The 72,089-nt window shown below is 34.9% G+C and overlaps 3 protein-coding genes, 1 long non-coding RNA gene and 2 pseudogenes across 6 annotated transcripts; all 6 read left to right on the plus strand.

Moving 5' to 3' along the window:
* Positions 1-7,470: 7,470 nt before the first annotated feature.
* On the plus strand, positions 7,471-12,942 carry LOC132641695 (LEAF RUST 10 DISEASE-RESISTANCE LOCUS RECEPTOR-LIKE PROTEIN KINASE-like 1.2). Its single transcript, XM_060358776.1, has 4 exons — positions 7,471-8,445; positions 10,882-10,914; positions 11,006-11,257; positions 11,898-12,942. The coding sequence occupies exons 1-4, from the start codon at positions 7,695-7,697 to the stop codon at positions 12,854-12,856; spliced, it is 1,995 nt and encodes a 664-aa protein (XP_060214759.1). The 5' UTR covers positions 7,471-7,694; the 3' UTR covers positions 12,857-12,942.
* A 1,759-nt stretch (positions 12,943-14,701) lies between these two features.
* Positions 14,702-17,971, plus strand: LOC132641696 (LEAF RUST 10 DISEASE-RESISTANCE LOCUS RECEPTOR-LIKE PROTEIN KINASE-like 1.1). The gene is made up of 4 exons (XM_060358777.1): positions 14,702-15,602; positions 15,696-15,740; positions 16,221-16,451; positions 16,731-17,971. The coding sequence occupies exons 1-4, from the start codon at positions 14,879-14,881 to the stop codon at positions 17,711-17,713; spliced, it is 1,983 nt and encodes a 660-aa protein (XP_060214760.1). The 5' UTR covers positions 14,702-14,878; the 3' UTR covers positions 17,714-17,971.
* A 4,682-nt stretch (positions 17,972-22,653) lies between these two features.
* Positions 22,654-34,116, plus strand: LOC132639859 (LEAF RUST 10 DISEASE-RESISTANCE LOCUS RECEPTOR-LIKE PROTEIN KINASE-like 1.1; annotated as a pseudogene).
* Positions 24,524-31,205, plus strand: LOC132641697 (uncharacterized). The gene is made up of 3 exons (XR_009582929.1): positions 24,524-27,591; positions 28,618-28,668; positions 29,745-31,205. It is a non-coding gene; the product is annotated as an uncharacterized LOC132641697 (long non-coding RNA).
* Positions 34,117-40,236: 6,120 nt separating the features above from the next.
* On the plus strand, positions 40,237-43,584 carry LOC132641698 (LEAF RUST 10 DISEASE-RESISTANCE LOCUS RECEPTOR-LIKE PROTEIN KINASE-like 1.1). 3 transcript variants are annotated; one of them, XM_060358778.1, is made up of 4 exons: positions 40,237-41,376; positions 41,464-41,508; positions 41,752-41,985; positions 42,064-43,584. In XM_060358778.1, exons 1-4 carry the CDS (start codon positions 40,629-40,631, stop codon positions 43,029-43,031), a joined length of 1,995 nt encoding a protein of 664 aa, XP_060214761.1. In that variant the 5' UTR covers positions 40,237-40,628; the 3' UTR covers positions 43,032-43,584. The 3 variants fall into 3 exon arrangements, with proteins under 3 accessions (XP_060214761.1, XP_060214762.1, XP_060214763.1); XM_060358779.1 differs by lacking the exon at positions 41,464-41,508; XM_060358780.1 differs by lacking the exon at positions 41,464-41,508 and having other exon boundaries at positions 41,767-41,985.
* Positions 43,585-49,967: 6,383 nt separating this feature from the next.
* Positions 49,968-53,174, plus strand: LOC132641699 (LEAF RUST 10 DISEASE-RESISTANCE LOCUS RECEPTOR-LIKE PROTEIN KINASE-like 1.1; annotated as a pseudogene).
* The last annotated feature ends 18,915 nt before the right edge of the window (positions 53,175-72,089 follow it).

The raw sequence follows: 72,089 nt of genomic DNA on the forward strand, positions 1-72,089 counted from the left end.
CATATAATTTTCTTTATCAAACCCATTTACTATTCTCCCAAGAACTTATCAACACTTTAATCATCAGGAAACATCATAAAACTTACCTTAGTTATTGTAGGAATAAGCCTTGAGTTGAAATACTTCACTTGAACAAAACCCTAGTTCCACCTTCCATGGAATTTCTTGACTGGAATGGATTTGATGGGTTTCTCACACTTAGTTTTGGTGTATTGATGAAGTGGATCTTTTGTTTCACTTGGATTCTTGCATATGAAGTGTTTGGATGGCTCTAGAGAACCCTTGAGTCGTGTAGGAGAAATGGGAATGAAAAAAAATGGGTTTGGGTCTCTTATTAACATCTTAAAATCTGACCCATCGGGCAATTCTACGCCCATTTTTACGTTCCGTATAATGGTTTTACGGACCGTATAACTCACCGTAAAACCATTCCAGTGATTTGGACATTCTGTGCTCATTTTACGGTGTGTTTTACGTCCCGTATAATGGTTTTACGGACCGTATAACTTACCGACCGTATAATAGTTTTACGGACCGTAAAATTGAACCGTAAAACTGACCAACGAAATATCATTCTCTGTGACCATTTGACGGACCGTATAAATATTTTACGGACCGTCAAAATGTTTTACGGACCGTCAAATGGTCCGTCAAAATTCTTCTGCTCGGACAGTCTGTCGTATAATGGGCATAACTCTTTGCACAGATGTCCGTTTGAGGCCCATAATATACCGTTGGAAATCTATTTCAAAGGGATACAACTTTCATCAAGAAAGTTTTCCCAAATTCCAAATTAATAATAGGGTTATGGTCGTTGGAAGTAAGGCCATCTATAAACTCACTTGCAAACATGCCCCGTAGAGTGGTTTTCAACTTTGTTTTGCCCAAAGACTCTTCTCAAGTCTTGATTGGGTTTCAAAAACCATTTATACACTACTAAAATTGGGTTCATTATACCCCCATCTTATAATACAAATCTTAACCCGAATGCACGAGGTGTTACATTGGGAGGTAAATGTTAGATTTCCTAACATTAGGGGGAGAGATGATAAGCGGCTGGAAAATAAGGTATATTTAATGAATTATCACTGGTATGATCCTCGTTGAAAGGATAATTCAAGTTAACTGCCAGACGCATTTACTGACCCAAAAAGTGTATATTATATTCCAGCTACAAAAGCTCCAACTTCAATTAGAATTAAAGTCCTTGAAGAACAGAGTCTATAGCGATAGACCGATCGGTTCCAAAGATAAAACTCCTTGAAGAAGGAGAGGAGTAAATGATCACACTAATGAGGCAAGTGCTTTAAAATAGCATCACGACATAATATTTCATACAACCTTTGGATAGGTTTAGTTACCTGAAAATGATGAAAAATAAAGAGATCTCGATAAGTTATGTCGTATTGGAACCAATATCAAATGCCGTCGATGGTATCTTTTGATATAATGTAACGCTCAATATTATAAATGGTGACGAGGATCTTGAATCTAACTCTGTCAAAGAGTGGATAGATAAATGATTGGCCAAATAAATACGCAATTCAGTTATATTTTTGTTTCACTTGGAAAAGTGATATTTTTTATCTATAGTCCAAGGACCTCAAGATATACTATTAGTGGGGTACAAATAAATTATTGTGCAAAAAGTAAAGTCGTAATATATAAAGTATGGCTTGTGCCTTGTGGCATAAAGGGTTTTCGCGAAAATCCTGACATTATTGCATGGAGATAAGTTCTCCCGTGGTGGATGCAATGAGGTTTCTTAGCAGTCTGGCAATACATGAAAAATTTGAATGCGTATAATGAATTGTTGTCATCTCTAGCTAGACAATGAAGTTTATATGAAACTGCTTGAAGGATTTAAAGCGATTCCATTGAGTACCCCAATGGCCATGACATCGCTTAACATTAAGAAAGATCAATTTCGATCTCATGAAAATGCTCAGAAAGTACCATGTATTTGTGTAATTGGCGCATTTATATTTCTTGCTCTTATAATTCATGAGATAGTATTTTATTAATGTGCTGGCAAGATATAATTTTACTTTTACGTGGAGATACTCGAGTAAAATCAAATATTGGTATAGATTTATTTTTTCTAACCATATTGTCAAGGATTTGTTGGTTATGCAAATGCAGGAAGATTATATGCTCTATGTAACATACGATGGCACGCAAGCTATTTATTTGCATATGGGTGCTGCCATATTTATATTGTTCTGCTAAAGTCCATTATTTGCTATTTACACAAATCATGCAAAGATGACAATGATCGTGAAGCAAGCAAATGACATATTGATATTGGGATGAGCTCAAGGATATAACATCTTTGTGGATGTAAGTTGGTCACAAAGACATGACCAATATCAACACTTCGAAAGCTGGTATATAAGATCATTGGAAGGCATCATCTACAAGAATTGATACGTTGAACGTGGAGTAAAATAAAACACGTCTCACTGAAAGTTATTTTCACACACAATAATGGTGAAAAGATATTCAAGAAATTCAAGTGACAATTTAGAAGATTTGTTAACAACAGCATGGTCAACCTCAACATTTGAGAAGCTAATATACAAGATTTGAATGTGTCATCTTCGAAATATCAAATGATGTTATTATCAGGGGGAGTCAAATGCGAGCTGCACTCTTTTTTCCTTAATCGAGGTTTTGTCCCACTGGGTTTTCTTGGCAAGGTTTTTCACGAGGCAGCAGATAATGCGTATTACAAGCTATGTGTACTCTTTTTCCTTCACTAGGATTTTTCCCAATGGGTTTTTTCTCGTAAGATTTTAACGAGGCATATTATCTAATAATAGACATCCAAGGGGAGTGTTATGAAAATATTAATGTGTGGATATCTATTACTCTTCTACATATAGCCCCACTACTTCATGTTCATAATTCTTATAGAAGTAAACCCCATTACTTTATGATCACTACTCCCACACTTTATTTCTATAACCCCAAATAGTTACTACCCATGTTTATGACACATCCTTTGTTGTTCTCGATGTATTCCTATATATAGTTGGGTTGTATGTAATAATTGGACATACTTGAACACATTTGGATGAATGAGAAATCTCTCCTCTCTTGTCTCTCTATATCTATTGTTTTCATCCTTTACTATTGCTACTCTTTTATCTTAATTTTACAACATTAAGTTATATATATTAAGTGAATTTTTTAACATAAATACAGGATTTGAGCTAAAGCTAGTTAAGTAATAATTGGACATACTTGAACACATTTGGATGAATGAGAAATCTCTCCTCTCTTGTCTCTCTATATCTATTGTTTTCATCCTTTACTATTGCTACTCTTTTATCTTAATTTTACAACATTAAGTTATATATATTAAGTGAATTTTTTAACATAAATACAAGATTTGAGCTAAAGCTAGTTGATTTTGCCGAATTCATAACTTCAATCATAGATCCGTACCTTGTGGCTGGTGAAGTGGGTGCATGCAAACTTTGGAGATCAGGGTTCAAATTTCAAAGGTAACAAAAGCTTTTTCCATCTGACTAAACCTTGGTGGGTCAGAATCATCCGGTACCTTTGAGTTCTTTCAGTACCAATGTTGTAATTCGATGTATGTGTTGTCTGAGTCTCGATGAACAAAGTCATTCGATACCTATGTTGTCTTTTGATACATGTGCCGTCATCCATACATTTCATGTTGTGTATAAGAAATATTGTGATCTTGGCATACATTTAGACCACTCATTCCTTGAAAATTCTTTAGGCATCATCCCGATGAATTTTGATCAATTCTTGTTGAATAAATTCACGAATAGAATAAAACACTCTTGATAAGAAATTTTATATTTTTGGGACTTGAAACTGTAATCTCTCGTTAAAGATTCAGAAGTCTCAACTATCTCATCTTCAACAATGACTGGTGCAATATTAGTTGAAATTTTGGCACTTATTCCTGTCTCAATCCTTTCTTATCACAATACCTTCCCTTTTATCCCAACAATGTCTCTTTTCTATTTTGCAGCACTTACTAATAGTGAAAGGGTCCATTATTTAGAAACAAAAGAATCTCGCGTGAAATCAATATTTTAAAAAGTTAACTTAGCACTTGTGAGTCTAAGGCTGGCAACCGGTTCCAACCGGAACCGGTTAAGGAACCGGCCGGTTCCGGTTAAAAAACCGGAACCGGTTAACCGGTTCCGGTTTAACCGGTTCCGGTTTACCGGTTTTCCACTCCAAATCGGAACCGGTCCGGTTTGGAGTGGTTAAAATCTATTTATTTTTTATTTTTTGTATTATATATATATATATTATAGTATTTATTAGTATATTGTAGCTATATTTACATATGTTAGACAAGTTTATAATTAAAGTTTAAATATTTACTGACTAACAGACTAACAGCAAGTCAGCAATACAGAATAGTGTTTTTCGTATACATATATATGTATAACTTATATATATAACTTATATATACTTATATATATATAACTTAATATAACTTATATATACTTACATATACTTATATATTTGTATAACTTAATATATATACTCATATATATGTACTATATACTCTATATACTTCTATATATGTATAACTTAATATATATACTCATATATATGTACTATATACTCTATATACTTCTATATATGTATAACTTAATATATATACTATATATATATGTACTATATACTATATATATATTTATATACTATATATACTTATATATATGCATAACTGTATATATAGTATATATATTAAGTATATATACTATATATATTTATATATAATATATACTATATAAGTATATATACTTAATATATATATGTTATATATAATATATATACCAACGTTTTTTTTTTTTTTTTTTTTTAATTTTTCACCGGTTTAACCGGTTCCGGTTTCCAAAATATTGGAACCGGACCGGTAAACCAATACACGGTTAACCGGAACCGGTTAACCGGTTATACCGATTCCGATTCCGGTTTAACCGGTTCGGTTACCGGTTAAAACCGGTTAAATGAAACCGGTTGCCAGGCGTACTTGTGACTTTCTTTCCTCTTCTTGGGGCTTGTATTTTTCGGTAATGATGATATCATTGGCTTAAGAAAATGACCTTTTAATTAAACTAACAATTACTTTAATTTCCTTTCTTTTTGTAATCTTAGGACTCACATAAAAGAAAAGGTACTAAATCAATTGAAATTCAGAAATGGAATGGTGACTCACCAAAAATAGAAAAGAAACAAAAAATTCCTTTCCTTCTGATGTGTACAAATTGGGCATCCCTAAAATCAAGTGCTATCCTTTCTATTGGAGGAAGACAATGCAAAAAAATTCATATATTGGTAAGGCAAGTTATTACAATGTAGAAGCGCGTCCTGACTGAAAATGAACACATGTTAGCTGTAGGGTATGATTTTAAAAGTGACTTCAATTTGGTCAATTCATCATTGGGCGGGTTGAGCTGAAATTGACCCAATTAAAATGTGCTGAGGGGATAAATGAGTTGGGCTAATATTGACACAAAGGTTACTTGAGCTGAAATGGGTTGGGTCACAACCCGCCCAACTTGACCTAATTTTTTTGAACGATTTATTTTCTAGAAAACATTTTTATGGAAAATATTTTCTAGAAATACATTTTTCGCGAAAAATATTTTTGAGGAAAACATTTTCCGTGGTAAATATTTTCGAGCAAAACTTTTTTCATGAAAAATATTTCCCTTCATATCAAGCACACTATAAACTTATAAGATACATGATACAAGAAAAATGTATACATAAAAAAAAATAGAGTAAACTCAAGCAATAAATCCAAATTTAAGTAAATCTTAAAAACGGGCTAGAATTGGTCTAGTATTGGGCTAAGTTGAAGATCACTTTAAAATGAGCTATGTTGAGTTGGACTAAAATCAGCCCAATGTGAAATTATCTTGAGCCCAACTCATAAAATTTTGGACGGATTGAGCGGACAATCACCTTTTGGGCCAAATTTGATACCCCTATTCATGAGTATAAAACTATTACCAGACTTGCATTTTGATTTTCTAAAGATAGATAAAGGAATATTTTCAAAAAAAAAAAAAAAAAGACTTCCATACATTCCGCAATTTCTTTAAATTTTAAAGTGGAAAAGAAAGCAAGACAGAATGATCCATCCCGTGCCAAGCACGTACCCATCACAAAAGAGACAAAAGATTAAAAAAAATAAGGGACATATCCGATCTAGTTTTATAAACTTAAAGGATGTAATAATATAATATGTTACATGAAATATTATAGGAATATTATTATATGTATTTGTTGAACAATCCAAGCTTAATTTCAATACTTTAGAAAAAGTTTGAAAGGTCAACAAAGAAGAAGAGAAAAGCCGACTCTGAATCTGACTAAATAAAAAATCAACTTAGTAAAATATAACTAAAACCTTAATCATTCCACGATTGCTTTAAGAGAATCTAATATGTTTAGGAGGTTAGTTTACACCCAAGAACTTAGTTGGATGAATGGATCTTTTCCATTCATTTTTTTTAATCAAAGATTTCGAACTTTGAGAATGAAGAAATTTCAAGTAGGTACTGTTTTCGCTTTTGATGAATTCATGCCTAAGCGAAGCAATTCTAGATAAGTCGCGTTGGTGAGTTTTCGATACCGAATGGATAAGAAGAGAGAAAAAACCAATTTTACCACGTTACTATTGAAATTGTTTAATTTTACTTTTCCCTTATATTTTTGGTCCATTCATACCCTTACAATTCACAAATCATCTCGTGCTTGCAGTTAACATATACTCCAGCATCAAATGGATGAGTTTCATTCTTTTATCATTCCCCTTTTGATTATGATTTAAAATTATCCTCGAGTTGGAACTTCTTAAGAAGTCAAAAGAAAAAACAATTTTTTTTTCTCTAATGACGTAAGTAATACTTAGATCAAAAGTACAAAAGTTTAATAGACGGCAAAGTCGTTCAATTTCGAATAATACAAGTGCAATTTTGATCCTTTTTCCTTTTAAAAACCTTAAAATATTCAATCCTCTCTTCATTCTACAGTAATAAAACAACAGATCTTGTTTTCCCAACCAAAAATGGAACACCTAGGGGTCGTTTGGTAGGAGGATAAGTTATCCCATGTACATGGAATAAGATGAGATTACTAATCCTACCCTTTATGTGGAATTACTAATCTCACCTTTTATCTCATCTACATGCGATTGGATGGGATATCAAAAAAGTTATCCACCAATCAAATATAGAATTAATTCCAATCCCATTAAATTAATAATCCAGCCGATCCTATCTCTCTTACCAAACTACCCCCTAATGGCCAAAATTACACTTCATAGACAAAAAATCCAATCTTTCTTCTATAGGATAGCTGCAGACATATGAATAGGAAACCCGCGTCCCACTTTTAAAGTTTCTTTATCCTAAGTCTCTATAGCAGACATTTGCGTTACTATTTCAAGCTAAATTAATCATTAGTCAACGCTTCTATTGGTCAATAAATGCAACTTTCTAAGATAAGAGGTAGATACATAGTCAACCTTTCTGTCATAGCTAGTTGCAGAGAATATGTATACCAAATAAAGCCAGCTATCTTTTTGCTAACAAAAAGGTAAAAAGGAAACAAATCCAAGAAACCCCTCTTCCCTCTTTAGTATATTTTTCATTATCTATATTTTCAGTTGTTCAAGATTACAGATGAACCAAGAAAAAAAGTATTTCTTGATAGCATCATTAAACCTTTGTGTTTTCTCATTCATCCTGCAAATAGATAAATGTTTTGCTGCTGATTCACAGTTTGTAGCATGTTATCCAAGAAATTGTACACATGGTCCAAAAATAAGTTTTCCATTTTATATTCAAGATAAGCAAGAAGCTTATTGTGGGTACCCTGGATTTGGGCTAAATTGTAGTGAACAAGGTTTTCCTGTTGTAAATATTGCTGGAAATGAGTATATAGTTGAAGATATTTCATATCAAGATCATATTTTTAAGCTGAAAAATTCAGTCTTTAACAGTACTATAAGCAATGGTTGTGTTTCTGAGATCAAGAATGTGTCACTCAATAATCTCCCTTTTAAGTTTGTTAATGAATCAAGAATTTACTTGTTGTCAAAGTGTAATGAATCTCTACTGGAGCCATTTTTGAAGTACAAGATTGGTTGTGGTGACGAACTTGCTATGTTTGCTAAGGATGAAAGCTTTGAGGTTGCATTACAAGTGTGTAAAAATCATGTAATGGTACCAGTAGAAATGCTTGGAAATGAGGGAAATAACCAAAATATTGACTATCAAGTGATACTGAGAAGGGGATTTAGATTGAGCTGGACAGCTAGTAATTGCAGTGAATGTGCAGAAAGCGGAGGACGTTGCGGATTTGATATACCAAATTTTCAATTCAAATGTTTCTGCCCTGACAGGCCTCATTCAGCTAGCTGCAAACCTACCAGTAAGTTATACATTTGGCCGCTCAGTCAAAATATTTACAGTTGTTAGCCAATTTACATATATTATACACTAATTATACATAGATTATACATTTGTCGGCTACTTTTTTGGGCATGAGGGCTATTTAAGTTAATCTCCCGTTATGCTGCACCCATAAGTGGAGCTAGGGGAGCGCAAGGGGGTTCATCTGAATCCCTTTTGCTTGAAAATTACACTGTATAGGCAAGGTTAAACTTTATTTATTTTGTATATATAGTAGATGTTGAATCTCTTTGGATTCTTCTTGTGTTTATTTCTTTATATTTTGAATCCCCTTTAGTGAAAATCCTGGCTCCGCTGCACCTTATGCTATGATTACGCACCGTGCTTTAAGGTTTTTCGTTCGATTTACCAAGCGCACAAAAAGTTTATCTTGTGATTTAGGCTTCAAGATACGGCTGAATTGATCATTTGGATTAGGCTGTGGATGATTAATAATGTGTTCACTACAAAGTTTGTGAAGCCAAGGAAATATCCTTATAGCTGCTAATAACTTCTCTCATGAATGGTGTCTAGTTTCTGATTAATCCATGTATTTTGGGGTTTGAAATTTTTTCGCTCTGTTAATTTTTTTGGTGACACCAGTAGTATTTTGCTAAGCATATGATGAGGATGCCAATTGAAGACTTCTTTGATTTTATTCTCAAATCTAATAGGCCACTGGCCAACCTAGTCTCCTTTTCCTTAACCAATTCAAGTTTACATTTTGAGAACAGAATTACAGACTCAAGGTCCGTTAAAGGAATACCGCTTGTGATCATATCTTAGTTGAGCTTTATCTGTGGTATTCATGTCCACGATTACAGACTCAAGGTCCGTTAAAGGAAATACTGCTTGTGATCATATCTTAGTTGAGCTTTATCTGTGGTATTCATGTCCACGATTGCATCTTTAATGATACTTATGAAGAACTAGGTTAATGGTTTGAGATGATTTATTGAGTTAGGTTAACATGGACACAGGATTTATAATACATGAAAATTCTTCAATATTTTAGTATCCTTATTTTTCAATGTGGCTTTATACTAAGAACTTGTAAGCCATTAAATTAGTTCTTTTTTTTTTCAAACATATGTTTGCATTCAAAGGAGAAGGTGCATATCGATTTGTGCTGAATTTCATTTGTACCATGATTAGGTATTTTTCTATCTATGTATAACAAAACGCAGTTGTAATTAATGTGTATAATTGGCTGCTCATGTATTGTGCAGCCCCTTTGCTGACAGAATCAGAGCTGACTTTATGAACTTTAATATAGGTAGGAAATTGCAACATGTAAATCCAAGTCAAACTTAAGTAAAAATAAGTAAAACATTTCAGAAGTATGTAATCAGGAGCTGACTTTTATCTCTTTATTAACTTTAGTATAGGTAGAAAATTGCAACAGCAATTATATTTAATACTTGGCATATGTTATATCATTCCTTCTTACTCATCAATCATGTCAAACCAAGTACAACTTAACAAGTACCCTTTTCGCATCTTACATAAACATCCATATTTATGTGGCTACCTGGTTTCGTAGTTATTTAAGCCATTTTACTAAACCTCCAGCAGTAACTACATTAACAAAAGTATCTCCTATGAAACCAATCATTTCATTAGTGAATGCTGAGATATTGAACTCTTCATGCACAGCCCTTGAAAGTTTTAGCTTTTGATTGATCTCCCTTCACATTTTGTTCAACTATAGTAAATCTGTACTTGTTTTATGGATGCAATAACTCCTTTCCAAAGAAGTATGCTGAAAACCCAATGACTTGTACTTCCAACGCTGTGAATCCTTCTTATGCTGTTTTAGAAAAGAGAAAGGCTAAGTCAGTTATAATGTAATTCTTTGTGAGCCATATGTTGCTGCACCAGTTGAAATAGGAAGGAAGAGAAATCAAAAAGGCCATCAAATAGACTATCTAAGGGTGGTTAGGTGATTGATTTATGTTGTGGTTGTGAAAGAAGTCACGGCCATTGTGGCTTTAAAAGTGGTTATTGTTGTAGAGAGGATTATGGCTATTTTTCTCTTCTTTTGTTGTTTGTTTTTGCTGAACTAAGTTCAGGTATCTTTGTCACAGCAAAGTGAGACTATAGGCAACTGTTCACTAATTCAATTGCCTTAAAATCCTGTCGAATTTGTCTAAGCATTTAACCTATGGATATGGGAATTTTCGGATGCTCGTTCATAATGCCGAATTAGAGGAGGCCAATGTCTTACTGACAATAATTGGACATCCATAAGCAATGATAGAAGCCTCTATTTTTATTCAAAATTTCATGTCTTTTTATGTCCATTTTCATCCGCTAAAACATTTTATAAGTTCTAGTTTTTTCCTTGTCAAATGCAGATCATTATTTTTCTATACTACCTCCTCCAACGATTTGTCTGACATTACCTCATTTTCAGGGAAAAATAAATTGCCATTGATTCTTGGCTCAGGTAAACTAAATCAGTACTATATTATTATCCCTGAATTTGACACCTCAGCATAGTTGCAAGATTGTGTTAACTTCATTCTTGTCTTTTTCAGTTTTAGGTGGAGCAGCGTTAATAATCCTCGTGGTCGCTTTGATTGTTTGTTGTTACAAGAAAGAACACAAAAGTTGTTTATACTTCACCTCGAAAAACAAATCTTCTGATCCTTCCTTAACACATGACTTCGATGGAGATAGTATTTACCACGGAGTCTCGGTCTTCTCCTATGCGGAACTTGAAGAAGCTACTAGTAACTTTGATTCGTCCAATGAACTAGGAGATGGAGGTTTTGGTGCTGTTTACTATGGTAAGAATCTTGAAAGCAAAATAGACTTTCGACGAGAAAATGACAAACATGGTCCCTTATGTTTGAGGATAGGTTCAAAATAGTCCCTTAAGTATATACTGAACATTTTTGGTCCTTTAAATTTGCCAAAAGTTAACACTTTTTAGTCTCTCCCAATATTTGCCGAACTTTGTCTGTTAGATTTGATGGGAACTATGAAGAAAAAAAAAAAACTAGAGGGAACTAACACTTAGCGGTAAATTTTTTGTGGTTTCTGCTATTTGTGATTTATGTTCTAAAGTTTGGTGCAGCTTTTTGAGGTGTAATTTCAGCTATTTTTTATATCTTTGTAGTGTCTAATGCAGTTTTTTCTCTGTTGCATAATTTATGATTTGAGGGGACTTTCTTGGTTTTATGATAAAATCTTTTTTCCCACTATTCCCGTCAAATCTAACAAACAAAATTCAATAAATATTTGACGGAGACTAAAAATGTTAAACTCTTAAAGGACCAAAACTGTTCAGTGCATAATTAAGGGACTATTTTGAACCTACCCTCAAACTTAAGGGACTATTTTTGTCATTTTCTCGATGTGCAAATGACATGACTAGATAAATAAATTTGTCTAGCTTGCTGAATTTGTACTGCATTCCTTACTTAGGTAAACTTAAGGACGGGAGAGAAGTTGCAGTGAAGCGACTTTACGAGCACAACTGCAAGAGAATGGAGCAGTTTAAAAACGAAATCGAAATTCTCACTCGGCTAAGGCACCGAAATCTTGTTACCCTTTATGGTTGCACGTCAAAGCACAGCCGTGAACTCCTCCTTGTTTATGAATACATTCCAAATGGAACAGTGGCAGATCACCTGAACGGGGATAGAGCCAAGGACGGATTCCTTGCTTGGCCCGTCCGCATGAATATTGCTATAGAAACCGCTAGTGCATTGGCTTATCTCCATGCTTCTGACATAATACATCGCGATGTAAAGACTAGCAACATACTCCTCGATGGAAATTGTTGTGTCAAAGTTGCGGATTTCGGGCTTTCAAGACTTTTTCCGAATGATGCTACTCACGTCTCGACTGCTCCTCAGGGGACAGCTGGATATGTTGATCCGGAATATCATGAATGTTACCAGCTCACTGATAAAAGTGATGTTTATAGTTTCGGTGTTGTCCTTGTAGAACTTATCTCATCAATGCCAGCTGTTGATATTACTAGGCGTCGATCGGAGATCAATTTGGCCAACTTGGCGATAAACAGGATTCAAAGATGCGCATTCAATGAGTTGATCGATCCGTGTTTGGGATTTAAATCGGATACACAAGTTATGAGAATGACTACTTCAGTAGCAGAGTTAGCATTTCGATGCTTGCAGCTTGAGACGGACTTGAGACCTACAATGGATGAAGTATTAGAGACACTAAAACATATTCAAGGTGACTATACAGATCACACCAAAGATGAGAAGACGAAGGACGAAATTGTCGAAAAGGCCCCTACTTCTCCTAAATCAGATAAAGTAGTTTTGTTAAACAAAATGCAATTGCCACCTTCACCTATTTCTGTAACTGAGAGGTGGGTTAGTAGCTGCGGCAGTAGTAATATTAGCGGGTGAAATTCTTACACGTTTTTTCTTTCCTTTCAACGTACATATTATTAATATGTATTCATTCATATATAAAGGAATAAGTTGCTGAGGCCTTTCTTGTTTATCTTTATTACTATAATTTTTACTTTTGTTCTTTGTTCACCGTTTTCTGAACACATTTTCTGATTTATAGTGTGTAATTATTGAATATGGACATGCTTTCAGCACTAAAAACCATCCATATTTTTCATGGTATCCTACATTTGAGGTTTACTTAAATGAATATCAGAGGACATTTTTCTTTCTTTTTATCAGAAAAGTCACTTATTTTTTGCAATTTCACTCAAAAATTCATTTTTCTTTCTTCTATACCAGAAAAGTCACTTATATTTGCTAGTTCACTCAAAAGGTCATTCAAGCCGGAAGGTGATATATCCTGCTACTTTTTAAGGTGAATTTGTTCACGTATTTCCAAAAGAAAATGACCCATAACCAAAGTACTTCTTGTTCTTACTAACTTCCCTTTCTCTCATGGAAATAAGATGTGAGCCAGAATACTTGCCTTTTGCTTAGGAAAGAAGGCAAAGGACCAAAATCATCCATAATGTTTGGGTTTGGATCAAAATCATACATATTCTTTCACATGGTGCACTAATAGTACATTATGTTTGCATAAGTGGTGCACTTTTAGTCACAATCCCAAATAAATTTAACGGAAAAGAACAAAAATGCCCCTGAACTTTTAGAAAAGGTATAAAAATACCCTTTATTCATCTATTTTGCTAAAACTACCCCTCAATTCAACTTTTTGAGAATTTATTCCCCTTGACTAACGGACAACACTAATTTTTTTTTTTTAAAAAAAAATTAAATTGCACATGACATTTTATTACTGAAAAATTAATTTATTCTTTTAAAAAGAAATCTGAAAAATCGTTATTTGTAGAATAAGGAAAAATAATTTTTCAACATCCATTTCTTTAAAAAAACAAATGTAGTAAGCCTTTTATATATATATATAAAAAAAAAACAGAATTGGATTTTCATTAAAACATGTGGAATTTTTTTAAGTTTGGAAAAAACAAATTAACGGGTGGAAACCCCATTTGTTTTTAGAAAATTCAATTTTTAAATCTGAAAAACTGATTGTTTTTTTAAGTAAAATGTGCAAAACTAATACTCCATAATTTTCTTCTAGATTTAAAAAAAGATAGTTTTCTGGTTTTTTTTTTTAAACACAGTTTTTCCATAAAAAAATTAATTTTTTCAGATTTTTATAAAAATCCAATTTTTCACATTTTGAAAAGAAAAAAAAATTAGTGTTGTCCGTTAGTCAAGGTTTTACTCGTTAAAGTTTTCCAAATTTAAAAAAATTCCAAGGTTTCAGATTTCTTTTTAAAAGAATAAATTAATTTTTCAGTAATAAAATGTCATGTGCAATTTATTTTTATTTTTTTTTTAAAAAAATTAGTGTTGTCCGTTAGTCAAGGGGAATAAATGAGCCAAAAAGTTGAATTGAGGGGTAGTTTTAGCAAAATAGATGAATAAAGGGTATTTTTATACCTTTTCTAAAAGTTCAAGGGCATTTTTGTTCTTTTTCGTTAAATTTATTTGGGATTGTGACTAAAAGTGCACCACTTATGCAAACATAATGTACTATTAGTGCACCATGTGAAAGAATATGTATGATTTTGATCCAAATCCAAACATTATGGATGATTTTGGTCCTTTTCTCAAAGAAGGCACATGCTTATTAAGAATATGCATGAGATTTTGCTTAAAACAGACAAAAAAGGATTAGAAATATCGTACCTTAAGAGGCAATAAGTCAAGTCTTTACATAGTACTTAGTCGGCAATAAGTCGAGTCTTTACATAGTACTTAGTCAATGAGGAAGGAGAGTGGAAAAGTCTTCCATCTTGGCCCTCTATTGAATCTTTTCCCTTTTCTTCAAGTCTTTGTAACAAAATTCCAAGTCCACAGGTAGAAAATTAAACCAGATAACAAGATTAATATTGCAGAAGAACTCACTTTTCCAATTTTCTTGATATGGCTTCTACTTCCTTGATTTTGTGTTGTTTAATGATCTTTAACCTACTTCAAGTACAAGGTAACTCCGAATCAAACTGCACTGAGGAATTCGAGTGTGGAAGCCTCGGAATTATGAAGTTTCCTTTCACAGATTCCAGCAACCCTGAGTGCGGATTGTGCAAGTTTGATTGTCAGGCTAAACCATATCCAAAGATTGAACTTGGTGGACACAAATATGATGCGTTAGTCAAGAAGGGTGATTTTTTCCTGATTTCAGATCCTAAGCTTCACAAGCAATTAGAAAACAAAAGTTGCAAGCCTTTTTATAAAAAAATCTCATTTCCAAACTCCCCTTTGATTTCTTTCCAAATTGTTCCTAACTTGACCTTGTACAGATGCAAACATAGTCATGACAACAATATCCAAAAGACAACTGATTCCTTTTTCCAAGATTTTGATAGATACAATAAGTGTAAAGATTTTAATGTTTACTATCACCATCCCAAAAAAGCATTGACAAATACTAGTGCTAAGATAAGTGGCAAACTTCCAAAGCTCTGTTCACTGGTACAATTGCCAATTCCATTGCCTACACCATCTAAATCATATTCCAGTGACTTGTTTGAACTGTTAACTTCTAGTATTCTTCTAAACTGGGAGTTGTCTAAAGATTGTCATGACTGTCTTGACAAAGGAGGGAAATGTCTGATCGGTGACGAACACAACTTTCACTGTTCCAAAGGTATAAGCAACTTAAATTTTGGTGAAAAAACAACCTTGCTCTGCTTGTTCTATTGAGGTCAATCTAAAAAGCTTTATTTTTCTTTTACCGCAGGACAAAAAGGACAAAGTAAGTTGAGAATGATTATTCTGGCCTCAGGTAATTCTGTTATTACCAATATTTGTTGCTAGTAGCAACATTTTTACTTTATAGTAATCAGTGGAGGAGTCACGATTTCAATAAGGATAATCTAAATATAAAAAAAATAAACACAAGAAGCCAAGGGAATTCAACATCTACTAAATATACATAAAAAATAATTTTGACCTTGTATATACAATGTATTGCTTAGCATACTGTTTTGTTGTGATTATTGTTCTGTTTTCCTATTTGACCTGCTTTTTTGTTATTGCTTTATTCTGAGCTGAGGATCTATTGAAAATAGTCTCTCTACCTACCTCCCAAGGTAGGGGTAAGGTCTGCATACACTCTACCCTTCCCAGATCTCACTTGGGGGATTACATTGAGTATGTTGTTGTATATACAATGTAATTTATTCGGTGAACCCCCTGGCTCCGCCCCTTAGTAGTACACTTTCAAAGATTCAAACTTTGATTAATGTATCTTGTGTTTTTCTAGTTTTAAGTGGAGTCAGTTTGATCGTAGTATCTTCCATTGTCATCTTTTCTGTCTGGCGTCGCAAGAGAGGGAAGAACGGTTCTACACAATTTCGTCGGCATCTTGAGGTAGAGAGCAGATATTTTGGTTTTCAGGTTCCCGTTTTCACCTATGCTGAACTTAAGGAAGCCACCAACAATTTTGATCCATCTAATGAACTTGGAGATGGAGGTTTTGGAACTGTATATTATGGTAAGTTTATCTTTTAACCTAAGAATTATGTTAAAAAGGCACCAATTTCCAAAAAGTAAAAGTAGCATGTGTCTATGCTGACCGTGGCGAAACCAAGAATTTCACTATGGGTGTTCAAGATTTAATATATATGTATAAAATGCAAATTTTAATCTTTATACTTAGTATAATTTTCTATATACACTGTATATTTTTTGACGAAGAGTGTTCAACTAATCACCTTTCACTATATATGTTGGAAAACTCAGTACCTCATTGTTCTTGCACATTGTGAATTAGGAAAACTATATGATGGAAGAGAAGTTGCAGTAAAATGCCTCTATGAGCACAACTGCAAGAGAATGCAACAGTTCATAAATGAAATAGAGATTCTTACTCGTTTGAGGCACCAAAATCTTGTGTCCCTTTATGGCTGCACATCGAGACGAAGCCGTGAACTTCTCCTTGTTTACGAATATATTCCTAATGCAACAGTTGCTGATCATCTCCATGGCGAAAGAGCGGCAGAGGGATTGCTCACGTGGCCCATCCGCATGAACATTGCAGTAGAAACAGCCAGTGCATTGGCTTATCTCCATGCTTCTGATGTAATTCATCGCGATGTCAAGACTAATAACATCCTTCTTGACAACAACTATCGTGTCAAAGTTGCAGATTTTGGGCTCTCAAGGCTTTTCCCTAACGACGTTTCTCACATATCAACCGCTCCTCAAGGGACGCCTGGATATGTTGATCCTGAGTATCACGAATGTTATCAGTTGACTGACAAAAGTGATGTTTATAGTTTTGGCGTTGTCCTGATCGAGCTCGTATCGTCAATGCAAGCAGTGGATATAAGTAGGCATAAGCAGGAGATCAATTTGGCTAACTTTGCTATAAACAGGATACAAAGATGTGCATTTGATGAACTGATCGATCCATCGCTCGGGTTTAAGTCAGATACGCTTGTTAAGAGAATGACTATCTCTGCCGCGAATCTAGCTTTTCGGTGCTTGCAAATCGAGCAGGATATTCGGCCAACAATGGATGAAGTATTGGATATTTTAAGAAAGATTCAAAGTGGAGAGTTTCATCAAATTGAGAAGACCTTATATGATACTTTCAGTTGTAACTTAGTCAAGTCTAAGAGTGTTAATATCCCTCCTTTTCCCCCTGAATCAGATGAAGTTGCATTGCTCAAGAAAGTTAAGTTCCTATGTTCTTCAGATACTAATAGTGAGATATGGATTAGTGGCTCTACCGCAACAAGCACTAGTGAGTGAATATCTATGTTGCTCGGACCCTGCACGGGTGTTAGATCCTTAAAAATGCATGGCTTTTGCAGGATCCGACGCACACCGTACGATGTTTTTGAAGTGTCCGAGCACCATCGGTGAATATCTTAGGAATGTATAGAATAATGTACTTTCAGACTTCAAAATCTACCAACTCTCGGCTAAAACATTGGATGAGCTCAAGATACAGGGAATGTACATATCATAAATTATGTTCTTGATGTATGCTTCTTTTTTGCTTTTCAACTGTCAATGTTCCTGCAATTAACTACTTTTCTGATTTTCTTTGTCCCAAGCTATGTTGCTTCGACCCTTAAAGAATGTTGTAGCAGATGTTGGATCCTTAAAAAATGCATAGCTTTTGAAGGATCCGACACACACCCGACGATATTTTACACCTCGGGTATGCTCAAGATTGAATATTTGGAGTGTGGAATATAATATAAGGCTCTAATATTGGATAAATCATAAGCAAAGAGGAGCCTCATTCTAATACCATGTTGAATAAAATGAATGTTCAAGCTAACTCAATCCCAAAACTAACTCACGAAACGGAAACTACCTAAAATCATATAAAAAGAAAATATTCCATTCCATCAATCAATATGGGACACATACCATAATTCATTTGTGTATTTACCAGTTCATTTTCATTCTCATTAAAGCATCATTAGTTTTATGGACAGAAGAACTGATGAGACAAGCTCGCATATAACATTCAAGTCACTAGGAACTTGAAAGTGATGGAATATTTTGATGTATATTATGCTTCTAGAAGAATCCATAGAAATATCTCCGTTTAAATTTATGTGACGTAGTTTGACTTGTCACGTAATACATAAGAAAAAAAGAATTGTTTTTAAAACTCATGATTTTAAATATGCCATAACATTTATCTGGACTCATGGCTATAGGGCTAGCATGAACCAAGTGGAAGCACAAGTGATTTTTTTTTTTTTTTTGGGTCACGAAAGATTACCATTCTATTACTTCAGAAGAAACGGTTAAAAGGAGCATTGGACATTCTGGCCCTACATCACGCTGCCTATTCATACGTAGTGGCAGTGAAGACCTATTCGGTGGGTCGGGAGGACAAAACCCGGCTACCATTAACAGGTGGTGCCATATTACAATAAATGGAAGTAGAAAGCACAAGTGAAAGATAAAACTAGACAGTCAGACAGGTTTTGTTCACATGAATAAAACAGTGAGAATTACTATATCCTGTCCTTTTCTAAGACCAAGTCAATTATAAGATGAGTGGCAAATTTGTCCAATATCTACTCTAGAAGGCCCCCTTTTTTATGTTTGTTTCTTCAAGACTTTTCTAATAAGTTCCAAGTCAAGATGAGAGTGTTGGAAAATTTTGGAAGATCAATCATTTTCTTTGAATACAAGTGGAGAAAAATACTTTTTTTTTTTTACTTATTTTAACTTGGCCTAAATAAAATAATTATTGTACCTAGTTAGTTATAGTTCTTTCTTACCTTCTCTAGTACTATATGTCTCATAATTTAAATCCAGACATTTTCCCTTCTGAAATGTTTGTACACTATCTTAATTTCGCACCGATCTTTTTGTTTTTAACCTTAATTAATCAAATCGTCGAGGTATTTATTTGATGAAATCGGAATTCACAAAACAAGCTTAGATTCTGAAATTAATTTGATACTCGCAATTCTTAACTTTACAAGCTTTTTAAATAAACACCTGAACTTACGTTTTAGCAATTCTGATCATTGACTAAACTTATGTGCCGCTAATGAATCATCATCATATATCATATATTATTATAAAAGTGGGAAACTTCTAAGTCCAAAGTTGAATTACCAAAATGTCCACAAAAAGTTAAACGACCTTTTACCCTTCAACCAAATGTAAATACATATTAAAATAATGGAAAAGGCTCAAATATGCCATCGAACTATCAGAAATGATTCATCTATGTCAGTCGTCAATAGTTTGGCTCATTTATACCATCGCCGTTACCAAAATGGCTCATTCATGCTCTTTGTCATCACTTTGGGTCGGATTTTTTTTATTAATTTGAGATTTAAAATTAGGCTGATTTAATTAAACACCGTGGACCTTTAATTGGAGGTCACGTGTCATATCTGGTATTGTAAAATTAGTTTTGATGAAAAATGGCATGAATGAGTCATTTTGGTCACAGCGTTGGCATAGATGAGCCATTTTGGTAACGTCGATGGTATAAATGAGCCAAACTATTGACAAGTGGCATAGATGAATCATTTCCAATAGTTCAATGACATATTTGAGCCTTTTCCGTCAAAATAAATACCTTTTCTGCCATATTATATTAATGAATCATTAATATGTAATTAAGTCTGTGTACTGTGCACTTTTCAAGAACTTGCATATTTTATCATGTCATATCTAAATTGTTTTCACCTTTTAAAGTTTAACTTTTTGTGCTTCCTACATGTATCAACGTAAGTAACACATATTAATGAATCATTAATTCATAAGTTGGTGCACTAAATAGAGTACTAAAGAGCAATGAAAATTTCTGGCAAATATTGCATCATTTGCACTCTCCCTTTAGCCGTCTAAATACATTTGTTTTGAATTCATAATGACTTAATATTTATCAAAAATAGTACTGTCTTTATAAAAAAAAAAAAATATGTGTGTGTTATTACTTTTATGTCTATTAATTATTATTGTACGTTTTGGATCAAAGTTATTTCTTTTTCATTACACACATTAAATTGTAATAAAGAAACTCAAAAGTCATTACTTTTAACTCTCTTAATTATGTATCTATCTATCTATATCCATCTTTTTCTCTCCCGTTCAATACTCCATGTTTCAAAAATCATTATACCACATCAGTTACAAAAAAACAACCTTTCACCTATTTGGCTTTCCCACAAATATATATATATATATATAGAAGGCTCCTCCCCTTTGCTTAAATCCCAATGGCTTCATATAACACTTTCACCTAAAAATGATTCTTCTTTATCCTCTTTTGACCTTAGCAATTAGCAAAGGTGGCTCTTCCCTTCTTCCTACCAACAATAGTAGCTGATGATAATTTCAAGTGTCAGCCAAAGTATTATCCAAATTAATATTTTCTTGGAGCTTTTTGATTTTACAGTAAAAAGTTTCATGAATTGAATAATTTTATTCATTTAGCTTATGCATGCTGATTGTTCCCATCAATTTGTTGTGGTTTCTACGCTTTGCTGTAAAAAAAAAAAAAAAAAGTTGTTTTAGTTAATTAGTTTTTTTATTTCAATGTTCTGAATATCTTTTGAAATGTATGAATTTTTGTATGTCTTAAGATAGTTGGACGTCTCAATTTCTCTATAGTTGTTTCTCAAGTTGAAAATGGTATTTGGAAATTGGAGTTGTGTTTGGACATGGATACAAATTGAAGTTGTTTTTGAATTTTTGTGAGTGATTTGGAGTGAAAATTGTAAAACAACTTTTTAGAGTTTTTTGAATTTCGATTTTTTTTTGGAATTTCCGGAAAATTGTAACTAACGGGCACTTAATTTTTACAAGTTGGGTCTTCAATCATAGTTATTTCAATCTTATAGCCTGTTTGGCCAAACTTATTTTTCTCCAAAAAATACTTATTTTTCTCAAAAAGTGCTTATTTTAAAAAAAGTGAGGTGTTTCGCTAAGCTTTTGGGAGAAAATAAGTGCTTTCGGAGAGTAGCAGAAGCAATTTTTCAAAAGCTAAAAAAATAGCTTTACCGTAGAGTATTTTTGGGAAAAATACACTTCGAAGCACTTTTTAAAAGCTTGGCCAAACACTAATTGCTGCATAAAATTGCTTTTAAAATTAATTGGCCAAACATAAACTGCTTCTCACAAAAAATACTTTTTTGAAAAGCTCTTTTGAGAAAAATACTTTTTAAAATAAGCTGATTTTAGAAGCTTGACTAAACATGCTATTAATCATAGACATAGTGTTCTATAAGCTAGGGATGACAGTGATTGATTCTTTTTCAAAATTTAGAAAATGATGGCTTTGGAACATGGAAAATATTTCTAGCTGATACCGTGTATATTCTGCCCACTTTTGAACACTTTCTTGGTAGTTTCTAGAGAGAAAAGGAGCAATTGGAAAGTTGGATCTTTTATGCAATGTTGTATTTACATTTTCATACTATCTTTACATGTCTTTTACACCTTGTTGGAACGTTGTTACCCATTGTATCGTATTGTATCGTTACCATAATTACAATGTTTGTTTTGATTGTTATTTAAAATTCATTGTATTGTATTGTTAATTTCCGTCGTTACGTAACAATAAAAAATCTCATTTTATATAATAACCGATTTGGTGTTATCCCATCGTTACCTAATTTCTCTTTCCAATTATGTCCTTAGATCATATTTCATAATTCTATTTTACCCTTTACCCTTATATTATTTAACACCACCCAAATATACTTACCTACATCTTCTTCGTTCTTCTGTCTCCTTCTAGGTTTAGATGTGTGGCTGCTCTCCTTTTCTTTCATCATCTCTCTCCTTCTGCATTTTGGTTAAAAAATCTTTACTGATTTCAATTAATTATTAATTGCAAATTTTGTTCGTATGCTACCAGAAAATGGAAAAATTCTTGAATTGCAATGTTTGATTGAAGTGCACTGTTGTTTCTACATTGGATATATAATAAGGAACTTATAATGAAAAAAAAGTGTACTTATTATTGTTTTTAATATTCATAACATGTTTGTCATTAATTTTGGTAGAATTTGCATGAATTTAACAGCTTATACGAGGCATAATTTGTGACAAATTAGCAGAAAGAAGTTGTCTTAAATTATTTTTATTAGTAATTGTTGATAGCTTTAATATTTACAATGTTTAGAACATTTTAGTAAATTTACCAATTACAGTACAGTATGATACAGTCAAACCAAACAATAATTTTTTTATTAAACATGATCCAAACAGAGTGTTAGTATGCAGAGTCAAGAAGTCAAGTCTTTGTACTTGTGTCAATGTGAAAACTTCATTTTTTTCTTCTTGGCCTTACCTTTCTTTTTCCCAATAATTCCGACCCCTCTTATACGTTTGGTTCCAGAGTCTTTCTTTTTGACAAATATGTCCAATAAATTTGGCTCCCTCTCTTATAATAGAAGTCATGGGACTTTGATCTTATAAGATAAGTCTTGTGAGCTAGCTACAGTTATAATTCACAAAGCTTCAGCAAGCTTTCCTCTTCTTGTAGTAGGATTCAAAGTATGGCTTTTGGCTTCTTCTTTTGTTTGGTTTCTTCTATCTCTTTTTCTGATCTTAGTTCAGACAAAGGGAAAAAATGATTTAACTTGTCCAAAGTCCTTTTCATGTGGGATTCTTAAAAACAAGAGCTTTCCTTTCTCTCTTTCCACACAATCTGAATGTGGAATAATGCCCATTTCTGATTGTGACGCAAAACCATTTCCAAGAATCCAACTGCTTCCTGGAGGAGATTCATACTATGCTTTAGGCAATCCGTATAATTATGTAGTTGTTCTAATTGACCCGAAGCTTCAAACAATATTGAAGGAAAACAACTGCCAGGCTTTTAACAAAAATTTCTCCCTTACTCTAAGCTCTCCTTCTGTTTCTTTCGAACTCATCACATTGAATATTGTCAACTTCTTCAAATGCAACAGTATCAGAAGTGTTGACACCCAATTTTGTCCCTCATAATTTTCAATTTATTTACTCGGGCTTCTAAATTTACTGACGAGCTAAATACTTTATTTTTCACAATATTTTATTGCTACTACTATTAATATTACTACTTTTATTTTCAACATTACGAGCATTACTTTATCACAAATTTTAAATGGTTCGTCATCGTTTCATTTTCGGGTGGACTCGTTAAATTAATTACCAGACAACACTTTGTTAAATTCTTATTTTTTCTACAAATTAATTATTAATTATCTTCACATAATATATATTGTACTAGTTATTAAATTAGAAGCCCAAAAAATAATTAAATAGAGGATCAACATTTTCAGCTAAATTATTAGCCCATATTCTAATTAATTCAACCAGTCCATTATCCACAATACTAGCCCAAGTAATCAGCCCACATTATTCCCCTACCCAAAAATAATTCAGCCCAATTCTAACATCAACTACCAGACCCGGTCCAGCCCAAACGAATTATCGACCCGGCCCAACTCCCCTTTTAACAAAAATGAAACCCTAGGGTTTCATTTTCTTCTTTCTCCGCCTCCTCGGTCCTCTCTCTCTTTTCCCTCTCCCTTTGCCCTAACTTCTCCTCCATCTCACCCGCCTCCCTTTCTCCTTCCTTCATCGTCATCTCCATTCTCCCACGCCCACGTTCTCCCTCTGCACTTCCACATCTCCTTGTCCCCCCACGCCTTCGTCTCTCTCCTCACGTTCTCCCCACACCCACGCCTCTGCCATCTTTCCCTGACACTTTCACCACGCCTGTTCCCCGCTTCCTCTCTTTCATACGCTCCTCTTCACTCTCAACTCTATAAATAATGAAGAATTACTCAATTGAAAGGGGGACTGGACATTGTTTAGAACAAAGAGGACTTGATTTAGCAAGAAACCGACAATAAAAAAGGAACAAAGATCTGGAACCAAAGATTCCCTACAAAACACAATTTTGAATCATCAAAGATAGCATTATTCGAAAAAAAGAACAGCCAATAATCACTTTTCTTGGTTGGAAACTTTTGTTACTTTAATCGGGTTCTTCGAGTTCGAGTTCGTCGCGTTCGAGTGTAGATTCGAAGCTTCGACGTTCCGTTCACTGCACACAAAAAAGGTAAACCTCGATACATTTATCGCTTGTAATCTTCAGTTTCTGCTTTGGTTAAAAATTTAACTTATTCTGCCATCTTTAGTGGTTATATATTTTCTTTGTTGTTGCATTGTTTGTTTGATGTTTGGGAGCTGTTAGGATAGGATATTAATCGTTAATTGAATTTGAAAGGTGTCTGTTGTAGTTCGAATGATTAAGACTGAATTTCCAGGACTTAGGACGTATGTAAAATCGAATATACATAGGATATACAGTGGGTTATCAATATAAGAAGAAGATATACATTCGATATACATCTAATATACACACCATGGTGTGTATATCTTAGGTATATTGTTTATATGATTAAAACAGACCAACACTGAATCATGTCTATAATTGTCCTTCATCTGTAGGTTTAAATTTTCTGTTTTGGTTAATGCTAACATAAAAACAGTAGCAGTGACATTATTACTGATTAGTGGAGTGCGTAATGTGACCAAATCCAGTTCTGGTTTAGTCGATTAGTTCGCTATTTGGATCTGACTATGTGTTTAGTTCATTAGGTGTGGGATTAGTATGTCCATTAGTTAATTTCCAGCCAATATATGTCTGTCTGTTGCTTGAATACTAGGCTTAGTATTTAAATACCTGTTACACGGTCTAAATAGGATTGAGATACAACCTATAATAAAACTTATGCAGGAGTTACAGCCTTGCTTTTTAAGTTATCTGGATTTATCCGCATGTTTGATTAATCTAGTAATGTTAATGAACTAAACACAACATACACAACTATTAAGTGTGGATTTGTATGTGTACAAGCTCAGAAATATGTGAAAAAGTATGTTGTATCTGTTTCTTCATAAGCACTGTCCATTTGGAGATGTCTAGTCTGAGTTGAGTAAATCTGATTTTGCTTCGTTCGTTTATACCCCCATGCCTACTGTTTTGCTGGTTTGGAAATGCCATGTCCATGATTTTATCTTCGTGTGTTCCTAATGCAAATGTTTAAAACATGAAGATGATTCTGTTGTACTTGTTTAACTATGACTGCTGCATACCCATGCTACTCTGTGCTATTGTTTCCTTCTGACTTTTGCATGACACTCCTGCTTCTTTTTGACTTCTTTTCTTGTGTGTTTTCTCCTCTCCTGCTTCTTATCCTAGTTAAAACACTCTGTATGCTTGTTCTGTGTAATCACATGGCCTCCAAGGCATTTCGTCTTGCTTAGTATTGTGACCTGCATTCGATCATGCATGCTATGACTAGAACTTAACCCCTGTATTGCCTGCATGAGTGTGCTGAGCTCCTAACCAAGCTGCAGTGCTACTGTCAACTTTAAATCCATGATAAGCCTGCTGCTGTGCCTCCTCATACTTGAGAGTATTCACCTTTGCATCCTTACTGTGTGAAGTCATATTCTACTTAGCTTGCATCATGTTTTGATCTGGTTGCCAATCTGATTTGCCTTTAGCCATCCCTGAGATGCCATACCATAAAATACTATCTTATTGTGCTCATCTACCTTGTCCAACTTGTTTGATTTTGTGATCATGATTGATATTTACACTCTTCTGAAATAAGTTTTTTTTTATGCCTTTTCTCATCTTAGTATGCACACTTGACATATCTACTTAAAGTTTAGTTATACTTAGCTTAACTGATTAGGATTGACCTACTATTTACTAGATATGGGATCTTATCTCCTTTTGAATGAACTTGTCATTGGGTCTCAAGGTGCATCCTTACCCCTCATGTTTATATTTTGACCACATGTATCTACTGCCTATATTTTCTTCTCACTGATTGCTGCTATTTGCTCCTACTGTAACTCTGACTCTACTTATGGGATGACTGTTGTTTTGGTTTGTTTCACTTATCCTTGGCAACTGCCTGTTTTCTTCCCTTTTACCTATATAAGATTTTTTTTTTTGGTTCAAAAGGTATAGTTTTCAAGTCTACTGGCTGGTTCAAAATACTCTATCCTTTCCCTTTATTTACTTTCCTTGCTTCAGCCTTCGTTTGATTCTGTGATTATATGTTAGTTTGAATAGAACAGTTCGGAATATATAGTTAAACATAATGGCTGCACGAATCCTTTCTTTCTCTTTCATAAATGATGAACCTGCCTGCATACTTTGTTCATAAAGGTCTTTTTTTTAAAAAACAGTTCTGCTGTGTTTATTTAAGGCTGTATACTATGTGTATTTGGGCCTGTTTCGTATATTACTCTCTTATCCTAAAAACTGTTTGGGCATTGTTCCTCTTTCTTGCATATGTCGCCGTCGTATTTCGGGAATTTGACTTAGAAAAAAAAAACATTGGGTTCAGCTGCTGTTTGACAGTAGCAGCCCTCTAGGTTGATCTGAATTGGTTTAAAATTAGAGCTTCAACCTGTGTATAAGCTGTTGTTTTCATAGTACCACTCTTGTTCGGGCTGTGTCGTTTTTAGCTATTTTCTGTTACATCCCGTATTTTTGAACGTCGGATTAATTGTAAGTTGAGGTGGGGCCCACACGTCAAGATTTTTTTGGGACATGTGACAAATTATACGAATCACATATGTGAAGTTAAACACAACTCAAGAAGGACCCTTGGGCCAAATCAAAGTGGAAGTCCTCCAAACGAATATTTTTAAGAAAACGTTTTCGGGTGACCTGACTTTGGGGGGCCAAAACGGTATTATATGTTTGGAATTTGGAAAAATACCAAGAAGTAAAAGTTGTAGATAATTGAATTATCTTTCCATCCATAGGTCGTGGGTTCCCAGGTGACGTCGGTACAAGGAGATATGAACGTTTTAAGGCAGAAAGGTCAGTGGGCTAGGCCCAATCCGAGCCCAACCGGGTTAGGCCCATTACCCATGTCCTTATAAGTGCCAATTTCGGCCTTCTTCATCATTTTAACACCAGGAACAACCAGAAAATTCTGGAAAAAGAGAGAGGAGCTTTGGAGAGAAAAAAAAAAAACAATTTTGACCAAAATCCGAGCCCCGAATCCCGAAGCCCATGAAGGGAAAAGTGTTGTACGCTACGTTGTCTTCAATTTGAGCTAAAAATCAACCAAAGAGGAGAGTGATGACGTGGTGGCTGCCTACTTAAGGTAATATGTAGGTTCTTTTTCATTGCTAACAAGTTTATTTAAAGTTTTAACGGATTAGAACGGGAAAAATAGCGATATAAATTCGTCAGTTGGTATTGTGAATTATGGAATGAGATTTGAAGAGAATTTTGGATGAAAATAAATGTAGTTAACTTGTAGAATGTGGAGGATGTTGCTATTGATGTTGTTAGTATTAATTTCGACTTCATTACGGAAATAAAAATTATGAAATAGCTATATGTGAATTGTTATGTTGGTTGGTGAATTTAGAAGGATGCTAGTCCATATTAGCATGGAAATTGGTTATAGGAAATTATGTGATTTTAATGTAGTTTTTATGAAATTATGGAAGTTGAATGAAAATTGGATGAAATTGGAAAGAAGCCATGTTGGCCGTGTGGTATATGTTGTTGAGATAATGTTGGATTTATTTTGTTTAACATGTTAGTTGTGTTATTGTGATCTTCACAATGCAAAGGAAGATTATATGAGTGAAGTTGACATGAAAATGGAATGTAGAGAATTATGACACATTAATGTGATTTTATGATATTAAAATAATGAAGTTGTTAAAGTGTAGATTGTTGTTGGAGATGAATTAGTAAGTAGAAAATGTGTTGGAATGGTTTTGTTGCATATATAAGAATTTTGGATTGAATATGGAAGTTGATGGAATTGTTGAATATTGAATATATAGCTTGGAATACTTTTGGTTTATGTTTGAATGGTCTTATATTAGTATGTGAATATGAAAATATTGATATCGGGTTGTAAGTGCAAAGTTGGATTTGGAATTGTCGCATTATTTGGAAAATAAGACTATTTACGCTAGAATGCGTTCCTAGTCGATTATTGATGTTGTATATATTGTTGTTGGTATGGTTGTTGTTGTTTTAGCCGAGTTTTAACCTCGGGGATGATATATATATAGGGGAGATGCTGCTCAAATTTTTATAGACAAGAATTGGTTAAGGTTGAAATTTTAAGTCTTATGAATAGTAAATTGGTAAATGTGACCATTTGTAGGTTTTGGACGAAACGGGATTTGAGTTTTGGCAAGCGTAAAGGGCAAGAAAGGTATGTAAAGCTATCCCGATTCTTCTCTTGGCATGTCCTAGATGTACTAGGCTTGGATTTACGCCTCGGGGAATATTCTGTCCATCGGAATCCACGTTTGAAATCGTCGCTTTTTCATTCAATAGAATTGAATTCCTTAAGTATGCTTTGATGAAAAATTATGAATTTTTTTTCCAAATTGCTTACGAAGTTATGGAATGTCCTAGAACCTTTGTAGGTGACCCCATAAGCTTAAAAATATGTAATTTGAGCCCACCGCTTCATTGGTTCCGAGGTGGGCCCACTATTTCCAATTTTACCCTTTATGTGTCTATGACTTGTCTTCGAGCGTTTTCGTTAGAGATACTCTAACTACTCCTTTATCTACTAAATAAAAATTATTTTAAATATTTCATTAAGTCTTATAAATTGTTTTGAATCTTGAAAACGATCTCGGATAGATTATGCCTCCGTAACCCGTTATGACATCTAAATTTACTTACTATGTTTCCGTCCGATTTCATTGATTTGATTTGACATTCGATATGCCTCATTGAGTCTCTGGAAATATATATATGGTATTTTTAGTGCATTTAGTTTCTCACTACTCCGTTCGTGGATGCCTCAATGTTTCCCCCACTGAGCCCGGGCCAGGATATGTTGTCAAGCGTGATCCTTTGCATTGTTCGCCGTGCCTCGATGTGAGGGGGCAGGTATATGCGTACATGGGTTTGTGGAGTATGCTGTGCCATGTACGCTTGTTCTGATATGATTTGCTATGGCCATCTGATATGACATATTATGTTACGGGGTTATGCCCCTGTTCTGATTCTTCTGTGTTGTGGCACCAGCGTCGGGAGGGTGGCCACGTTCTGTCTGCCGAGTCCCTTGGCAGGGGCCGGATTTGATGTGACGTATGTTTCTGTACACACTCTGCATGTTTTGAAAATATATATCTGATACTTTGGGTTTTCTATTTACTTTCTGTACGTTCTGTACCAGTTATGATTTTGTTTCTGTAATTCAGGCTTTGCATATTCAGTACATATTTCGTACTGACCCCCTTTCTTCGGGGGCTGCGTTTTCATGCCGCGCAGGTACCGACGACAGGTTTGCTGATCCGTCCGCTTAGGATCTTATTCTCCTATTTTGGAGCGCTCTCTTATCCAGAGCCCATCTTTTGGTATAGTCTGTCACTACTGTATATATATATTCTCGTTCATGGGTACAGCGGGGCCCTGTCCCGTCATATGATTATGTCGGTCTGTTTAGAGGTCTGTGGACATGTTTGTGGGTTAGGGTCTTTCTGTATGGATGTATGTACATGTCGTTTGGGCGATCCCATACGCCGAGGCGGCCGGTCCGCGTATGTTTATATATTGCTTGGTTAGCCCTGTGTGGCTTTTGTTGGTATTTTCTGCGTGCAGGGTATATTGGATAGTCCGTAAAACAAAGGAAACTCTGTCGAAATTTTTCTGGAAATTACCTAAATTTGAAATAAAGCCTTGTCGGCTTCCGCCATATACTAGAATGAGTTGATAGAATTTGAGATAATATTTGATAGATGGGTTCGGGTGCCCAGATCGGGCACTAGTCACGGCCGACGGGGTTGGGTCGTGACATTTTCCTAGTTAAGTTTTCTGCCTATTTAATTCTGTATGAGTATGAGTTAATGGGCTCGATTTCATATTTGTTAGTGTCGTTCTGATCTTTGTAGGAATTCAACATGATTAAGTTTACAGGTTTAGATGTCTAGCTTCACTTAAAATTTGAGTGAAAAGCATGAGTTTATTTTCCTTTGCTGTTTATTTTTTTCAGTATGCTCAACTCGGCAGAAAATGTTTGTTTGGTTAAATACCAGCTTTGTAATTGTTAATGAAATCTTCATGCATTCCTCGATAAGTTTATGTTATGAGATTGAGCTTATGTTTAAGTTTAGATTAGTATGAGATTGGGTATTGCCTAATGTTTCAGCCCGTTTTACTTCTTCCTTAGAGCATTTTAGTTCCAAAATATGAAATTATATATTACAATGAGTGACCTTCTTTGTTCTCCAAGCATGTTAGAGTTGTACAAATGTTAATTGCTATATAGATCTTGGGTTATATTTTATATGTTTTAACCTCACCCGTTGATTATATACTAATCCTTTTCTTTCGTTTTTATGCATGACTATCGCATGTGAGTCCGAGGGACTCATTTTTTCCACGTTTGGCGTTGGGCTAAAAGCCCAACGTGACCTCCTTCCTGTCCAGCCCCTGCCCGCAGCCGAAAAAAAAAATAGAAAACAAAATATCTGGGCCAAAGCCCAATAGACAGGAACAGTATTCAGCAACAACATATGAAAACGATTCTGGGCCGAAGCCCAATAGCAAACAGAGTGCAGCAGTTTCCAGAAAATGGGTTGAACCCATTTAATCATCTTTACTCCTTTATTTGCACCTTTGACTTGTATTATTTGACTAACATTTTTTTTCTTATTTTGTTTTTCCTTAGCTAGAATGAACCTTAGTGACATTAAGGGATTTAGTTTAGTAATGAGTAGTTAATTCCATAAATTACATTCTCTTCTATTTATGTTCTAAACTATTTATAGTATCAATAATATTTATTTATTAGAATAATTGATTTTAAAAAAAAAAAAAAGCATGACTACATATTTTGGCTAAAGGAATCATAATTCATGCTTACTATCTTACAAGTTTAAAACGTCACAAAGTTTACACTAACGTTAGCTTATTCTAAGAAGTGAAAGGCAAACAAGTTTCAATGGATAATTTTTCCATTTTAGTTCCTTTCCAACACTTGAAATACATGTTTGTCTAAAACAAACTTTAAAACTTTTATTAAATAACTCTTTTAAATTTTAGTCATTTTCTCCAAATACATATAAACATTACATGTCCCGCTTTTTTTTTAGTTTATTTTAACTAAACTCTTTTATGCAACTATTATTTTCCACAAGTTTTACTTTAAATAACTTTAGCAATACTTGCAAGATATTTTCTTATATTTAAATATTTACATCTACATTTTTAGCCTATTTAAATTTTAGTCCGGTCGGTTAACCATTATTAATGGAATTTAGAGGATGCCTAATACCTTCCCTCTAGATTAGTTGAACCCTTACTCAGATCCTTTCGGTTTCGTAGACTTTACAATAATATCAACTTTAGATGACTATTTTAATAAACTTTAGGTGTCCTAATTCACCGTAAATAATTAGGTGGCGACTCCTTAAAATAAAACAAAAAATAGGAATCACCAATATGTTGTACTCTACTTTAACCCGGTTAAAATGGGGTATAACAAGAAGTACCCAGAAGAAGATCAACCATTTTGCTGGTTATAAAATGTACAATGACTGTAAAGGCTTTAGCATATACTACAAGCTTTCCGGAGATAATGATAAAGACAATCGAGGAGGCACTCTTCCTGCCAACTGTTCACTTATCAGATTGCCAGTTAACTGGGCATCACATGATCGCGGTTTGTTCGACTTTTTAAGTCCCATTTTTGCCGTAGAATGGAAACTCTCTGATGGTTGTAACAAATGTCACTATGGCGGAGGTCAATGCTAGACTGATAAAACCAACAAATTTTACTGTCTCAAAGGTAGATATTTCCAAATAATCAACATGTATGTAGTCTAGTGCATATTTCTTAGGGTCCTTTCTTGTTTTCATATCACATATCAATAATATTTCTTAAGTAATATTTTTCCTCTTTCGTTCTTTCATATGCAAAAACGACTAGAAGAAAGTTCAGACTGACCCTGGGAGCAGGTAGTTAAATATCCATTGACTACAGTATTTTTTCCTATTACAGAATTTCCATGCATATCATCTGAATTTCTTATTCATTGTGGTAAAATCACAAAACATTTCCATAACGATAAAGGATGATACGTGTACTTTAGCTTACACAAATGTATAGATAGTGGAGTTGAGCGGACACTTTCTTTCTCCTTGCAATGTTTGTCATTTGTCTGAAAACCTCTGATTACAGATTTCTTTTCCAGTTTTTGGTGGATCAGGATTGGCGATGATTTGTTTAGTTGTTTACTTTATCTGGTGTTACAAGAAGAGTAAATTTAGTCCATCCCGCTTCCTCTCAACAAAGAAACTCTCGGATATTTTTAAAAATTATGTTGAGGGAGGCAGTATATACTTCGGTGTCCCAGTCTTCTCTTATTCAGAACTTGAAGAAGCCACAAATGATTTCAATTCCTCTAGAGTCCTTGGAAATGGAGGTTTCGGAACTGTTTACTATGGTGAGCGACTTCCTGATCCAACTGAGCTATGCTTCAACTATTTCTTCATGTGCCTTATTCTTGTTCATGAATGACTAGGGAAACTTAAGGATGGACGAGAGGTTGTTGTAAAGCATCTCTACGAGCACAACTGCAAACGAATGCAGCAGTTTGTTAATGAAATTGAGATCCTTACAAGGCTAAGGCACATCAATCTTGTCACCCTCTATGGCTGCACTTCACGGAGAAGCCGTGAACTACTCCTTGTCTATGAATACGTTCCTAATGGAACTCTTGCTGATCACCTCCATGGTGACGAAGCGAAGGACAGATCACTCGCATGGCCAATCCGCATGAACATTGCCATAGAAACTGCTGGTGCATTGGCTTACCTGCATGCTTCTGACGTAATACACTGCGATGTCAAGACAAATAACATACTCCTTGATCACAACTTTAGTGTCAAAGTTGCAGATTTTGGGATTTCAAGGCTCTTCCCAAATGATGTCTCTCATATTTCAACTGCACCCCGCGGGACCCCTGGCTATATCGATCCAAAGTATCACGAATGTTACCAACTGACTAGTAAAAGTGATGTATATAGCTTCGGGGTGGTCCTTGTTGAACTCATTTCATCAATGCCAGCTGTGGATATGAATAGGCATAGCCAAGAGATCAATTTGGCTAACTTTGCGATAAACAAGATCGTAAAATGTGCATTTCATGAGTTGATCGATCCATCTTTGGGGTTCGATTCAGATACCAAGATTTGGGAAATGAATACTTCAGCGGCAGAGCTGGCTTTTCTGTGCTTGCAGACAGATAGGGACACGAGGCCTACTATGGTTGAAGTTGTGGATACTCTAAAGGAGATTCAGACTAGTGAATTTGACAATGAGAAGAGAGCTGAGTCTAATCTCAATGGCAATGAAGCTAAAATAGTAGAAGCTCCTCCTTTCCCTGAATCAGAAGATATTTTATTGTTGAAGCAAGTTAAATCACTACCTTCTCCAAATTCTGTGACTGATAAATGGATTACTTGCTCTGATATAACTAGTACAAAGTAGTTAAAAGTATACACCCTTTCTTTGTTAATTTTATGTAAATTTTGAGAGACTGCAAATTTACAACTGTGAGAAGTTTCCTTGAGCTATGTATCTATGACTGGAAGTGATTCAATTTGATATCCATTTCAGCACCAATAAGAAAACAATGGTTTAGAAATGTCTAAATTTCTTACTTTTTACAGGTATCTAATCCCTTCGGTCCACTTTACTTGTCGTCTTTATTAAAAATAGATGGTCTGGTTGTCATTTTAGAAAATTAAGATATAATTAAATTAAGATTAAGGATAATTTAGTCAATTAACTGTTTTAGTTAATGTTTTTTTAAAGGCGTGCGAAAAAAAAACAAGGTAAGTAAAATGGACCGAAGGGAGGATATGATAACTCGTGAAATCTAGTATCTTTGCAAGTGCAGTTGTCAATTTGGGTGTTAAACTACAACTATTTCAATCTTAATCATAGATTCATATTATATTGCATTTTGGCGCTGAGTGTTCTATAAGCTAGGGATGAGAGTTAGCTACTACTTCCTCTGTCCCAATTTATGTGGCACTTTTCGCTTTTTGAGATTTAAACTGTATGAACTTTAACCATCATTTTAAGATGTATTTTTTCATCAAATTGATATGATAAAGGTTGCAATTCATCTCAGTAGAAATAGCCAGTGCATTGGCTTATCTCCATGCTTCTGATGTAATTCATCGCGATGTCAAAACTAATAACATCCTTCTTGACAACAACTGTCATGTCAAAGTTGCAGATTTTGGGCTCTCGAGGCTTTTCCCTAATGATGTTTCTCACATATCAGCCGCTCCTCAAGGGACGCCTGGATATATTGATCCTGAGTATCACGAATGTTATCAGCTGACTGACAAAAGTGATGTTTATAGTTTTGGCGTTGTCCTAATCGAGCTCGTATCATCAATGCAAGCAGTGGATATAAGTAGGCATAAGCACGAGATCATTTTGGATAACTTTGCGATAAACATGATACAAAGATGTGCATTTGATGAACTGATCGATCCATCGCTCGGGTTTAAGTCAAATACGCTTGTTAAGAGAATGACTATCTCTGCCGTGAAGCTAGCTTTTCGGTGCTTGCAACTCGAGAAGGATATTCGGCCAACAATGGATTAAGTATTGGATATTTTAAGAAAGATTCAAAGTGGAGAGTTTCATCAAATTGAGAAGACCTTATATGATACTTTCAGTTATAACTTAATCAAGTCTAAGAGTGTTAATATCCCTCATTTTCCCCCTGAATCAGATGAAGTGGCATTGCTCAAGAAAGTTACGTTCCTAAGTACTTCAGATACTAATAGTGAGATATGGATTAGTGGCTCTACCACAACAAGCACTAGTGAGTGAATATCTATGTTGCTCGGACCCTGCACCGGTGTTGGATTCTTAAAAATGCATGGATTTTGGAGGATCCGACGCACACCGCACGATATTTTTGAAGAGTCCGAGCACCATAGGTGAATATCTTAGGAATGTATAGAATAATGTAGATTCAGACCTCAAAATCTACCAACTCTTGGCTAAAGCATTGGATGAGCTCAAGATACAGGGAATGTACATATCATAAATTATGTTCTTGATGTTATGCTTCTTTTTGCTTTTCAACTGTCAATGTTCCTGAAATTTAACTACTTTTGATTTTCTTTGTTCCCAAGCTATGTTTCTTGGACCAATGTTGTGGCACATGTCGGTTCCTTAAAAAATGCATAGCTTTTGAAGGATCCGACACGCACTCGACGATATTTTACACCCCGAGTATGCTCAAGATTGAATATTTGGAGTGTGGAATATAATATAAGGCTCTAATATTATATAAATCATAAGCAAAGAGGAGCCTCATTCTAATACCATATTGAATAAAATGAATGTTGGAGCTAACTCAATCCCAAAACTAACTCAGGAGACGAGAACTACCTAAAATCATATAAAAAGACAACAGTACATTCAATCAATATGGGACAGATAACATAATTCATTTGTGTGTTTTCCAGATTCTTTCTCATTGAAGCATCATTAGTTTGTGGACAGAAGAACTGATGAGACAAGCTCGCGTATAGCATTCAAGTCACTAGGAACTTGAAAGTGATGGAATATTTTGATGTATGTTATGCTTCTAGAAAAGTCCATAAAAATATCTCCGTTCAAATTTATGTGACGTAGTTTTACTTGCCACGTAATATAAAAGATAAGATTGCTTTTAAAACTCATGATTTTAAATATGCCATAACATATCTCTGGACTATGGCTATAGCACTAGCATGAACCAAGTGGAAGCACAAGTGAAAGTTTTTTTTTTTTTTTTGGTCACTAAAGATTACCATTCTATTACAGGAATTTGGCATGCTATATCAACTCCTACATGGAATTGGCAAAAAATAACAATCTTTTTAAATGTTGGCATTAAGTAGCCAAAACCAACGTTTTGGGCTTTTTATTTTGTATTACATGACCCATAAACTTCTCCTATTTTTTAGCCTCTTCATAATATTTTGTTTCAATCTCTTAGCAATTTTCCACGTTTTAGGTGTATGCATGACCCATTAATCCCTTAAAAAAGTTTCAAGTCTTCCAAACTCCCTCTCTGTCTTCCTAAAATTTCTCTCTCTAATAAATTATGAAAAATTAACTCCCAAAATCTCTTGATTTATAATATAACGAAGCATTGTATTTGAACAATTTGACAAAATATATCTGATATTATTTTTTTGCAATAATCAGCATACAATAAACTGTATACATATTATATATATGTATACATGTAACATGTATACAACACATGTGCATATGTATAATATGTATACATCACCTGTATACATATTATTAGTAGTGGAAAGTCATTTTCAACCTTTATATATTGTAATAAAGGATACGGATTTGACACAGTACAAACATTTTAAAACCAAATTAGCCAAATTAAGAGAAGAAAATTGTTCATAATGATTTCCATTATAATTGAATCTCTCTCACGTGAAATACAATTTTTTTTAGAATATTTTAAACTATTACTTACCCCAAATAAAAAAGGACATCATGAATAATTGAATCCCTAATTTTAGGGATTTCCTGTAACCGAAGAAGAAAGAAAGATTAAATCCCTAATTTTAAGGATACAATAACTTGATAAAAGAAAGATATTCTCCCTATTTTTGCTCAGGCAAAATATACGGACGAAATTTTGACTACATAGTGCCAATTTTTCTAGGCTTAAAATTTGCTATCACTTTTGGGTTAAAAGAATGCCAATTCCATGTAAGACTTGTATTTATGTGTCAATTTCCCATCTATTACTTCAAAAGAAACAATTAAAAAGTAGCATTGGGCCTTCCGGACCTACATCACACTGCCTATTTATACGTAGTGGCAGTGAAGGCCTATTCGGTGGATTGGGAGGACACAGAATCCGGCTACCATTAACATGTGGTGCCATGTCACAAAAAGTGGAAGTAGAACGAAGATATAGCTGGACTACGGGAAAAAGAAAAAAAGAAGAAGAAGAATAAGATAAAACTAGACAGTCGACAGGTTTTGTTCACATGAGTAAGACAGTGAGAATTACTATATCCTGTCCTTTCTTAAGACCAAGTCAATTATAAGATGAGTGGCAAATTTGTCCAATATCTACTCTAGAAGGCCCCCTTTTTCATGTTTGTTACTTCAAGACTTTGCTAATATGTTCCAAGTCAAGATGACAGTGTCGGAAAATTTTGGAAGATCAATCATTTTCTTTGAATACAAGTGTAGAAAAATACTTTTTTTTTCTTTCTTATTTTAACTTGGACTTAAACAAAATAATTATAGTACGTAGTTATTTATAGTTCTTTCCTACCTTCTGTAGTACTCCCTCCCACCTCAAAATATTTGTTGTCTTTATTAAAAATATCTGTCCCAAAATATTTGTCGTTTTATTTTACCCAAAATAAATTAAGTAGTTTTTCTCATTTTACCCTTGTATTAAGTACATCAACGGGCTGATTTTGTGAGTTCACATACCAACATTAAGAGGTTTCATCATTAATGGAGTAAATATTTATTGAGGAGAGAGAACATATTGAAATATAGGGGTGTCTTTTCAAAAAACCGACTTAACCAACCGAACCGTACTATACCGAACCGATTTTTAAGTTTCTTTTAATAAAACCGATGGTTTTTGTATAAATTTATAACCATACCGAATAATTAAGTTGGTTTTTAATTTTATAAAAATAAACCGAAAAAATACCAAACCGAACCAAATAAGTTTATATATGCAAAATATATTTTACATACAAAATTTAAATATAATAAAATATTAAAATGTTCGCCTTGGGTTTGGGATGATGAAAAAGACTACAAGACGACAATGTAATTAATACCTAAAGTTCCAATTTTGAAACTTATTATATTACTCCTATTGAAAATAAGTTCTAGCATCTCGAGTAATAACTAGTAAGCTACAAGATATTACAACGATCTTGGATGGAAATCTACAAAGTATTAGATATCTTTCCTCCCGTATGATTTTAAATTCTCTCGTTGGATACTCAATCTTAGTAGTCTTAGTTCTTGAGTCTCAACTAGATTGATTTTTTCCCCCTCAATCTAATTTTTTTTTTGTTTTTGCTTAACATTATTTTACGCAACCATAAAATAGTAGGATCAATCTCTATTCTTGTCATCTTTCATGTTTTCTTGATTCATCACCTTTTAACCAGTAAAAATATCAAGAGAGTGTTTGTCAAAGTCCTATAGAAGTATGTATGATCTTGTGTCTTTTAACCTTTACTAGTGACTATAACATGATGTTCTTTTAAAAAAAAATCGAAAATTAATCGAACCGTACCGATACCGAAGAGAAACCGACATGATGGGACAATTTCGAAAAGTCTAATTTTGGTTCTACAAAATGAAATAATCGAAAAATTGGTACGGTATAAATTTTATAAAATAACTGCCCGGACCGTACCATTGACGCCCCTAATGAAATATATTAAGAGGGTAAAAAAGTCAAAATTAGCAACCTTATAAATGCTTTCTTAATGGGCGTGTAAATAAAAAATGCAACAAATATTTTGAGACGGAGGAAGTATATATCTCATAATTTAAATCCAGACATTTTCCCTTCTTAAATATATGTACACTATCTTAATTTCGCACCGATCTTTTTGTTTTAAACCTTAATTAATCGAATGGTCGATGTGTTTTTTGATGAAATTAAAATTCACAAAACAAGCTTAGATTCTGAAATTAATTTGATACTCGTAATTCTTAAAAGCCCTGAGTTATTTTTTCAGCAAATCAGTTGCTCCTCCAATTAAAAGCCCTATTTTTTTTGGGGTCGAAATCGGTAAAAACAGAAAAGGAGTAGGGTAGCTTGAAAAAAAAAAAAACTGATTTGCAATCCATATCAGCACCAATTGAAGAAAACATTAGATTAGAAGTGTTTAAAACACTTAGTGGGCGTTTGGACATAAGAATTTTGAAATTTGGAAAAAGTAACAGTACATTATTTGTTTTCAAGTTGAAAATGTTATTTGCAAATCGATTTGTATTTGGAGATGAATACAAAATTAGAGTTGTTTTTGAATTTTTCTGAGTGACTTGGCGTGAAAATTGTGAAAACAACTTCTTTGGAGTTTTTCGAAATTCTGAAAAATTGTAATAACAATTCTATGTCCAAACAGTTTTCCGGAATATTAGCGAAAACCATGGATGGACAAACGGGCACTTAATTCTTACAAGTTGAGGTGTCAATTTGGGTATTAAACCATAGTTATTTCAATCTTAGTAATAAAATTATAGTGTAATTGTATTGCACTCAGGTGCTGAGTGTTCTATAAGCTAGGGATGACAGTTAATGATATGATTCTTTTTCAAAATTTTGAAAAATAATGGCTTTGGAACATAGTAAATATTTCTAGATGAATCCGTGTATACTCCGCAAATCTTTAGAAACTTTCTTGGTAGTTTCTAGTGAGAAAATGAGCAAATGGAAAGTTGGATTTTTTATGTAATTGGATTTTTTATGTAATGTTGTATTTACATTATAATAGTATATTTACGTGTCTTTAGGGTGTGAGTTGTAACTAGAACCATATCCTTTTTCATTTTTAGCTTTTGGATCTATCTGCATACCATTTAATGTTTAGTAAAAAATGAGTGTAGCTTCTATTTCTACGGTGCAAGTAATCCAATTTTGGGAAGGGGAACCTTGGCGTAACCGGTAAAGTTGTTATCATGTGACTAGCAGGTTACGGGTTTGAGCCGTGGAAACAACTCTTGCAGAAATGTAGGGTAAGACTAACCCTTAATGGTCCTGCATTTTCTCGGACCCCGCGCATAGCGGGAGCTTACTGCACCGGGCTGCCCCTTTAAATCATCCATTTTTAGACACTTTTATCCTGAAACTGATGAGTAGTTGCTGTTAGTATACTGAGTCAAAAATTCAAGTCTTTCTACTGGTGTCAATGTGAAAACTTGATTTTTTTTCTTTGCTTCGCCTTTCTTTTTCCCAATAAGTCGACCCCTCTTATACGTTTGATTCCACCTAATCTTTCTTTTTGACAAATTTTACCGATAATCTAAAGACTATTAATGAGCTAGCTAGAGTTGCTCTATAATTAAAAAACCTTCTGCTAGTTTTCCTTTTCTTGCAAGTGGGATTCAATATGGATTTTGCTTCTTTAATTTGCTTCCTTCTATCTCTTCTTCTGATCTTAGTTCAGGCAAAGGGCAGAAATGATTCAACTTGTCCAAAGTCCTTTTCATGTGGGAATCTTACTGACTTGAGCTTTCCTTTCTCTCTTTCTACGCAACCTGAATGTGGAGTAATGCCCATTTCTGGTTGTGATGCTAAACCATATCCAAGAATCCAATTGCTTCCTGGAGGAGATTGGTACTATGCTTTAGGCAATCTGTATAGTTATACGGTTGCACTGGGGGACCCGAAGCTTCAAACCATGTTGAGTCAACACAAGTGCCAGGTTTTTGACAAAAATATCTCCCTTCCAGACTCTCCTTCTATTTCTTTCGCAATCATCCCACTGAATTTTCTCGACTTCTTCAAATGCAACAGCACTAGTAGTAGCGCCCAAAACATTACCCAGAAGAACGATCATTTTGCTGGTTATGAAATGTACAATGACTGTAAAGGCTTTAGCATATACTACAAGCGTCACAGAGATGATGATAAAGACAATCAAGCAGGCAATTTTCCTGCCAGCTGTTCACTTATCAAATTGCCAATTGACTGGAGGTCATATGATGGTGGTCTGTTCGACTTTTTAAGTCCCCTTTTTTTAGTAGAATGGAAATTGTCCGAGGACTGTTACCAATGTCACTATAGCGGAGGTCAATGCAAGACTGATAAAACCAAAAAAATTCGGTGTACATATCCAAATAATCCACATGCTCAAGGTCTAGTGCATATTTCTTAGGATCCTTTCTTGTTTTCATATCACATATCTATAATATTTCATAATATTTTTCCTCTTTTTCTTTTAGATGCAAAAACGACTAGAAGAAAGTTCGGATTAACTCTGGGAGTAGGTAGTTAAATATCCATTAACTGCAGTGTTCTTTCCTATTACAGAATTTCTATGCGTATCATCTGAATTTCTTCTTCATTGTCGTAAAATCACAAAACATTTCCATAATGATAAAGGATGATACGAGATACAAGTACTTTAGCTTACACAAATGCATAGATAGTGGAGTTGAGAGGACACTTTCTTTCTCCTTGCGATGTTTTTCATTTCTCTGAAAACCTCTGATTACTGATTTCTTTTCCAGTTTTTGGTGGAGTAGGATTGGTGATGATTTGTTTGGTTGTCTACTTTATCTGGCATTACAAGAAGAGGATCCTCTCGAAAAAGGAACTCTCGGACATTTTTAAACATGATATTGAGGGAGGCAGTATATACTTTGGTGTCCCAGTCTTCTCTTATTCAGAACTTGAAGAGGCCACACATGATTTCAATTCTTCTAGAATAATTGGAGATGGAGGTTTCGGAACTGTTTACTATGGTGAGAAACTTCTTAATCCAACTGAGCTATGCATCAACTTTTTCTACTTGTGGCTAATTCTTGTCCATCGATGAACAGGGAAATTTAAGGATGGACGAGAGGTTGCTGTAAAGCATCTCTACGAGCACAACTGCAAACGAATGCAGCAGTTTGTTAATGAAATTGAGATCCTTACAAGGCTAAGGCACATCAATCTTGTCACCCTCTATGGCTGCACTTCACGGAGAAGCCGTGAACTACTCCTTGTCTATGAATACATTCCTAATGGAACTCTTGCTGATCACCTCCATGGTGACGAAGCGAAGGACAGATCACTCGCATGGCCAATCCGCATGAACATTGCCATAGAAACTGCTGGTGCATTGGCTTACCTGCATGCTTCTGACGTAATACACTGCGATGTCAAGACAAATAACATACTCCTTGATCACAACTTTAGTGTCAAAGTTGCAGATTTTGGGATTTCAAGGATCTTCCCAAATGATGTGTCTCATATTTCAACTGCACCCCGGGGGACCCCTGGCTATATCGATCCAACGTATCACGAATGTTACCAGCTGACTAGTAAAAGTGATGTCTATAGCTTCGGGGTGGTCCTTGTTGAACTCATTTCATCAATGCCAGCTGTGGATATGAATAGGCATAGCCAAGAGATCAATTTGGCTAACTTTGCAATAAACAAGATCGTAAAATGTGCATTTCACGAGTTGATCGATCCATCTTTGGGGTTTGATTCAGATACCAAGATTTGGGAAATGACTACTTCAATGGCAGAGCTGGCTTTTCTGTGCTTGCAGACAGATAGAGACATGAGGCCTACTATGGTTGAAGTTTTGGATATTCTAAAGGAGATTCAGACTAGTGACTTTGACAATGAGAAGAGAGCTGAGTCTAATCTCAATGGCAATGAAGCTAAAATAGTAGCAGCTCCTCCTTTCCCTGAATCAGAAGATATTTTATTGTCGAAGCAAGTTAAATCACTACCTTCACCAAATTCGGTGACTGATAAATGGATTACTTGCTCTGGTATAATTACTACAAAGTAGTTCTATACCTCCTTCCTTTTATTATTGATGTAGATTCTGAGAAACTAAGAATGTACTGCTGTGAGCAGTTTCTCGAGCTACATATCTATGAGTGAAAGTGATTCAATTTTAATTTCATTATACAAGAGCTGTTATATACACTGGCAGGTTGGAAAATGTATAGGTTAATGTCTTACGGGGAAAAAACTTGTATCTTTTACAATATGAGTACTATTTGACAGTTGGAGGAGTGTCTCAGCTTGTATTTCCTGGACAGAGTGGGGGAAGATAAACCAAAGATGCTTTGAAGACAATGCAGCTCCGCCCAGAAAATGATGATGAAGTGCCTAGTTTTGTTTTGTTTATGGTGGAAACAAGAATATATGGAAGATCTTAAGTATTTTGAAGATGTTATATGATTCTTATGAATGTAAGGAATATGAGATCTTTCTGTAGTCCTCTTTGTAAGTACGTTTTGACTGCTTTAACTCTGATGCAGTTTTTGATATATACAACAGTTGTTACTTTCTCAGAGAAAAATAAAAAATGAGGTACTATTTTAGAACTTGTGAAACTGAGGGGCCTTCATTAGAAATCTATGCAAGTACAAGTATCAATTAGTGTATTTAGTCCTAATGTTATGCACTATTGTTTTTTCTTATCTCCAAATTCTCATCAAAGATATGCACTATTGTTGCAAGCTTAGTCATAGACTCATTGGGTCTTGGATTCTGGGACCAGTGTTCCATAAGCTAGGGATGGCAATTAATAATTTATTCTTTTTCAAGTTTTTGAAGAAGATGACTTTGAACATGGCAAATATTTCTAGCTTACACCGTATATACTCTGCCGAAATTGAAAAGCTTTCTTGGTAGTTTCTAGTGAGGAAATGAGCAGAGGGAAGGCTGGATTTTTTAACCATAAGGAGATATGAAGCAAACTGCTAAATGCACTGTTCTTTTTACATTTGCAAACTATGTTCTTTTTACGTTTTCAGACTATCTTTAGTTGCGTTTTGGGTGTGCTAGAAACTTTTCCTTTTCCTATTCTTTTTTGTTCATGTTTTTAAACTTTGGATGTATAGCTTCTATTTCTACAGGTTAAGTCAACCATTTTTGGAGACTTTGGTCCTGAAACTGCTGAGAAGTTGCTGTGATATTGCAGAGTCAAGAAGTCAAAGTCTTTCCACTGGTGCGAATGTCTACAAAGGCTAATGTGAAAAGCTTACTTTTTCTTTCTAAGCCTTGCCCTTCTTTCCCTATAAGTCCGTTTACGTTTGGTTCTACTTAGAGCCCGTGTGGATTAGCTAAAAAAAAGTGGCTGCTTAAATTACTTTTAAGTGCTGAAAGTTATTTTATAAATAAGCAGTTACGTGTTTGGATAAAAGTGCTAAAAGAGTTTTTAGAAGTAAGGGTAGTATTGAAATTAACAGAAATAAGGCATAACAAGGTAAAGTTGTTGGTCAAATCAAAATGGCTTTTAAGCCAAAAAAAAAGTTGGGGTTGAGCAACTTCTTGATTTTGGCTTATTTTAAGTACTTTTTAACTTAATTTAAGCTATTTTCTATTTTTGCCAAATACTCAAATAAGTTAAAAATGACTTATAAGCTAGTTTGACCAACTTATAAGACAATTCAAACCGGCTCTTAGTGTTTTCTTTTGACAAGTTCCACCAATCAGCTAAAGACTATTAATAGAGAAAGTGTTTAGAAGTTATGGCACTTGATCTTATAAGATAATAGTTTCTGCACACGTGCAACGCACGTGTATCCCATGCTAATAGTACAAACATTATAGAACTATACAATAAAATTAGAATATGTTTGTGATGAGTTACACTACATATGAAAGGAGAAAATACAAGCTACTGACTCATTAGTTGTTGAACGTAAGATGATTATTAGATATTTGGATGCTTAAATTATGTTTATACCGAATATTCAACTTAACAACGTTCTTGCTTTTTTTAATTTTTTCCAACGACGTCATATAATTTACAAATGAAATATGAGCAATGTCAGCTATGATTACAAATATTTTGTGTAGAAGTTTTTTCTCTGTCTTTAAGAAACTGTATTCTTCTTCATTTTACAATCGCGAAAGATCCAGCGAAAGTAATGTTTGGTCTAAGAAATTTCCAAGCATTTGAGCTTCTCTCTCAAATATTTATTTGGACAATGGTGAACTCGACATGCTCTTTCTTGGCGAGAGAAATCTGCCTGTGCATTGCTGGTTTAAAAAAAGAATAGATTTTGCTTAAAAAATAGTGTTAAAACCTTATATCCTGCTATTGAAGTGCTTAATTATGAGGAGCCTTTTGCCCTTTCTCCTTAGCCGGTATTGTATATTTCTCTGCTACATTGATTATATGTTTATTATTGGAAAGAACTCCAAAATATTAATTAGGCATTTTAAAGGTTGAGTATTATTATTAAAATTTGAAAGCAATTTAGTACATTAATTACGTTGTAGTAAGTAGAACGCATGCGGGCAAGTATTGGTCTGTTTATCTTATTTCATTTTAATGGAACATTATTAATAATTGAAATGTCAATTTACTTTTTACTATAAGTATAAAAAATAAAACTTTTGATGGATAATATACATAATATTAGAATAATAATATTCCATGCTAGTCAACACTATTATTTTTTTTTTTAAAAAAAGTGATATACACATAATATGAGAATAAGTGGATCACAAGACTTTGAAAGAGAAAAATGCAAGCCCAAATTAATGAGTATAATGAGCCTATATGATCAATATTTATGGTCATTGCAGTGCACAGTCTAACCAAAAATTGCTATCTAATGAAGTTGAATGGATATTCTTTATTTTCAAGGGAGAAAGAAATATTTTTTTTAGCACAATTGTTTTCTATTACTTCGGTAAGTATTATAATTTGTAGCTGTACGCAATCTACGAAATTGGTGTAATATTTTCTTATGCATTTTTTGACATTTCAACGATACATTGTGTTACACCCTGTACTTTTGTATGTTGAGATTCAAGTTACCCTTCAGGAGGTATATGAGATTAGATGCGCCTATCTTATGTTTATGAGGGTTTAAGTTCATATGATAAGCTGCGGAAGGATTGGAGGGCAAGTGGATCAAGGAAATTAAGTTTGTTGGATTTTGGAGGAAATGGGAGGGGTAATTTTGGCCCTACTTGAGGAAGGAATATCATATGGTATACGAGGAGTTTTGAAGTGAAATAAACTCATAAATTGAAGTTCGGGAAGCCTAGTTTCCAACGCAACAAACCGCACGTCGATACGACGTCGGAGTAGAGAATTATGGACGTTACAAGTTAGGCGGGCAGAGCAGGGCGTGCTGCTACAGTGCCACAGTGCCAACCGACTCTAACCCACTATATAAGGGGCAAAACCCCATTTTTTCTCCCAAATATTCCAGAAAATTCAGTAACAATATGAGGGCATATATACACCATAAAAGTGAGGATTTTGAGTAAATTTCGAGTGACGGAGAATTAATCAAGGGCCGGACAGCGTGTAGTCGCGATTATAGTTTTGTTTTGCGTTGGAGTTGGCCCGGATTCAAGTAGATATTGAAGATCTTCCTATTCTAGTGAAGGTAAGGTGTGAATTTCTCTTTATTAATGTTGATTTAGGAATATTTATGAGAATAAAAGTTATAATTATTGTGTTTGTGTTGTTGACTTATGGATGGAAGTTTGAAGAGAGTTTTGGATGAAAATATACATATTTGTCTTGTAGAATCTTGATGATATTGTTGTTGATGTTGTTGGTATTGTTTGGGAGTTGTTTTGGTATTTGGAGGAAGTGAATAATATAGCTGCCCAAATTTTCGTAACCCAAATTAGTCTTCAATGAGTAATGCTTACAAGTTGATGGAAATATGATGGAAGTATGATTAAAGATGTATTTCTCGATGTATAGGTTCGGGTGAAGGGCAAGTATCGGAGTAAGGGATTCTTTAAGTGGTGGCTTGACGGATAAGGTATGTAAGGTGTTTGTTTCTCTCTTTCTTTGGCACGAATCCAACTAAAGCATGAACATGAGCGTCCCATAACAAATTCACTCCAATCCTATGCTATGTATTTCAAATCTTAATGCCTTAATTACTTGATTTATTCTACCATATTATCATGTTTATTATCATTAAGTTATTTCCTTGGATTCGATACGAACTCCATAATTCATTCGGAGGTTACGACCTTACGTCACTCTGAAAGGCCGTTGTTACTTCATTGGCTTATTATGTATGGTATATATATATATATATGTATGCACTATTTTACTACACCGAGCCGCGCTATAGTCGGCCGGGTACAACACTTATTGTGCAACCACTGATTAGTTGGTATTACACACCGAGTCCCGAAAGGGCCGGGTACTTACACACCAAGTCCCGAAAGTGCCGGGTACTTATACACCGAGTCCTGAAAAGGCCGAGTACGTTATGATGATGATACTATTTATATATATATATATATATATATATATATATATATATATGAGCATATATCTGCATATGATTTTAAACTCATGTATTGTATATTTTACGTTCTCAGATGACAGGTTACTTTTATTCTCTTTGTACCTCCGTCTTACTTATGTTATTGATTCCAGCCTTACATACTCAGTACTTTTATCCGTACTGACGTCCCATTGCACGGGACGCTGCATTTCGTGCTGCAAGCACTAACAGGGTTATTGAGGAGCGACCGCAGTAGGATTTTCCAGCTTCAGCGGTGTTAGCAAGTGCCACTTCTCCGGACTTGCTGTCTTTTGGCATTTTTCTGCCAGTGTAGTATATGTTCATATGTACACTCTTAGAGGCTCATAGACATAGTGGGGTATGTACATATTGTGTATGGTCACGTTAGCCTTGTCTTGATCTGTGATACTTTCCTGTTAGCCTTGCCGGCTTTATGATACTCGTGATGTTGTGGCGACCTTGTCGGTTCGCTTATGTACATATATGTTGGATTATTGGATATTTCTATGTTGGGCCTTTCCTGCGTGCAGGTGTTCTTTGAATTACGGTATATGAAGTTCAACGTAACTGTTAAGTCAGGGGTCTCCGGCCCACGGGGCGGAGCCCGTCATACTCCTCGTCGAGGTGTGACACATTATTTAATTATGAACATGTGCAATGGTGGCTATGGTTACAAATGCTTCACGTCTTAAAGTTTCTGCCTTATCATTAAGAAACTGTAATCTCCACCTCTTTACAGCCACATATGTATCAAGAAGTTGTTGTCAGATGAAAGTAGTATTTTTCAGAAATTGTTCAGAAATTCGATTAATATATATCTTCATTAGGATGACTACGGTATCACTGTCAATTTTATGGCGTACACCTGCAAAAAAGTAGTAGTTATTTGTTAAGAGATACTTAATAATTAGTGATCTAAAAATTCAGTTGATGTTAAAAAATCTTAATAGCACGCACAAATATCCTTTGGCTTAATTAATCAAACTTATGAGTCCTATATCTGTGAATTTGACATTAGAATATCGATCAGGAAAAAAGGTAAAACCGGTAAAATGACTTGGATATGTCCCTGATCCCTTACACAAATTACCTAAAATAAACCACATATAGGAAACAGACACTCACGACTTCCGGTGTGAAGCACAGCCTACATGAGTCTCAAGCTGTGAAGGGCTGACCTGTAACTTGTAAGAACACGAGTACTTTAGCATAAGACAACTGATTTTAATAGTTAATTAAAATCAGTATTGTAAGAGTAGCAATAAATTCCATAACCTTTTCTTATAACCGTCGGGCAATTTATGCCAGGAGACAGCAAGCTGCAAACTAAAATTCCAAAGAATATAAGTGAGAAAAAACCTAGTGAACAATTCTTTGACAAGTAATTAATTTTTATTCCACTAAAAGAGTACAAAGTGAATGACCTTTTGTTGCAGAATGTAGTGCCCAGAAATGGGAAAACATATTAGTCTTTTGGGAAATGAAATATGATATCGTGCTTTGATAATTGGTGTGCACTTTTATAGGGTAAACTAATGCATGTAAAAGGTTGTGAGGATGATCTGTAACTGAAAACCATTATGTCTAATAATTAACAAATTCATAGCTGACTATTACTACATGGAAGATGTAAGGAGAAAAACTGAAATGTAAATTAAAAGGCAAAATAATATCCAATTATTAGGATGTGGGAGATGGGGTAAAATAACTGCAATGTAAATTAAATCTAAAAAGTAATTCTTTTAACTATTAAGGATAAAATAGTCACTCAGTTTTTGAAGGATATTTTCGTAATCTAACTTTTAACTATGGGACTTCCCACTTTTAGTATAATAGTATAATATGATGATTCATTCATATGTAAAGGAATAAGTTGCTGAGACCTTTCTTGTTTATCTTCATTAGTTTTTACTTTTGTTCTTTGTTCACCGTTTTCTGAACACATTTTCTGATTTATAGTGTGTAATTATTGAATATGGACATGCTTTCTGCACTAAAAAGCATCATATTTTTCATGATATCCTTTATCTTAAATGAATATCAGTCACTTTACTGGGGCATTTTTCTTTCTTTTGTATCAGAAAAGTCACTTATCATTTGCAATTTCACTTAAAAGCTCATTTTTCTTTCTTCTATACCAGAAAATTCACTTTTCTTTTGCTATTTCACTCAAAAGGTCACTCAAGCCGGAAGGTGATATATCCGACTACTTTTTAAGGTGGCTTTGTTCACCTATTTCCAAAAGAAAATGACCCATAACCAAAATACTTCTTGTTCTTACCACTTCCCTTTCTCTCCTGGTAATAAGATGTGAGCCAGAATACTTACCTTTTGCTTAGGAAAGAAGGCACATGCTTATTAAGATTATGCATGAGATTTTGCTTAAAACAGATAAAAAAGGAGTAGAAATATCGTACCTTAAGAGGCAATGAGTCAAGTCTTTACATAGTACTTAGTCAATGAGTAAGGAGAGTGGAAAAGTCTTCCATCTTGGCCCTCTATTGAATCTTTTTCCCTTTCCTCAAGTCTGTAACAAAATTCCAAATCCACAGGTAGAATATTAAACCAGATAACAAGAATAATATTGCAGAAGAACTCACTTTTCCAATTTTCTTGATATGGCTTCTACTTTCTTGTTTTTGTGTTGGTTAATGATCTTTAACCTACTTCAAGTACAAGGTAGCTTCGAATCCAACTGCACCGAGGAATTCGAGTGTCGAAGACTCGGAGTTATGAAGTTTTCTTTCACAGATTCCAGCAACCCTGGGCGCGGATTGTGCAAGTTTAATTGTCAGGCTAAACCATATCCAAAGATTGACCTTGGTGGACACAAATATGATGCTTTAGTCAAGAAGGGTGATTTTTTCCTGATTTCAGATCCTAAGCTTCACAAGCACTTAGAAAACAAAAGTTGCAAGTCTTTTTATAAAAAATTCTCATTTCCAAACTCCCCTTTGATTTCTTTCCAAATTGTTCATAATTTAACCTTGTACAGATGCAAACATAGTCATGACAACAATATCCAAAAGACAACTGATTCCTTTTTCCAAGATTTTGATAGATACAATAAGTGTAAAGATTTTAATGTTTACTATCACCATCCCAAAAAAGCATTGGCAAATACTGGTGCTAAGATAAGTGGCGAACTTCCAAAGCTCTGTTCACTGGTACAATTGCCAATTCCATTGCCTACACCATCTAAATCATATTCCAGTGACTTGTTTGAACTGTTGACTTCTAGTATTCTTCTAGACTGGGAGTTGTCTAAAGATTGTCATGACTGTCTTGACAAAGGAGGGAAATGTCTGATCGGCGACGAACACAACTTTCGCCGTTCCAAAGGTATAAGCAACTTAAATTTTGGTGAAAAAAAAACTCTTGCTCTGCTTGTTCTATTGAGGTCAATCTAAAAAGCTTTATTTTTCTTTTACTGCAGGACAAAAAGGACAAAGTAAGTTGAGAATGATTATTCTGGCTTCAGGTAATTGTCTGTTATTACCAATATTTGTTGCCAATAGCAATATTTTTACTTTATAGTAGTCAGTGGCGGAGTCAGAATTTTCAATAAGGATAATCTAAATATAAAAAAATAAACACAAGAAGCCAAGGGAATTCAACATCTACTAAATATACATAAAAAATAATTTTGACCTTGTATATACAATGTATTACTTAGCATACTGTTTTGTTGTGATTATTGTTCCGTTTTCCTATTAGACCTGCTTTTTTGTTATTGCTTTATTCTGAGCCGAGGATCTATTGGAAACAGCTTCTCTACCTACCTCCCAAGGTAGGGGTAAGGTCTGCATACACTCTGTCCTCCCCAGATCCCAATTGTGGGATTACACTGGGTATGTTGTTGTATATACAATGTAATTTATTCGGCGAACCCCCTGGCTCCGCCCCTTAGTAGTACACTTTCAAAGATTCAAACTTTGATTAATGTATCTTGTGTTTTTCTAGTTTTAAGTGGAGTCAGTTTGATCCTAGTATCTTCCATTGTCATCTTTTCTGTCCGGTGTCGCAAGACAGGGAAGAATGGTTCTACACAATTTCGTCGGAATCTTGAGGTAGAGAGCAGATATTTTGGTTTTCAGGTTCCCGTTTTCACTTATGCTGAACTTAAGGAAGCCTCCAACAATTTTAATCCATCTAATGAACTTGGAGATGGAGGTTTTGGAACTGTATATTATGGTAAGTTTATCTTTGAACCTAAGAATTATGTTAAAAAGGCACCAATTTCCAAAAGGTAAAAGTAGCATGTGTCCAAGCTGACCGTGGCGAAACCAAGAATTTCGCTACGGGTGTATAATATTTAATATATATGTATAAAATGCAAATTTTGATCTTTATACTTAGTATAATTTTCTATATACACTGTATATTTTTTGACGAAGAGTGTTCAACTAATCAACTTTTACTATATATGTTGGAAAACTCAGTACCTCATTGTTCTTGCACATTATGAATTAGGAAAACTATATGATGGAAGAGAAGTTGCAGTAAAATGCCTCTATGAGCACAATTGCAAGAGAATGCAACAGTTCATAAACGAAATTGAGATTCTTACTCGTTTGAGGCACCAAAATCTTGTGTCCCTTTATGGCTGCACATCAAGACGAAGCCGTGAACTTCTCCTTGTTTACTAATATATTCCTAATGCAACAGTTGCTGATCATCTCCATGGCAAAAGAGCGGCAGAGGGATTGCTCACGTGGCCCATCCGCATGAACATTGCATTAGAAACAGCCAGTGCATTGGCTTATCTCCATGCTTCTGATGTAATTCATCGCGATGTCAAGACTAATAACATCCTTCTTGACAACAACTATCGTGTCAAAGTTGCAGATTTTGGGCTCTCGAGGCTTTTCCCTAATGACGTTTCTCACATATCAGTCGTTCCTCAAGGGACGCCTGGATCCTGAGTATCACGAATGTTATCACCTGACTGACAAAAGTGATGTTTATAGTTTTGGCGTTGTCCTAATCGAGCTCGTATCGTTAATGCAAGTAGTGGATATAAGTAGGCATAAGAACGAGATCAATTTGGCTAACTTTGCTATAAACAGCATACAAAGATGTGCATTTGATGAACTGATCGATCCATCGCTCGGGTTTAAGTTAGATACGCTTGTTAAGAGAATGACTATCTCTATCGCGAAGCTAGCTTTTCGGTGCTTGCAACTCGAGAAGGATATTCGGCCAACAATGGATGAAGTATTGGACATTTTAAGAAAGATTCAAAGTGGAGAGTTTCATCAAATTGAGAAGACCTTATGTGATACTTTCAGTTATAACTTAATCAAGTCTAGGGGTGTCAATATCACTCCTTTTCCCCCTGAATCAGATGAAGCGGCATTGCTCAAGAAAGTTAAGTTCCTAAGTTCTTCAGATACTAATAGGGAGATATGGATTAGTGGCTCTACCGCAACAAGCACTAGTGAGTGAATATCTATGTTGTTCGGACCCAGCACCGGTGTTGGATCCTTAAAAATTCATGGCTTTTGGAGGATCCGACACACACCGCACGATATTTTTAAAGTGTCCGAGCACCATAGGTGAATATCTTAGGAATGTATAGAATAATGTACTTTCAGACTTCAAAATCTACCAACTCTTGGCTAAAACATCGGATGAGCTCAAGATACAAGGAATGTACATATCAAAAATTATGTTCTTGATGTTATGCTTCTTTTTGCTTTTCAACTGTCAGTGTTCCTGCAATTAACTACTTTTCTGATTTTCTTTGTTACCAAGCTATGTTGCTTGGACCCTTAAAGAATGTTGTAGCACATGTTGGATCCTTAAACAATGCATAGCTTTTGAAGGATCCGACACGCACCCGACGATATTTTACACCTCGGGTATGCTCAAGATTGAATATTTGGAGTGTGGAATATAACATAAGGCTCTAATATTGGATAAATCATAAGCAAAGAGGAGCTTCATTCTAATACCATGTTGAATAAAATGAACGTTCGAGCTAACTCAATCCCAAAACTAACTCACGAAACCAGAACTACCTAAAATCATATAAAAAGACAATAGTCCATTCCATCAATCAATATGGGACATGTCATACCTCATTTTAACCCGGGTTAAATTAGAAGTACGACATATTGGTGATTCCTATTTTTTGTTTATGTTAAGGAGTTGCCACCTAATTATTTATGATGAATTAGGACACCTAAAGTTTATTAAAGTTATTTTCTAAAGTTAGCTCTGTTTAAGGTCTGCGAAACTTAAGATCCTAGGTAAGGGTTCAATTAGTCAAAAGGGAAGGTATTAGGCATCCTTTAAGACCCATTAACAATGGTTAACCGACCGAACTTATAATTAATTAGGCTAAATGTAAGTATAGTATTAAAAAAATAATACAGCTTTGTAAATAGGCCCAAAGTTGTAAACAGCCATGTAAGAATGCTATTTAAAATAAGATTTGCAGAAAAATAATAATTTGTATAAAAGAGTACTTCTAATGCAATTTTGAAAACATGACTTATAAATGTTGTTAAGACTTTAAACAAAAGTATAATAGCGTTGTTTAAAATAATACTTGTAGAAAACATAATAGTTTGCGTAAAAAAGAAGATTCTAAAGGTTAAATGAGATTTAAAGATATTGCTAAAGCCTTAAATAAAAAATATAGTAATATTATTCAAAAATAAGATTTGTAAAAAATAGGATAATTTACGTATGAATAATAGCCTTTTAAAAGATTATTTGACAAATGTGATCTTTAGATAAGAGTCATATTATATGAATATGATGGTGTAGAAATGCCTAAGCTTGTATTCTTAAATATGATGAAAAGGCCATAAGTTTCTTTCAATTTTTTTTATCACTCTTGTTTAGTTATATTTGACTAAGAGAACGCATACAATCGGATGAAACTTAAGAAAAAATTTATAGAATATACTTGAGTTTATATTTGCGCATTAGTGAATGTTTTGAAATTTTTAATACAGTAAGAATGAAAATATGATCTTAATTCAAAATACATGTTTATGGCTTCACGTCCTCGAAAATCAATTTGCTTTAAAATATTGTAGGTACTATAAATAATTTAATATGAAAGAAGAAAACGAAACTATGAAATTAATTATTGGTCCTTCCCACCCATTTTACTAAAATCAATCCTACTAATTCTGCTAAGGCTCGCCTAATCTAAGCAAATAAAACAAATAAAGTGTTAGTCATTTAATTACAAATTAAATGCGCAAGAATAAAAATAAAATAGAAGAGTCAGACGATTTAAATGGGCTCAGCCCTTTTTAGGACTGTTGTGACTAGGCTGTTGTTGGGCTTTGGCCCAATCATTTTTGGTGGACTGCGGCAGTTTGTTCACTGTTGGGCTTCGGATTGGGCTGACACAGGAGGAGTCACGTTGGACTTTGGCCCAACGCCGAATACGGGAGATGACGTTGAGTCTTAAAGTAAGACTCTTCGACTCCGGTGTGTACATGTAAAAAAAAAAGATAAAGATTAGTGACAAGGAAATTTACTCGAAGATATCATGGTTTTAAATGCATACATAACATGAATTTAACTTGACCACATAGGTACTGATTTGTTTTAGCTAATTCTCATGACGCAACAAAAACCAATCCGGATTACAAATAGTTTACACGTCAGGGACAGCAGGCCCACAAAGAAAGGAAACAGACCAAGACACAAAGCAAACAAAGCTATACATATACTTGGAGGGATAGGCCCAACAGATTGTATAAATGGGTAATTCAATGGGCTAAGCATATATATTATTTGGCAGCAGGAGAAACACCACGTCAAGTTGCAAATATAAGCATACATTCTTTAAACTTTTATGCAATATTCCCTGTAAGACTCAAAGAAACAGCGAAGAGGCCAAGGAAAACAAAATTCAAGGGATGCTTCTACTGATATATGTGCAAATCAAATGTATTTCAGGAATGAGTGACTAAGTGGTAACTAGTCTCACAAATGATCTTAAAATCGAGTAGGAAAATAAAACAAGATAGTGCACGCTGCAGGATATGAAATGCAGTACTTAAGAAGGTATCAAAATTCATTCTAGTTTTCTGTTTTGGGAAGAGAACTATAGTTGTGGTGAAAATGTCCTTTCTTTTACTTTCTTTCTCAATAGACACGTGATAAAAATCTTTTATACAACAACTGCAAGTTCAAATGAGGACACAATGACTTATGCTTTTGACACACACACAAGCTAAGTCTACAGACCAACAACCAGACATCGTTAACTTAAAAGAAATCTAGGCGAAGCAGCAGCCACTTGAAACAGGTTTTACTCTTTAGAAACATATCAAATCAGCTTTTCAAACACCAACCAAGGTTAAATGAAACCGATTGCAGCCCGTGACAAAAAAAATGTTTACTGAAAATATAGAAGTTGAACAGAGGGAAAGGTTATACCATTAACATGTCCACTAGACTAAAAAAGAGATTAACAGTGTACTTAAAACAGGATAAACAAACTGAACCTTAACTGAACATGATCACTGTGCTTAACCAGTTAGATAGAAAAAATTTAGCAGTGAAACATTCTATAGAAATTAAACTAAATAAACTCCAACATTGTCCTTTTTGACATAGTATGACAGCAACCATGTTAGCCAGGAAAACCATTGCATACTCAAGAACTGTTCAAAGCAGGCATATATGACCATCAATCTTGTTCAAGTATATACATGGTATACATGATGTAATTGGTGAAATTCCTTAGTTTATTTCAACGATTCGACTAAGAAAACAGAGGCCACAAACCCTATTGAACAAGTAATTTCCGACAGTTCCAGTACAGGCAAGCTAGAGGAGAATTTTAGAATCACAGTTTGGATATCACACTCTCTCGTGTGTGCATAGCAGTAGCACAGGATATACTGATGCGATCAGTTACCTAGGCTGATCATAAGTAAGGCGGAAATACTCCTTTCCAGGTTAAAATCATCTACTTAACCATAGTAACATACGTTTACGACACATTATGCCCTTAAAGGGACAACTTCAACTAACAGAGGACCCATCTCGAGAAGAAAAAAAAACAATTAGTTGTATACTTGGTTCACCCTTATAAGGTCACATCCACATATTATTACTAATTAACTGATTTAAATGTCCATACATACAAATCAAACTAATCCAAGAAGCGCAAGTGTACATGCTTACTGGTATCCTAGCAGTTAGACTTAAACAGATCCAATTAGCGGGGTGCGGCGATGATGATGATGATGGAAGGAGAAAAAAGAAAGGGAAGTAGGGTAGAGGAGGAGCGGGAGAGAGCGGAAATGGTGGGAGAGGGGAGCGTGGTGAAGAGGAGAAGTGGGTAGGGGGGTGCGGCGGTGAAGGAGAAAAGGAGAGAAAGGGAAAAGAAAGAGAAGGGGAAAGATTAGGGTAAAGGAGAAGATAAGGAGTTGGGCCAGTCGGGTAATGGGTATGGGCTGAATTATTTTGGGTAGGGGAATAATGTGGGCTGGTCCGTTTGTTGGTCCGAAAATGAGTTCTTCTTTCTTTGTTTCAATTATTTGTGGGCTTCTAATTTGACAACTAGTACAATATTTATTATGTGAAGATAAATAGTAATTAGTATATAGAAAGTAAGGATTTAACAAAGCAAAATTAATTTAACGAGTACAAATCCCAAAAATGAAACGATGACGAACCCTTTAAAATTTGTGATAAAGTAATACTCGTAATGTTGAAAATAAAAGTAGCGGTATTAATAGTAGTAGCAGTAAAAATAAAAAAAATAGTGAAAATAAAGTATTTAGCTCGTCTATAAATTTAGAAACTCGGGTAAATAAAATTAAATAAATGAGGGACAAAATTGGGTGTCAACAGATGCCCCTCTTCGACCGAAGATGATGTAAGAGTCTTCGAGCGAAGAAGTTGACGTAGTAGCCAATTTTGTTCCGACCAACATAATACGAATTTGTAAGGAAATACGGTTTTAGAGAATTGGTGGAAAATATTATGAGGGTAGAAGGAATTTAGGATGTCGGGAAACAAAGATTGACGAAGTATTGAGAGGTGTTAATGATTGGAAAAGATGTTGGATGAGATGTTATTTGTATCCTCTCGGGTCGAAGACAGATGACGACAGTGTTTGAGAATGGACCGTATGTTTATAGCCTCCTAATTATAAATGTGGTGCACAACACACCCATAAGTAGGACTCTACTAGACACGATGTAAATTCTTCAAAAATGCCCCAGTGTTGAGTTATGGAGACACTGGGATATAGACAGGCTTACAAGATTGTGAAAGGAGTAGATTTAGTAAAGTTTTAGCGGAGGATATGAAAGAGAAATTAACCTACGTATCACGTGTTTGTGGACGTAGGCGGAGTCGAGTTCGAGAGTAGATCCGCGACCTTTGCTTGTGAGTTTGATAGTCCTCTTCAGCAAATTTTTCCCAGTTCACTGCGTAAGATAAAGTTCCACGTTGCGTTGTGTCTCTGTAGATTGTACTTTCTGCCAAAACTGAAATTCATGTAAAAATTAGTAATAAAGTTGAAAGTGTAAAATTATAAAGAGTGTAAAATGATAATAAATATGAGTGTGGGATTGAAGATGAAGCCATGTGGCTTATAATGAGGTCGTGTGGCCAAATGTCGTCGCTAGTTGTCTTCAGAGACTTGAATGAATGCGTGATATATACGCCGAGGATGTAATAATATCTCCAGTTGTATTTGGAGATTTTAATGATAGTAATAAGGCATTCGGCTGTCTTCTGGGACTTGATGATAATGATGTCTACGGAATTTAAGGTAAAGTCGCTAAAGTAGGTAAAGTGGATGATAAAGTAAAGTAATAAAGTAGGGAGTAAAGTAAGTGTATAGCCGTTTGGCTTATGCAGGTGAGGCTGTGTAGCCATGTGATGTCTCCGGTTGTTGTCGGGACTTGATGATATGACACCTCCAGTTGTCTTCGGAGATTTGATGAAGATTCCCGTACAGTCCGGGGTAAAGTTGTAAAGTGGATGATGTCTCCGGTTGTTTTCGGAGGCTTCAATGATAATTCCTGTAAGGTTCAGGGTAAAGTCATTAGAGTTGGTAAAGTGAATGATAAAGTTGAGAGTAAAGTCATAGTGTAGCCGTCTGACTTATGCATATGAGGCTGTATAGCCGAATGATGCCCCCGGTTGTCTTCGGAGACTTGATGATAATCCCTGCAAAGTTTAGAATAAAGTCGTTAAAGTTGGTAAAGTAAATGATAAAGTAATTGGTAAAGTCATAGTGTAGCCGTCTGGCTTATGCATATGAGGCTGTATAGCCGAAAGATGCCCCCGGTTGTCTTCGGAGACTTAATGATAATCCCTGCAAAGTTCAGGATAAAGTCGTTAAAGTTGGTAAAGTAAATAATAAAGTAATTGATAAAGTAAAGTGATGGTGTAGCCGTTTGGCTAATGCGGAAGAGGCTGTATAGCCGAATGATGCCCCCGGTTGTCTTCGGAGACTTAATGATAATCCCTGCAAAGTTCAGGATAAAGTCGTTAAAGTTGGTAAAGTAAATGATAAAGTAATGGATAAAGTAGGGGGTAAAGTAAGAGTGTAGCCGTTCGGCTTGTGCAGAAGAGGCTGAATAGCCAAATGATGCCTCCGGTTGTCTTCGGAGATTTAATGTTGATTCCTGTAAAATTCAGGGTAAAGTGATTAAAGTAGGTAAAGTGAATGATAAAATAACTGATAAAGTATGGAGTAAAGTGATAGCATAGCCGTTTGGCTGATGATGTTGACGGTATCGTGACAGGCCAAACTAATGACACGTAATCCTGATTTAATTCGTCTTCAATCTCGACAACCTACAAAACAGGTATATTTGTTAATAAAGTCATAAAGTTATTGTGATAAAAATTAAAGCTAGAGTTAGAAATAAAGTCGTTTGGCTTTTGAGGCGAGGCCATAATGAGCCAGATGATGCTTTTCGATCGTGATTGATAGACTTGACTGTTGATCTCGCGGTCCTTTAATTCCTGCACTCAAAGAAAAATTCTTAGTTTGGGAGGGGGAAGTTGATTCGTGTCGACTCGAAGCTTGATGTTGTTGGCGCTCCATTCGTCTTGTTTGTTTGGATCTTGCGATCTCCGTCCAAGCCTCGGTAGATGAACAGTAGTGAAACAATTGAAAGAAAGTATTTCATTTGAAAGGTAGGTATGTAAGTATATGTATAAGGAAATGTAACTATATGTCTATAAGTTGTGAAATATATATGTGTAAATGTATGTATGTAAGGAAAGATATATATGTAAATGTATGTAAGTTGTAAAATATTTCTGCCAACTTCAGATTGTGATATTTCTGAAACAATTGAAAAGTCATTTGTCTATACTATTTCCTGTCTGGTAGCCTTAAACTTGTCAATGTCCAACCGTTCTTTTGTCTATTTCTTTTCAAAATATGCCCCAGTTTTGGTTCAGAAGGGTGTGCTAAACTTATGTTGTGGTGTGACCGAACCTTATATAGGTTGCCTACGTATCCCACCAAAGGAATCAGGTCAGAACGTAGTTCGTAAGGTACATAGAAATGGTTTGGAATTTTTTGATAAAGGGACCGAACCCGACGTGGATTGCCTACGTATCCCACCAAGGGAATCAGGTCAGCGTAGTTCTATTGTGTAAAGGCAAAAAGGCTTGTTGGATTTCTACCTAAATATGATTGACCCGCATTTTGATAGTCTATGCATCCCGCCGAGGGAATCAGGCTATGTGTAGTTCTCCTTACATAAGGGATCTTGGGTTTTCTGTTATAATGCAACCGAACCTTATGTGGGCTGCCCACGTATCCCACCACGGGAATCAGGTCGGAATGTAGTTCGTACTGGTATTAAAGGAAAGGTTGCAAACTAGGCTGTCTAACCTAATATTGTCTTTAAATGTCTTCTTGACTGATAGCTTTCATGCTTGTGTCATTGTCTATCGGCTATTTCAATTTCTTCCAAGTGGAATATTGTCTTGTACTCGAGTTTTCTTTGTTACTATCTTGAGATATATGTTGTTTATTCGTTCATTTTATGTCACAATCGTAGAGTTGGCAGTTTGATAAATAAAGTAGAAAATAACAATAATAGATGATTAAGGAAAATCAGAAATGCATTCATAGTTTTTGCAATTTAAGCTTCCAAAAGATGAAGCAAAACAAACAAAAGTTTTGGGTACGATTCAAGCCTCAATTTAAAAAGCAAGTTCACTACATGTTCATACTACCAAGACTCCCGGCGAATCAGGTACGGAGTACAAGTCCAATTCTTCAGAGTCTCTCCTAGTTCGGCATCTCGTGTGGTAGGTGTCTCGGTGTTGTGAGTAGTTGTAGTAGTAATCTTCATGTGCATTTGCCTTTGGATTGTTCCTACGGGAGCGACAAAAGTTGATGACATGCCCCTTTCATCCTTCCAATCTTCTTTCAAACTTTGGCATCTTCATGAGCAGGTAAAGGATTGTTGACCACATTGGGCTTAGCTCCAGTGAGCTGGACTACTCCTTCCTTAATCAGGGCTTCGATTTTGTTTTTAAGCCCATAACAATCTTCAGTGGCATGCCCAGCAACTCCAGAATGGTATGCATAACGCTTGGAACCATCAAACCATTTTGGGATAGGATCGGGAATTTTTCCTTCAATCGGTTGTATTACGCCTGCTGCTTTCATTCTTTCAAACAATTGAGCCAAGGGTTCAGCGAACCGAGTGTAATTACGGGTGTTTTTGGTGTCAGGGTTTGGACGGGTTCTGGGTGTAGCATGTGGTCGATTTTGATAAGTGGGAGCTTGAACAGATTGGTATGGATGTGGGTTTGGATGTGGAGGTGCTCGGGGTTGGTAGTAGTTTGCTTGGGCGTTGTAGACAGGGTAAGAAGATGGTGGAGCTTGGTAGGGTTCAGGGTAGTGGTAAGGGTAGAAAGGTTGTTGTGGGTGGTTAAAGTATGTAATGGCTTGGCTCGGCTTATGCCCTTGGATATTCATGACTGCAGCGACATCTTCTTTCTTCTTTTTAACCCCGCCGACAGAACCAGATTGAATAGCTTTGTTTATTGCTTGCAAAACAATAAGATCCTGAATTTTTCCCGATTTGATTCCTTCTTCTAAGGCTTCTCCCATTCGGACAACTTCTGTGAATTTTTGTCCCATCATACCTATCATTTTCTCATAAAATACGCCAGCCTGGCATTCAATGAAGGTAGCAGTCATTTCTCTATCATTCATCGGAGGTTGAACCCTGGCCGCTTCTGACCTCCAACGCAACGCATACTTGCGGAACGTCTCAGTTGACTTCTTGGTTAACTTAGTCATGTAGACTCTATCTGGCGTGATATCGGTGTTAAAACTGAATCTGTCCATAAAGTCTTGTGCCATGTCACTCCAACCACGCCATTTACGGACGTCCTGTTGTGTATACCAAGTAAGAGCCTCACCAGATAAGCTTCTTATGAAGAGCTTCATCCTTATGTTCTGGTCTCTACCTACTCCAACCAATTTGTCACAATAGGCCCTTAAATGCGTATGAGGGTCGCCTGTCCCATTAAATGTATCAACTTTCGGCGGCTTGTAGCCTACGGGCAAATCGACGTCAGGCTGAACACAGAGATCCTCGTATTCTACACTCTTAGTTCCCCTAGCAACTTGAAGGTTTCTCATCGCTTCTTTGAGAATGTGAATCTCTTTTAGCAACATATCGTCTGCCCTTGCTTTTGCCTCTTTTTCCATTTCCTCGTATTGATCCACCTCGGGTTGGAACCTGACCGTAACTGGGTTGGTAAAGGCTTGTGTTTCTGCGGCATATACTGGAGGAACATATTGCGCATTTGGAGTGACAAAATGTCCCCCTTGTATATGCTGGGTTGGATAAGTTTGGGCGGTGGGAGTGTTTTGGACTGGAAGTGGTGTGTTATAAGTGGTGTTTGTAGATGGTTGATTTGGTAGGTTTAGAGGAGTAGCTGCAGGTGGTGGATTAGTGTTGGTGGGCAAAGTAACATAGGGAGTGTGAACTAGCGATTGACTTGGTGGGTTGACGGGTGGTGGATTAGGAGTAGCATAGGTAGTGTAGGTGGGTGGTTGATTTTGTGGAGGAGTATAGTTAGTGTAAGTGAGTGGTTGATTTTGTGGAGGAGTATAGTTAGTGTAAGTGGGTGGTTGACTTTGTGGGGGAGTATAGGCGGATGATGGATTTGGTGGATTTGCAGGGGTGATCGGAGGTAAGTTGTTGTTGGTAGGTGCATTGTTTTGTGGAGGAAAATGCTCAGGAACTGGAGATTCGAGTGATGCGAAACGAGGTGGGTTTGGTGCAGTATTTCTAGGTTCAGGGGGTGGACTCTGGAGTGTGATGGATAAATTGGTCAAGTCCCTAACCCGATTTAGTTCTCCACGTAGATTCTCAATTTCTTGAGTCAGGCGGGCGATATGTTCATCATGTTGAATATTAGTTTTGTGTTCGGAAGTCTCAGGGGGATCGCTAGAGATCACGATGTTTTCCAAACCAGTTGAAATAGATGCGGCTGGATCAGACATATTAATTTATTTTCCTTGAATAGCCCAACTACGTCGCGGTAATGATGATGTCTTTGACCTTGTGAGGTAAGGATGGCCAGCCAGCTCGAGTGTCAACACGAATCAACTCTTTGGGAATAAACATAAAAAGAAACATAAAGTGCAAATGATGTCAGTGTCATTAACCTATCTAGGTAAAGTCATGATCACGTAGAGTCAAATAAGTCATGTAGCAAATAATTCGTCAAATAAAGTCAAACAAGTTGTCAAACAAGTATATCAAACAATAACGCGTCCTAATATGCATGTGACCTCTTTGTGCCAGAGGTAGGCCTATCGTTTGTTTGAAGGGTAAAGTGTGCCATAATACGTCATCCCGTTGCTTTTGATTAATTAAACAAATTCTATTTCTCAAAAAATAAAGTACAAAATAATGTAATATTTATTATACGTCAAATGAATACAACATAAAAATGTTTCCTAATCTAAGTAAAGTAGATGCAATTTCCTATGTCTAAATTTCAGCTCCGTTTTGTGATGTTATTGATCTTCGTCATTCATTGTACTCCAATGCAAATCCATACCTGTTATAGAAACGTTAGTCATTCCCTCCCTCCTAAAGTTTAATTAATTAGAGAAAATAGTCAATATTTAGGCACAATTATCCTTCAAACATGCACATAAAGTATGATTAGTGTCACTCGGGGTCGTGAACCCACTTGGACGTTTGGGTAAAGTCATCTAATGGATTTAATACACCAAGGGTATTAAACCTCCTAGGTCATGAAATGTATGCTCTTAATAGAGGGTGTTGGTTTAGCTCTATCTTAGGCTGACTAAGAGTGGGTTTACTGGACGCAAGGTTCCCGAGCGGACAACTCGAGTGAGAAGGCTACGCGGTCTCCGTTATTCGGACACCCCGCGCATACGCCGACTCTCCTAAAATTTGGATTCTACGAAGAAATTTGCGGGTGTGCTAAGCACACCTCGCGTGTACGTGTGATAGTGTGAGTTTTCCAGAAGTGGAGGAAGTATGAACGGAATGACAATTTATCAAAGCAATAACACTTAACAGTTTATATCAAACAAACAACTAATATCATGTAAGCAGTTTATAACCAATAAAGTAATTAAAGCAAGCACACAAAGCCTAATTAAAACTAAGTCCGTTATGGTTAGAACCTAAGTGTCCTCAGCAGAGTCGCCAAGCTGTCATACCTCATTTTAACCCGGGTTAAATAAGAAGTACGACATATTGGTGATTCCTATTTTTTGTTTATGTTAAGGAGTCGCCACCTAATTATTTATGGTGAATTAGGACACCTAAAGTTTATTAAAGTTATTTTCTAAAGTTAGCTCTGTTTAAGGTCTGCGAAACTTAAGATCCTAGGTAAGGGTTCAATTAGTCTAAAGGGAAGGTATTAGGCATCCTTTAAGACTCATTAACAATGGTTAACCGACCGAACTTATAATTAATTAGGCTAAATGTAAGTATAGTATTAAAAAAAAATACAGCTTTGTAAATAGGCCCAAAGTTGTAAACAGCCATGTAAGAATGCTATTTAAAATAAGATTTGTAGAAAAATAATAATTTGTATAAAAGAGTACTTCTAATGCTATTTTGAAAACATGACTTATAAATGTTGTTAAGACTTTAAACAAAAGTATAATAGCGTTGTTTAAAATAATACTTGTAGAAAACATAATAGTTTGCGTAAAAAAGAAGATTCTAAAGGTTAAATGAGATTTAAAGATATTGCTAAAGCCTTAAATAAAAAATATAGTAATATTATTCAAAAATAAGATTTGTAAAAAATAGGATAATTTACGTATGAATAAAAGCCTTTTAAAATATTATTTGACAAATGTGATCTTTAGATAAGAGTCATATTATATGAATATGATGGTGTAGAAATGCCTAGGCTTATATTCTTAAATATGATGAAAAGGCTATAAGTTTCTTTATATTTTTTTTATCACTCTTGTTTAGTTATATTTGACTAAGAGAACGCATACAATCGGATGAAACTTAAGAAAAAATTTATAGAATATACTTGAGTTTATATTTGCGTATTAGTGAATGTTTTGAAATTTTTAATACAGTAAGAATGAAAATATGATCTTAATTCAAAATACATGTTTATGGCTTCACGTCCTCGAAAATCAATTTGCTTTAAAATATTGTAGGTACTATAAATAATTTAATATGAAAGAAGAAAACGAAACTATGAAATTAATTATTGGTCCTTCCCACCCATTTTACTAAAATCAATCCTACTAATTCTGCTAAGGCTCGCCTAATCTAAGCAAATAAAACAAATAAAGTGTTAGTCATTTAATTACAAATTAAATGCGCAAGAATAAAAATAAAATAGAATAGTATGACGATTTAAATGGGCTCAGCCCTTTTTAGGACTGTTGTGACTAGGCTGTTGTTGGGCTTTGGCCCAATCATTTTTGGTGGACTGCGGCAGTTTGTTCACTGTTGGGCTTCGGATTGGGCTGACACAGGAGGAGTCACGTTGGACTTTGGCCCAACGCCGAATACGGGAGATGACGTTGAGTCTTAAAGTAAGACTCTTCGACTCCGGTGTGTACATGTAAAAAAAAAAGATAAAGATTAGTGACAAGGAAATTTACTCGAAGATATCATGGTTTTAAATGCATACATAACATGAATTTAACTTGACCACATAGGTACTGATTTGTTTTAGCTAATTCTCATGACGCAACAAAAACCAATCCGGATTACAAATAGTTTACACGTCAGGGACAGCAGGCCCACAAAGAAAGGAAACAGACCAAGACACAAAGCAAACAAAGCTATACATATACTTGGAGGGATAGGCCCAACAGATTGTATAAATGGGTAATTCAATGGGCTAAGCATATATATTATTTGGCAGCAGGAGAAACACCACGTCAAGTTGCAAATATAAGCATACATTCTTTAAACTTTTATGCAATATTCCCTGTAAGACTCAAAGAAACAGCGAAGAGGCCAAGGAAAACAAAATTCAAGGGATGCTTCTACTGATATATGTGCAAATCAAATGTATTTCAGGAATGAGTGACTAAGTGGTAACTAGTCTCACAAATGATCTTAAAATCGAGTAGGAAAATAAAACAAGATAGTGCACGCTGCAGGATATGAAATGCAGTACTTAAGAAGGTATCAAAATTCATTCTAGTTTTCTGTTTTGGGAAGAGAACTATAGTTGTGGTGAAAATGTCCTTTCTTTTACTTTCTTTCTCAATAGACACGTGATAAAAATCTTTTATACAACAACTGCAAGTTCAAATGAGGACACAATGACTTATGCTTTTGACACACACAAGCTAAGTCTACAGACCAACAGCCAGACATCGTTAACTTAAAAGAAATCTAGGCGAAGCAGCAGCCACTTGAAACATGTTTTACTCTTTAGAAACATATCAAATCAGCTTTTCAAACACCAACCAAGGTTAAATGAAACCGATTGCAGCCCGTGACAAAAAAAATGTTTACTGAAAATATAGAAGTTGAACAGAGGGAAAGGTTATACCATTAACATGTCCACTAGACTAAAAAAGAGATTAACAGTGTACTTAAAACGGGATAAACAAACTGAACCTTAACTGAACATGATCACTGTGCTTAACCAGTTAGATAGAAAAAATTTAGCAGTGAAACATGCTATAGAAATTAAAGGAAATAAACTCCAACAGTGTCCTTTTTGACATAGTATGACAGCAACCATGTTAGCCAGGAAAACCATTGCATACTCAAGAACTGTTCAAAGCAGGCATATATGACCATCAATCTTGTTCAAGTATATACAAGGTATACATGATGTAATTGGTGAAATTCCTAAGTTTATTTCAACGATTCGACTAAGCAAACAGAGGCCACAAACCCTATTGAACAAGTAATTTCCGACAGTTCCAGTACAGGAAAGCTAGAGGAGAATTTTAGAATCACAGTTTGGACATCACACTCTCTCGTGTATGCATAGTAGTAGCACAGGATATACTGATGCGATCAGTTACCTAGGCTGATCATAAGTAAGGCGGAAATACTCCTTTCCAGCTTAAAATCATCTACTTAACCATAGTAACATACGTTTACGACACATTATGCCCTTAAAGGGACAACTTCAACTAACAGAGGACCCATCTCGAGAAAAAAAAAAGACAATTAGTTGTATACTTGGTTCACCCTTATAAGGGCACATCCACATATGATTACTAATTAACTGATTTAAATGTCCATACATACAAATCAAACTAATCCAAGAAGCGCAAGTGTACATGCTTACTGGTATCCTAGCAGTTAGACTTAAACAGATCCAATTGATTAGTCCTACGCATAAACAATATGTTTGATATCCACTGACCAACCGAAACCAAGCAGATACATGAGTATATCCTAAACTAATTAGATGAAACAAGAATGATAAACATGTAACTCCATATTTGGAACTTAATCTGAATCATTAATAAAATATGCAAACATATGCTGGAACAAGGTCACACAGCAATAACAAACATAGAAAATGCACCAGTATCTAAACCAATCTAACAGTAACAACAAACACAGATTTGAGTGAAATGATAAAACAAGACATCAAAAATATTCTTGAGTGAATAGCATCAGATTTTACCTGTTGGCGGTGCAGTGAACGGGGTATGAGTCTCGGATCTGCACTCGAACTCGAACGACACTCGAATTCTTTTTGAGTACGAAACTCAACACATCCGAATACACGACGCAAAAGAAGATTTTAAAATCAGAGAAAATCAAACTGGACTTTTGTCGGAAACCCTTTGTCGCGGCTAAAGTTCGCCGGAAAAGGAAAACAAGTGTGAAAAATAACGGGATATCTCTGAAAACGCTAAGTGAAAAAAAAAAAAAAGAAGTCCCAGACCAGATTAAAAGGAAAAAACTTTGTAAAAAATACTCGTGTTTTTGTAGGGAAATTTGGGGGGTTCAAGATCTTGAGATTTTCCGGTCTGTTTGATCTTGTTTTTATTAGGTTTTTGCTCCAGAAAATCCCCCTCCTTTAGAGAGGGTAGCCGAGTCCCTTTTATGGGGGAATTTGAGGAGTGTGAGGAGCGGAGGGAGCGATGGTAATAATGAAAGGGAAAGAGAGGAGCGGGAGTGGGGTGCGGTGGTGAGTGGAGAGTGGGGTAGCGGGGTGCGGCGATGATGATGATGATGAAAGGAGAAAAAAAGAAAGGGAAGTAGGGTAGAGGAGGAGCGGGAGAGAGCGGAAATGGTGGGAGAGGGGAGCGTGGTGAAGAGGAGAAGTGGGTAGGGGGGTGCGGCGGTGAAGGAGAAATGAGAGAAAGGGAAAAGAAAGAGAAGGGGAAAGATTAGGGTAAAGGAGAAGATAAGGAGTTGGGCCAGTCGGGTAATGGGTATGGGCTGAATTATTTTCGGTAGGGAAATAATGTGGGCTGGTCCGTTTGTTGGTCCGAAAATGAGTTCTTCTTTCTTTGTTTCAATTATTTGTGGGCTTCTAATTTGACAACTAGTACAATATTTATTATGTGAAGATAAATAGTAATTAGTATATAGAAAGTAAGGATTTAACAAAGCAAAATTAATTTAACGAGTACAAATCCCAAAAATGAAACGATGACGAACCCTTTAAAATTTGTGATAAAGTAATACTCGTAATGTTGAAAATAAAAGTAGCGGTATTAATAGTAGTAGCAGTAAAAATAAAAAAAAATAGTGAAAATAAAGTATTTAGCTCGTCAATAAATTTAGAAACTCGGGTAAATAAAATTAAATAAAGGAGGAACAAAATTGAGTGTCAACAGGACACGTACCATAATTCATTTGTGTATTTACCAGTTCATTTTCATTCTCATTGAAGCATCATTAGTTTTGTTGACAGAAGAACTGATGAGACAAGCTCGCATATAGCAATCAAGTCACTAGGAACTTGAAAGTGATGGAATATTTTGATGTATATTATGCTTCTAGAAAAGTCCATAGAAATATCTCTGTTCAAATTTATGTGACGTAGTTTGACTTGCCACGTAATATAAGAAAAATAAAAGATTGCTTTTAAAACTCATGATTTTAAATATGCCATAAAATTTATGTGGACTCTGACTAGCATGAACCAAGTGGACACACAAGTGAAAGATTTTTTTTTTTTGGGGTCTCGAAAGATTACCATTCTAGTACTTCAAAAGAAACAGTTAAAAAGGAGATTTGGACCTTCCGGTCCTACATCACACTGCCTATTCATACGTAGTGGCAGTGAAGCCCTATTCGGTGGGTCGGGAGGACACAAAACCCGGCTACCATTAACAGGTGGTGCCATATTACAAAAAATGGAAGTAGAAAGCACAAGTGAAAGATAAAACTAGACAGTCAGACAGGTTTTGTTCACATGAATAAAACAGTGAGAATTACTATATCCTGTCCTTTTCTAAGACCAAGTCAATTATAAGATGAGTGGCAAATTTGTCCAATACCTACTCTAGAAGGCCCCCTTTTTTATGTTTGTTTCTTCAAGACTTTTCTAATAAGTTCCAAGTCAAGATGAGAGTGTTGGAAAATTTTGGAAGATCAATCATTTTCTTTGAATACAAGTGGAGAAAAATACTTTTTTATTTATTTATTTATTTTAACTTGGCCTAAATAAAATAATTATAGTACCTAGTTAGTTATAGTTCTTTCTTACCTTCTCTAGTACTATATGTGTCATAATTTAAATCCAGACATTTTCCCTTCTGAAATGTTTGTACACTATCTTAATTTTGCGCCCATCTTTTTGTTTTTAACCTTAATTAATCGAATCGTCGAGGTGTGTATTTGATGAAATCGGAATTCACAAAACAAGCTTAAATTCTTAAATTAATTTGATACTCGCAATTCTTAACTTTACAAGCTTTTTAAATAAACACCTGAACTTACGTTTTAGCAATTCTGATCATTGACTAAACTTATGTGCCGCTAACGAATCATCATCATATATCATATATTATTATAAAAGTGGGAAGCTTCTAAGTTCAAAGTTGAATTACTAAAATGTCCACAAAAAGTTAAACGACCTTTTACCCTTCAACCAAATGTAAATACACATTAAAATAACGAAAAAGGTTCAAATATGCCATCGAACTATCAGAAATGACTCATCTATGTCACTCGTCAATAGCTTGGCTCATTTATACCATTGCCGTTACCAAAATGACTCATTCATGCCCTTTTTCATCAATTTGGGTCGGATTTTTTTTTTTTATTAATTTGAGATTTAAAATTAGGCTGGTTTAATTAAACACCCTGGACCTTTAATTGGAGGCCATGTGTCATATCTGGTATTGTAAAATCAGTTTTGATGAAAAATGACATGAATGAGTCATTTTGGTCACAGCGATGGCATAGATGAGCCATTTTGGTAACATCGATGGCATAAATGAGCCAAACTATTGACAAGTGGCATAGATGAGCCATTTCCGATAGTTCAATGGCATATTTGAGCCTTTTCCGTTAAAATAAATACCTTTTCTGCCATATTATATTAATGAATCATTAATATGTAATTATGTCTGTGTACTGTGCACTTTTCAAGAACTTGCATATTTTATCATGTCATATCTAAATTGTTTTCACCTTTTAAAGTTTAACTTTTTGTGCTTCCTACATGTATCAACGTAAGTAACACATATTAATGAATCATTAATTCATAAGTTGGTGCACTAAATAGAGTACTAAAGAGCAATGAAAATTTCTGGCAAATATTGCATCATTTGCACTCTCCCTTTAGCCGTCTAAATACATTTGCTTTGAATTCATAATGACTTAATATTTATCAAAAATAGTACTGTCTTGATAAAAAAAAAAAATATATGTGTGTGTTATTACTTTTATGTCTATTAATTATTATTGTACGTTTTGGATCAAAGTTATTTCTTTTTCATTACACACATTAAATTGTAATAAAGAAACTCAAAAGTCATTACTTTTAACTCTCTTAATTATGTATCTATCTATCTATATCCATCTTTTTCTCTCCCGTTCAATACTCCATGTTTCAAAAATCATTATACCACATCAGTTACAAAAAAACAACCTTTCACCTATTTGGCTTTCCCACAAATATATATATATATATATAGAAGGCTCCTCCCCTTTGCTTAAATCCCAATGGCTTCATATAACACTTTCACCTAAAAATGATTCTTCTTTATCCTCTTTTGACCTTAGCAATTAGCAAAGGTGGCTCTTCCCTTCTTCCTACCAACAATAGTAGCTGATGATAATTTCAAGTGTCAGCCAAAGTATTATCCAAATTAATATTTTCTTGGAGCTTTTTGATTTTACAGTAAAAAGTTTCATGAATTGAATAATTTTATTCATTTAGCTTATGCATGCAGATTGTTCCCATCAATTTGTTGTGGTTTCTACGCTTTGCTGTAAAAAAAAAAAGAAAAAAAGAAAAAGAAAAGAAGTTGTTTTAATTAATTAGTTTTTTTTCAATGTTCAGAATATCTTTTGAAATGTATGAATTTTTGTATGTCTTAAGATAGTTGGACGTCTCAATTTCTCTATAGTTGTTTTTCAAGTTGAAATGGTATTTGGAAATTGGAGTTGTGTTTGGACATAAATACAAATTGAAGTTATTTTTGAATTTTTGTGAGTGATTTGGAGTGAAAATTGTAACAAACGGGCACTTGATTTTTACAAGTTGGGTCTTCAACCATAGTTATTTCAATCTTATAGCCTGTTTGGCCAAGCTTATTTTTCTCCAAAAAGTACTTATTTTTCTCAAAAAGTGCTTATTTTAATAAAGTGAGGTGTTTCGCCAAGCTTTTGGGAGAAAATAAGTGCTTTCGGAGAGTAGCAGAAGCAATTTTTCAAAAGCTAAAAAAATAGCTTTACCGCCGAAGTACTTTTGGGAAAAAAACATTTCGAAACACTTTTTAAAAGTTTGGCCAAACACTAATTGCTTTTCAAAATTGCTTTTAAAATTAATTGGTCAAACACAAACTGCTTCTCACAAAAAGCACTTTTTTGAAAAGCTCTTTTGCGAAAAACACTTTTTAAAATAAGCTGATTTTAGAAGTCTGACTAAACATGTTATTAATCATAGACATAGTGTTCTATAAGCTAGGGATGACAGTG

This window comes from Lycium barbarum, chromosome 5 (genome assembly GCF_019175385.1).
Source record: "Lycium barbarum isolate Lr01 chromosome 5, ASM1917538v2, whole genome shotgun sequence".
Taxonomy (NCBI): Eukaryota; Viridiplantae; Streptophyta; class Magnoliopsida; order Solanales; family Solanaceae; genus Lycium; species Lycium barbarum.

Bases quoted from the DNA above. Each gene is read 5' to 3' on its own strand.
- LOC132641695 (XM_060358776.1), top strand. From the start codon at position 7,695: ATGAACCAAGAAAAAAAGTATTTCTTGATAGCATCATTAAACCTTTGT. The intron at 8,446-10,881 runs GTAAGTTATACA...CCTCATTTTCAG, and splicing joins AGCTAGCTGCAAACCTACCA to GGAAAAATAAATTGCCATTG. The intron at 10,915-11,005 runs GTAAACTAAATC...TGTCTTTTTCAG, and splicing joins GCCATTGATTCTTGGCTCAG to TTTTAGGTGGAGCAGCGTTA.
- LOC132641696 (XM_060358777.1), top strand. From the start codon at position 14,879: ATGGCTTCTACTTCCTTGATTTTGTGTTGTTTAATGATCTTTAACCTA. The intron at 15,741-16,220 runs GTAATTCTGTTA...GTGTTTTTCTAG, and splicing joins AATGATTATTCTGGCCTCAG to TTTTAAGTGGAGTCAGTTTG. The intron at 16,452-16,730 runs GTAAGTTTATCT...ATTGTGAATTAG, and splicing joins TTTTGGAACTGTATATTATG to GAAAACTATATGATGGAAGA.
- LOC132641698 (XM_060358778.1), top strand. From the start codon at position 40,629: ATGGATTTTGCTTCTTTAATTTGCTTCCTTCTATCTCTTCTTCTGATC. The intron at 41,377-41,463 runs GTCTAGTGCATA...TTTTTCTTTTAG, and splicing joins AAATAATCCACATGCTCAAG to ATGCAAAAACGACTAGAAGA. The intron at 41,509-41,751 runs GTAGTTAAATAT...TTTCTTTTCCAG, and splicing joins CGGATTAACTCTGGGAGTAG to TTTTTGGTGGAGTAGGATTG.